The 62,214-nt window shown below is 38.3% G+C and overlaps 2 protein-coding genes across 2 annotated transcripts in view; both read left to right on the top strand.

Moving 5' to 3' along the window:
- LOC122011057 (acyl-CoA-binding domain-containing protein 4-like) overlaps positions 1-1,814 on the top strand; it is a 30,321-nt gene extending 28,507 nt beyond the window's left edge. Inside the window, exons 14-16 of the mRNA XM_042567498.1 lie at positions 801-1,121; positions 1,198-1,596; positions 1,803-1,814. Coding sequence (XP_042423432.1) covers positions 801-1,121; positions 1,198-1,596; positions 1,803-1,814 — 732 coding nt within the window. The remainder of the gene's footprint in view (positions 1-800; positions 1,122-1,197; positions 1,597-1,802) is intronic.
- Positions 1,815-15,389: 13,575 nt separating this feature from the next.
- Positions 15,390-47,013, top strand: LOC122009851 (acyl-CoA-binding domain-containing protein 6-like). The gene is made up of 16 exons (XM_042566160.1): positions 15,390-15,673; positions 16,106-16,184; positions 16,264-16,422; positions 16,525-16,602; positions 16,784-16,888; positions 17,781-17,847; positions 17,953-18,014; positions 18,365-18,504; positions 18,792-18,918; positions 19,069-19,183; positions 20,004-20,092; positions 36,500-36,583; positions 36,675-37,043; positions 45,979-46,491; positions 46,564-46,623; positions 46,712-47,013. Exons 1-16 carry the CDS (start codon positions 15,627-15,629, stop codon positions 46,790-46,792), a joined length of 2,175 nt encoding a protein of 724 aa, XP_042422094.1. The 5' UTR covers positions 15,390-15,626; the 3' UTR covers positions 46,793-47,013.
- Positions 47,014-62,214: the final 15,201 nt, after the last annotated feature.

Below are 62,214 nucleotides of genomic sequence, written 5' to 3'. Positions count from 1 at the left end.
CTCATGGAAAGCTGCTGCCGACCAAATTTTGGAGGGCCCGCAACTGGAATTGGCCGACAAGTTCTCACAATAGCTAGTATCGGTGAGTTTTCTTTGTCCTTTCTATTGGGGTTGCAAGGTTGCAAACATAGTCCCATATTGAAAACACATGGGAAAGATCATGGGTTTATAAGAGAAAAGATATCTCTATTGGCATGAGACCTTTTGGGTAGAGCCCAAGAGCAAAGTCATGAGGGCCTAGGCCCAAAGTAGACAATATCATACCATTGTGGAGATATCTAAATTCTTTTCGATCCTACAATTGGTATATGAGCCTGGACTACCAGAAGGTTTAACCGCTGACTGTGCACAAGAGCTATGGTCTGATTGAGCCATATAGGTACAATATTGACCTCGAACAAAGAAAGTGGGGGCTCCTATGTTCGGATAAAGAGGATCAGACACCAGGTAAGAAGTTCTAGTTGCGGCTAGATAAGGAAGTCCTAATTGGTCGGATGAACCGAGTGGGTCGAGGATCGGACGTGGGAAGCCCGTGGTCCTTTGTTTGAGGGGGGGATTGTTGGGGTTGCAAGGTTACAAACATAGTCCCACATTGAAAACATCTAGGAAAGATCATGAGTTTATAAGAGAAAATATATCTCCATTAGCATGAGGCCTTTTGGGTAGAGCCCAAGAGCAAAGTCATTAGGGCCTAGGCCCAAAGTGGATAATATCATACCATTGTGGAGATATCTAAATTCTTTTTGATCCTACACTTTCCATATCTTGAGATAATGTTAATCCTCTTCTACTCTTGATAGACTTGTGCCCTGGGTCTTAGCATATCGCAATACGTGGATGGTCTGCAGCAAGAGAACGAGTCTTTGAGGGCTCGCCTCCAGGAGCTGAAATCTCCCACGACCGCCAGCTGTGCTTTGGATCTGACCACCCTTGATAACCCAATGCAGTCCTATCTTCAGACTGCCGAGGAGAAGGCCCAAGTCACCAGGGGCATGGCTCAGGTGGAGTTAGAGAAAGTACAAACCTTTCAGATTGCCCTGAAGACGAGTGAATCCAAGCTTAAGTCTAAGGGTCTGAGGCGTGCCCAGGTCTTGGCCGATCTAGAAGAGAATGAAGCTGAGGTGACCACCCTTTCTTCGTGGCTGTGGGAGCTTAACAAGGCCCACACTGCTTTAGAGAGATCTGGCGGCCTAAAAGGCAGATCTATCTGCAAGCACTGATCGGGAGGCTGCCTTTCAGAAGCAGTGGGAGGTAGCCAAGGCTACCCTCAAGTCTCTTCAGGTGGACCTCTCAAAGGCCCGAGACGAGGCCACCATTGCACATCAAGAGCTAGCTGCGGTCCGAGTTGATGCAGACAAGGTCAAGGGCGAGCTGAAAGACTATCAAGTCGGCGAGGCTGCTCGCCTACAAGCTTACAAGGCCACCTTCCTTGCTTCCCAAGAATTTGGAGCTAAGATAGGCAGTCTCATTGATCGGATGATTTGTTATGGTGGTGTGGGGGCCCTATTGCAGCTCTGTGAGAAAGGTTACCTCCAGTCATCCCCTCCTGATGACTTCTTGGACCGCGCTCGCCTTCTCCGAGAGCTTCCTGATGAAGTATTCCCTCTTTTGATGACTAACTTGTGCTTATCTTGTACCCTTCTCTTCCAAGGATGTAGGACTTCTCCTCCTTCTGTAATATTGATTTGAAAATTATGAAAGGCATGTGTCTAGGTGGACTACCCTTGTGCAATGTATTGTTCACTTACTACTTTCCATTTGATATGTTCAAGTAGCTTGTTAAGTGACTTTTCCTCTTGCAGGTGTTTAGTTAACTTAACATCTATGTAGGCATCAAGAAATGCCATCGGGCAAGTCCCTTTACCTGACCGGGCGTTTATCCTGACCGGCCAATCAAATATCCCGACCGGGTTTATTGATGTGGCTACCCGATCAATCGCTTTGCCTGACCAACCTACTCTAGGGTTCCAGATCGAGTTTTGTGTGATCTTGCTACTCGCCTAGTCATGAGCCACGATATTCAAGGGTCTCCTTATAGGACTGAGGGGAAGTTATTGTAACATCGCCTACTCCCGAAGCCACAATAAACCTTTATCCCCCTCGTGTCCCTCACCTCCGCTTTTCCCGACATGCCCCCTTGGTGTCGTTTTCTAGAATGATCCTATGACCATCGTTGCTTTTAAATCTATGGATGACGCCAGCTACCTTAGGCACGGACTGTTTGATGGGCGCTGATGACGAGACCCTCTGTGCCCCCCTTGATAGCTATAAATATCATTCCCCTTCCGTTTCACTAAACTTTTCATCTCCAAAGTAAGCCTTCCTCTTGTTTCTGGTACCTGCTGTGCTCTAACCCTTGTGCTTCGTGTTTGCACCCTCTTATGGATTCCCCTATGCCTACCTACTCTCTCGGAGTTTCAACCTTCATCGGCATGGATCTGGACGATCTTCGCTTCTCATATGAAATTCTCATGGCCATGCATATCATCATACCTTCTGAGGTTCACAGGGTCTTTTCCCCTCCGGCAGGATATATGACCTTTTTCAAAGAGTAGTTTGTCACCGACCTCCGTCTTCCCATCCACCTTTTCTTCTCTGAAAGTGAGTCGGTACTTCTGAATTCCTCTTTGTCAATTCACTCCCAATTCTATGAGGATCTTATGTGGGTTCTCCTACTCTGTGAAGTGTGTGACATACCCTGGACTCCGCCTATTCCACTGCTTCTTTACCCCTCATCGTCATAGTGAGGGCTTTTTCCGTCTCCAGACCCATACTTGAACTACCTTCTTTGTTCCCCTTCCATCCTCAGACTTGGAATGGAAAGAGAAATATTTTTTCCTGTGTTTCCCGGTGGCATGGGAGATTCAGGGTTTCCGCAACGTGAAAAAGCAGTTTTTTCGGCCCGAAAATTCCAACAGTAGGTGTACAGTGTTGTTGCCTTCTTGGTGGGCCATTATAGAAGAAAATCTTGCACATAAAAAGAAAAGGAACCAAATATCCTAAGACTTGGTCTTGGATTAGTAGCACAGGAGAAAAATAGAAATAACAATTAATTTTTTAAAAAAAATAATAAAATATTAAAAAAATGTTATCACAAATCTTTGAAAGTGCGATATTTCGCTAATATCGACCAATAGTGAAACGATAAAAATGAATTTTTAAAAATAGTTTTGGAGGGAAAAATGAAAGGCGTAAGTTTTTATTTTTAGAAAAACGGACGAAAAAAGCAAAAAAAAATTGCTCGAACGGTAGTTGTACCGATTTAGAGCAACCTCGCTCTGATACCAATTGTTAGATTGAAAGCGCTAGAGGGGGGGTGAATAGCGCTCGTGGCTTTCATATTTACTTGGTTCGAAGCCTTGGGTGACTCCTACTCCAAGGCCCGTGATCGTTGATCGCTTTCGGTGGACAATCACTATCGATTTGTAAATCTTTACAACTTTGAAGTACAATTAAATGTAGTAAAATATACCAACGACAAAAGAGAATAGTGAACTTGAAGTTTCTGGTCGACAGAGTCGAGTTGCGACTTTGTCGGAACGTTCTTTAAGCAGCACACAGAAGAAGGATCACATTTATGATGATGTCTCAAGCTTGCTCGAAACCTCTTTATAAAGCTCGTTGAGGGCGCCTCTAACACCATGGAGGGCACCCTTAACCCCGCCAAATCTGTAGCATGGATGAGCTCCAACCCGGTAACAGTCTATCCGCCTGAGGGCGTCCTCAACCTCCATGAGGGCGCCCTCGCGCCAGTGTCTAGGGCGCCCTCAAGCTCCATGAGGGCGCCCTCTGCTTAGCATCAATGGCGCCCTTAAGCTCCATGAGGGCACCCTCGCGCCTTGCTGCGAGAGGGTCTCTTCTTGCAAAATAAGTTAGTCCAACAAACCAACATATCCTGTAAAAATAAAGTTAACATATAGATATGTAATATTAAAGTATTTGACAGTCACCGCCTGTCCGATTCTGACTTCGAATTTCCTACTGGAAACCCTAGGTCGAATTGACGTCTACTGTTCCCACACCGGGGAACACGTTCTCGCCTACTCCACTAAGGAGAGTTTACCTGTTACAGTTGATCCTCCAGACCAACTGGACTTTTGCTCAGCGCCTGAGGCTCCAGGACTTTCCCTGGGCGTCCGCTCCACGACCCGCCCAGTCTTTCACATGGTTCACGACACCAGGACTTTTCACCCGAAGCCCTCGACCCGCCAAGACTTCTCGCCTAGGGTTACCACCCCTAGGACCTAGGGTTAATTACCACCCCTTAGGGTTTTCCACCTACCTAACTACAGCTAGGACTTTTGCCTAAGTACACTTAGGGCTTTCCTACAAGATCATTCAAACATGTTAGATAACAAAACAACTTAACTTTGAACTTTTTGACATAATCAAAACATAGGTTCAACTGTCAGATGCTTCTCGCACCAATAGACTGGTGGCGGGAAACATGTTAGCTAGAGCCCTAGAGCCAATCATTTGATGATTGTATTTTTGGACTTGTTGTATCATATTCTATATAAATAAAGGCATTTGGTTTTGGTTATTATACTTACTTGTATTGGTGCCAAATAAACTAAGTATAATAACGTCCTTGAGTAGAAGGTTCTTACCTATGTCAATCGATTGGTTGAATCGATAGTGAGATGATATAGGGAACACTACTCTTAATCATTCCTAGTCGAGTATTAACATTCAGGGACAATGTTAATGCAATAAGACTAGCATGTAGGTCAACTCGATGACTCGATCTCACAAGTCATGGATATGGAGATATCAAGTTGACACATGGGTATGCATTGGAGAATGTATACTAAATGACCCGCCATGAGAAAGTATCATGGATCGTTATATGAGTGTCATATACTTTCTCATGTGGCTATTAGTATGACTACTAGTCCTTAGACCTGAAGTCACTATGGTTCCCTACATAAGGAGTTATGTACTTTGATTTCGTCAAACGTCACCCGTAACTAGGTGGACTATAAAGGTGATTACTGGGTATGTAACAAATTATGCGGAGGGATGTGAGTGATGTAGATGAGATCTATCCCTCCTATATGACGGGAGAGACATTGATATTCTTTATAGAGTAAGACCACGAAGTGCATGGTCATGCCCAAATGAGTCAATATGAGATATTGAGCTCATTTGATTTAGTGAGTCTACTTGGAGTTCAGGATTTAGATTGATCAGAGGATGACACGGTCTTTGCCTCACATTGATCAATCTTGATGTCTAGGATAGAAGGACACTTGTCATATTTTGTGAGGAGTCACAATTAGTAGTCACAAGGTGTTGTTGGATCTCAACATTCTTTTAACTTGGGTAGTAATGATGTGTTGCTAGATACCGCTCATTACTTATACTCCTAAATGGGTTTAGGGCATTGCCAACGTTACAAGAACCTATAGGGTCACACACTAAGGACAATAAGATGGAGATTAGGTTCATATGATGAACCAAGAGGATTTGATTCATTTGATAAATCAAATTAGATTAAGAGCAATCCTAATTGGGCTAACTTGAGTTGGACTCAAGTTGATTCATGTGTTCAATGAGTCTAATTTAGATTATGACTCATTGAATCAATTTAATTAAATGAATTAGATTCATTATATTAAATTGGCTTGAATTAAATGGTTGGATTAGATCAACCATGAGAGAGATTAAGTCAAGTTTGACTTGACTTGAGAGGAAGAGGAAAAGTCAAGTTTGACTTGACTTTATGCCACCTCATTGGTGAGTTGACATTAAGTGGCCAATGATGAGGTGCCACATCATCATGTTTAGCACATGTGTGTGCCACCTCATGGAGGTTACAAATCTCTTAATGACCACACTTAATGCAAAAATGGGGGTTACACTTTGGGAAAGTGGCCGGCCACTTTTGTTGGAATTGAGAATTCATTTTCTCATTCAAGACAATTCAATCCATCTTCTTCCTCTCAAGCTCTCCCTCTCCCTCTTCTCCTCTCTTGCCGTGACCTATCAAGGTGCTAGCACACCTTCATTTAGGTCTTTCTCCACCTCATTAGTTCGTGTGGATACTTCTAGAGGAGTATCTATTTTGATACTCTTGAGATCCGGCACCGTTTGGACGAGCGGAAACGCGAAAGGCTTCGCTTCAAAGGTATAACTCTTTTTCCATGTAGATCTAGGAGTAGATCTCGGTAGAAACTCGTATTCGTAGTTTTCGAAATTTTTCTTTGCACGGATCCGTTGGCTTTGGGGCTTTCGGGGTTTCCGCGACGCGAAAACGCGATTTTCGCGGCCCAAAAAACCCAACAAAACACAGCTAGGTGTTTCCTCCTGAGCTCCATTAAAGAGAGCTCGTGATGCTTAGCCATAGTTGACGAAATTAGTGATGGTTAACCCTAATTAGAGTCTCCAAGTGCCTAAGTGATCTAGCGTGCTTTATGAGATTGTGGCGAGGTTGTTTCTCCACCCACAAGGAGCTACGTGAGCTAAGAAGTTCTCCGGGGAATCATCCATCGATGGATCGGGATCGTCCATCTTAGAACTTTATCTCCGAACCACGTTAAATCAACATGTTAGGTTTGCTTTCTATTGTTAGTATTTATTTTTTTATTTCGCTGTGCGTACTAACCATTGTAGGAAGCGACGTTTTGGGTGAAACGCTATTCACCCCCTCATCGGACGTCAAGGTCCCAACAATTGGTATCAGAGCGGGTCACTCTTCTACGGACTAATCGCCGAGGGAGCAAAGCGCTAGAGGAAGATGGAGTCCGAAGGACTTCTAGGATGGGATATTCGAATCCTACCTCCATATGATCGAGATGATTTCGAGTATTGGAGGAAGCGATTAGAGACTTGGTTCCAAATGGATTGGAACCAATGAATTGTATTGGAGGAACCATTTGAAGCTCCAACAAAAAAAAAGGGAAAGCGCCTCCGGCTTCGGTATTGGACCGAGGAGCAAAGGGAGCAATTGGAGGCGGACAAGGAGGTAACTAGGATTTTGATTAATTTATTACCTCTTAATTTGGTATTGAATGTAGGTGAATACAAGAACGCAAGTGACCTTTGGAAAAAGGTAATTGCGCTTCATGAGGTTCCTACAAAACTCCATGTAATGGAAGATCCCAAGGAGAAGGGCTCATTGGTTCAAAAGGAGAAGGACCAATCGGTTGTTGACATGTGCTCAACATCCGAGGAGGAGAAGGAAGATGAAGAGGTATCATCTACATCTTCAAGGGAGGAAGAAGTGGAATCATCCACATCATCAAGTGAAGAGGAAGAAGAGCAATCTAAGAAAGAGGAGATCTTGGAAGCTCAACTCTCCACCTCAACTACCAAGAAGAGCACAAAGGACCACATCAAATGCTTTGAGAGATGGGGCACTAGAAGAGTAGGTGTCCTTCACTCAAGAAGGTAAAGGAGGTAAACCCTAAACTCACTAAAGTTAATTTAGAAACTAATGTGAGTTGTAGGAAGAAGAAGAAGGAAAAGAAGCACATTAGGTGCTTTACATATGGTGAGTGGGGTCACTGCCACACAAAGTGTCTAAGGAGAGGAGAGCTCAAGAAATTGGCGTACTTGAAGAAATGGGAAAAGAAGATGAGCTCAAGTCAAGGAGGAGCTTTAAAGGTAAAAAGGGAGGTAATCCCTATTTTAAAGTTTAATCCAAGCTCTAATTCTTATATGCTTGTTAGAAATAATGTAGATTATTTACCCAAGCATAATCATGGATTTATGTACAATGATAGAAAAGGGTTAATGTAAGTGATAACCCTAGGAGACCTATTCATGCTAAATCTAGTAAGGGTAGACCTAATAAGACCCAAACCACTTTGCTTAAGGGAAGGAAAGTGGGTGAAAACCTAAGCATAAATCCTAAGAAGGGGAGACATATACCTAGGAAGGTGGGTAGGTTTAGGGATATCCAAGATGAATATATTGATTCTAGGGTTATAAACCTAGAATTAGAAAATTAAGCCTTGAAGTCAAGGCTTGAGAAAATGGAGAAAGTTCTAGGTAGATTCATTGTTGGATCTCAAGGACTTGATAATGTTATGGGTTGCCTAAGACCCAAAAGTGATAGATTGGGTTTAAAATACTAATCTAGTCTCTCCAAGGCCAAGAAGAAATCATATGCTAAGGTGACAAATGATAATGGCAAGGGAGAGTCATCTAAGGCCAATAAAAAGGAATATGCTAGGGTAGCATATAATTATGGCAAGGATAAGATGTTAAGATTAAGGACAAGAAGAAATTAACCAAATACAAGGTGTCTAAGGTTAAAAAAATTCAAGTTTATAGGTCAAGTGTCACCTATGGTGCACCATGTGGCTATAGCCATAGTGGATGAGTCACCGAGGTAACTAAGGTTAAGATTCTTAAGGTTAGGAAGAGCCTTTGGGACCGATGGTAGATGGGTTATCAAATATGTAAAGTAGTTAAGAGACAGACTTGAGTCTCTAATCTAGTGAGTTGGCACAATTAGGATGGTACCATGCATGAAAATATGACATTAGGGTCATATTACATGAAAATTAGTTTTTGATGTATATATGCCATATAAACCCATGCTAGGGAAGTATTGTGGTTTAATATGGGTAGATACATCAAGAGGAAGTTAAAACTAGGACTTTAGGTCAAGGTTCAATTGAACTATTTAGATAGTTTTAAATTTTGTGTCATTTTTGTGATCTGTGATAAATGTTGCATGCTTGTGTAGATATATATATATATATATATATATATATATATATTTATATATATATATATATATATATATATATATATATACATATATATATATATATATATATATATGGGACACGTTTATGTGTGTGAGAGATAGGTATCATCTTGTAACGATTATGGCGTTGCTTGTTCAGATGTGCGAGGAAAATCTGAAGAAACACACTGGCGCTAACACGTTTGGTTTACTTGGTATCCCTCACAGGGTGACTAATCAGGATCCACGTGCACCCTCAGCTGTGAAACACTCCTTTTGGTAACTACCGAGCGGAGAAACCCTACAAGACTCAATGAAGATCTGAAATACAAGCTTAGAAGCACAGTGAACCTAACCTAGCTTCTCTTGGATCGCCTCTTGAGGAGGCGGCTTCCAGGCTTTGTGGCTGTGGAGGAGTTGGCGAGCTGCAGGTGGTCGGTGAGAAGCTTGCCGACCATGAGCGCTGCGGTTATAAGCAGCGGTCGGATCCGTCGATTGAATGTTCCCAATCGATCGGGAGGCTTTGGATCGATCCGCGGATCGATCGGGCTCTACGTGCTCGGAAGCGGCGCTGGATCGATCCGCGGTTGATCGGTGCTTATCAGCGAAGCGGCCGCGTCTGTCGATCAGCGATCGATTGGGACCTCTGAATCGATCACGGATCGATCCGGAAGCTCTCTGTTCGCTGGGACAGGTCTGGTCCAGAAGATTTGAATCGATCCGCGGATCGATCCGGTGATTTTGTCCAAAACCAAGTCCCAAACATCCCGAACCAACATCCGGTCAACCTTGCCCTGTTTGTCATGACTAGCATCTAGTCACTCCCTTGACTGTTGGGACTCCCTGCCCAAGTGTCGGTCAATTCGACTTGGACTTTTCTCCTTGTGCTAAGTATTTGATTAATCAATTGACCTACTTGGACTTTTCTTCATGCCAAGTATCCGGTCACCTTCACTCACCAGGATTTTTTCACTTCCCAGCTTCACTCACGGGACTTTCACTAGCTTCACTCACTAGGGTTTTCCATATCCCTATTCACTCACTAGGACTTTCACTGGCTTCACTCACCAGGATCTCCCCCTACAACTTCACTCACTAGGACTTTCACGTAGCTTCACTCCCAGTCAATCCTTTCACTCACTAGGACTTTCACGGCCCTCACGGGATTTCCATCGCTTCAACTTCCTCACTAGGACTTCATGCACGGCTTCACTCACGGGACTTTTCTTACTGGCTTCACTCACCGGGACTTTCATTTTCACCTAGCTTGACTTTCCTAATCAAGTATCAGTCAACCTTGACCTACTTGACTCTTCTTGATATTTCTTATTGTCGAACATCTAAACCCAAACCAAGACTCAGCTTGGTTACCCAGGTCAACCTTGACCTGAGGGATATTGCACCAACAATATATATATATATATCCTAAGTGGACATGGATAATGTTGGGTTTTTCGGACCGCAAAAATCGCTTTTTGCGTTGCGGAAACCCCGAAATCCCCATGCCACCGGATCCGTGCGAAGTTTAAAATTTCATATACCTAGATCTACACTAGATCTACAAAAGAAAAGAGGTTACCCTTGATGCGAAGCCCTTCGCAATCCCGCTCGTCCAAGGTTCGCCGGATCTCGAGAGTATCAAAGTAGATACTCCTCTATGTGTATCCACACGAACAACTCGATGGAGAGAACCTCTAAGGATGTGCTAGAAACCTTAGAAGATCAGTAATGGTGGAGGAGAGGGAGAGAAGATGAGAGCTTGAGGAAGAAGATGGAGTTATAAAACAAAATTGAAACTCCACAAGCACTAAAAGTGGTCGGCCACTTTTCATGAGGGGTTATATACTCCATGGAATTTCAAGAGTCAAAAACTCTTGATCTCCCTCATGAGGTGGCACACCATGAAGTGGTCTTGATGATGTGGCACATCATCATAAGCCCACTTAATGCCAACTCACCAATGAGGTGGCAAATGGTCAAGTCAAACTTGACCCTTCATCTTCCTCTCAAGTCAAGTCAAACTTGACCACTTCTCTCCCATGGTTGATCTAATCTAACCATTGGTTCAAGTCAATTTTAATTTAATGAATCTCTATTCATTGAATTAAATTGACTCAATGAGTCTAAGTCCAAATTAGACTCATCTAACACATGAACCAAATTGAGTCCAACTCAATTAGCCTAATTTGGATTACTCTTAATCCAATTTGGTTCATCACATGAACCTAATCCTTTAGGTTCATCAAATGAACCTAATCTCCATCTAATTGCCCTTTGTGTGTGACCCTATAGGTTCTTATAACATTGGCAATGCTCCTAAACTCATTTAGAAGTATAAGTAATGAGCGGTATCTAGCAACACATCATTACTACCCAAGTTATAAGAATGTTGAGATCCAGCATCACCTTGTGACTACTAATTATGACTCTTCACAATATATGACAAGTGCCCTTCTATCCTTGACATCTAGATTGATCAATGTGAGGCATAGACCGTGTCATCCTCTAATCAATCTAAATCTTGAATCCCAAGTAGACTCACTCAATCAATGAGCTCAATATCTCATATTGACTCATTTGGGCATGGCCATGCACTTAGTGGTCCCACTCTATCAAGAATATAAGGTTCTCCCTTCGGAGAGCATCCATATCTGGTGTGCTACCACCTTAGGATTCTCCGGCAGTGAACGAGTCAATGCCCAGATCTTGTAATTATTTCGGATTGAAAACTCGTCTTATTTAAATTTACAGGACTAGTAATCATCTATGCAATCTTTAAATTGAAATTAAATAAGTTAGTACAAAACCAACTAACCAGTACAAAACTGGCTTAATTTAATTTATATAGGCATAGAACTTTGATATCTCTATATCCAAGTCATCGAGTTGACCTACATGCTAGTCTCGTCGTATTAACATTGTCCCTGAATGTTAATACTTGACTAAGAATGATTAAGAGTAGTGTTCCCTATATCATCTCACTATCGATTCAACCAATCGATTGATATAGGTAAGAACCTTCTACTCAAGGACGCTATTATACTTAGTTATTTGAAACTAATACAAGTAAGTATAATAACTAAAAACAAATGCCTTTATTTATATACAAGAATATGATACAACGATTCCATACAACAATCATCAAATGATTGACTCTAGGGCTCTAACTAACAGATAAAATAGACCTCTCCACAAAATTTAGAATTTTTTGGAGGTCTGTGGAATTTTTGGTGCATTTCTGAAGTTCGGTCAGAAAGGTTAATTTTTGTAGAAATAGAGTACCAGTCGACTGGTAATAGTAATTTTGAGCACAGAATATCTCTGTAAGCTCATTTTGATGATGACAACCGACTGAGACTTACGACAGTCGACTGATACGACTTGAAAATATTTTTCAATATTAGAAAATGACCAAAAGAGTAGTGAATATGTATGTAATCTTATGGGGGATTAATACATGATGTTTATGGTCATTAAAAGTCAAAGAGTCCAATAATTGGGATATTGTTGGAGCTTTTTTTGATGTATGACAAAGGGGGAGAAGTTTAGGTTTAAGTGAAAAATCTACACACCTTTGCAAGAAATCCTAACTCAAGGAGGAGCTTAGATGAAGGGGGAGCGATTACTCATTTATTAGCAAAGGGGGAGAAGTTTACTTTTAATTTGCAAGAAATCCTACCTTAAGGGGAAGCTTAGGTAAAGGGGCTCCCCTAGGGATTTAGGTTCCATTATTTATGCATGAGTTGATTTGTATATGTATTGCTATATTATTTTCGTAACTTAAACGGGTTGTCAAACATCAAAAAGGGGAAGATTGTTGGAGCAATCTGAGTACCCTAGGTTTTGATGTTTGCGTAAAGGTTTAAATTAGATTTATTGTTATATTTGATATGCATTATGAGCGTGCATGATACATGTATAATGAGGAAAGTCCAAGGGTGATCTTGACAAAGGAGGAAACTCCAAGGGTGAGTCTTGGCGGTGTAAGTCCAAGTATGTAGTCTTGGTAATGTAAGTCCAAGTGTGACTTGGCAAAGGATGAAGTCCTGGAGCGTGGCTCTTGGCAGTGAAGACCCGACAATGATGACAAAGCTAATGGAAGCTCCAGAAGACAAGACGTGAAGGATGGGGAGGCATCCGAGGGATGTAAGGCTGATGGAGGAGGCTAGAAGGCTAGGTCTAGGTTGTGCGGGCAAGGACGAGTGCACGAGAGATTTCAATGTGCACTGTAGCAGTGCTATAGTGTACTGTAGCAGTACTGTATCAGTCGACTGGTGGTGGGAAACACAACTAGGTATTTCATCCTGAGTTTCTATTAAAGAGAGCTCGGGGTGCTTAGTCATAGTTGACGAAATTAGTGGTGGTTAATCTTAATTAGAGTCTCCAAGTGATTTAGTGTACTTGTACGAGGTTGTGGTGAGGTTTCTCCACCCACAAGGAGCTACGCGAGCTAGCCGGAAGTTCTCTGGAGAATCATCCACTGACGGATCGAGATCGTCTACCTTACGGGCAGCCGTGGAGTAGGAGCTTTATCTCCGAACCACATTAAATCAACATGTTAGGTTTGTTTTCTATTGTTAGCATTTATTTTTGTATTCCGCTGTGCGTACTAACCATTCTAGGAAGTGACATTTTGGGGGAGACGCTATTCACCCCGTCCTCCTCTAGTAGGCGTCAAGGTCCCAACAATGAATACCATAATCGATAATTACTTTTCTAAATTACATAAATTTTAAGTAAAACAAGTGAAATTTATTACTTTATATATTAAATTATTAATATTTTATTACCGAAGAATTAGTGACATGAACTAAATTTAGTATGCATACTATTAAGTAAGTTTATATATATAGTCTTATTTTTCCTTAAAAATCTAATTTCCATCAATCCTTCTTCATCTTCGCTCGACAAGTTTCTTTCATCATTGTTCATCTTGACATTTTATCAAACAACTATCAATTAAAAAATAGAACCATCATAAAATACATAAAGTTTAGATCTTTAATCTGAAATCGAAAACTTATTTTGCCATCGGGGATGCACCGACACTCCTGCGAACGAAGTCACCCTTTGATGAAGAATCAACGAAGTCAGTCTCATCCTTCAAAATACTCATTTTCCTCCTCTCGTGATAACTTTTCCGATTCATTGGATTTTATCTCTAATAATAATAAGAAACTACAAAAGAGACTAAATGCTGAAAAATAAAAAAAATGCAATGCAACAGTATGAGATCATGAAAAGATAGTGAATAAAATTGAGATGAAATGATGAGGAAAGATCACCCATAGCGCTCCTTTTAAAATTGACGAAGTTGGCCACCATGAATTGATTCAAAGTTTAGTCTTGATTTTAAATTGTCGTCGAGTTACTATGTCTTTTTGCTCTACCGAGCAGAGGTGAAGGAATGGCGACGGATAGTTATTGTCGATAATATGATGATGGAGAAAAATAGAGATGAAAGAGAAAGATTAGGAGATTAATTTTTCATTAAAAAAATAAAATGAAAATGAAAAGAAGTATTATGGGGAAATAAAAGGAAAAGAGATACAGAGTTTCATCAATTTTAAAATAGATAATTTTTTGGATAATATCTAAAATCAACTATTTTACATTATTTGATAAATCGTGATAGATGTTTTTTTCTTTAAATTATTTTTATCGTATGAAGAAATAGAGTCTAGAGAAAGTCACTACCTGAAAACTTCTTGGAAGCTAACTCCGCGTCCCATCTCCACACTTGAATATAAAGCCAAGAGAGCAGCAGTGCCCCTCAAGTCCTGGGCCCTACCATCTCAATTGTCTATTGCTCAACAAACGCTCCCGATTCAATCTCGTCGCTGCTTAGTCTGGCGCTATCAGTGTCAATCCTTTTTCCTTTTGCTTATTTAATGGCATGGTGTGTTGTGGGCTTATGGCCGAATCAACACTGCTCATGGGCTTGTGGCCAAATCAACACTGCTCAGTGACTCACATGAGGGAGAGGGAGAGGGAGAGGGAGAGGGTAGGGCACTGACAATGACATGGAGCTGTCACGTTTACAAATTAATGTGGTGTCGGATGGGATATGCATGGAGCAAGACCGATGAGCAATCTCCTTCATTTACAGTCCAGTTTTCACACACTGCTGGTAATGAAATTTCACTCCCCGCTTAGGATTCTAAAATTATGCGATTGAATTTGCGTGTCAGTATTTGCAAATGAGGCATCTTCAATGTATAATTTATGAGAGATTTATAAAATTAAATAAAAAATTTTGAATCATTATATGGATGAGGTTTAAGATTTGTAATTTAAGAATAGTAGTAAAAACATAAATTTATTTTTTTATATTAAAGTTGATGTAATATGCATGAAGTTATATAATTTATAATATGGATCATTAAAAAAAACTTATTTAAAATTTTAATTATTGAAATTATTTCAATAAATTTTGTTGCCAGAAATGAAATTTCACTCCGAACGAAGCGTTCGGTTTAGGATTCTAAAACCATGCAACTCGATCTGCGTATTTGAGGTTAGGTTCGAGGTTGGGTTCGGACAAGAAAGAAGAAAGACGACAAAACAAACAGTCTGGCAAGGAATAGCAAAATCAATTATTTTTTCCATGTAAAATTGGATTACTTTTTCTCTGGGTCGTATCTCCGCTGACGTCAGCGCTCCTCCATTTTGAGTCACTTGGCGGAGACGGAATCCAAAGAGGGAACTAAGCTCACCTCACACGGTGTGACAAGAGCGGTAACGGCGATTTCGAGTTCCCAAGGCGGCGATTTCTGCTTGGTAACTCCACTCCATTGCTGCTGCTCCTCCTTCGACTGTTCTGTTTTAGGGTTTGTCGACCCTGCATTGCCCTTTATCGAGGTGGTTTGCTGGTTGTAGCTCGACGCCTTGGGCGGATACCGTTGTGTACTGCTCCTTTGCACCAATGCCGAAGATTTTCGGGTTTTCCCGTCGCCGAACGAAACTGGGAAGGTAGTCTTCAGATATTTGCGTTTACTGAGCTACGCTACTTGTGTGCCTCATTATGCTCTTTTGATGAGAAGTTCTCACCTTGGGAACCTTGGATTATAGAATATGGTTTTTTTTTTTCAATGAATGTCCTCTAGGATGCGATAGTTCGACTGATTATGTATTCATAAGTTTAGCATGACATAACTTAGGGTCTCTGATTCCGCTTGCATTCTTTATTGATGCAAGCTATTATCATTATCCCTGTACCACAAAGAGTTATTCATCGCCATTTTCTTGATGAACACTCTCTTTGCACAGTCAAAAATCATGTGTGATCTTTTGCTGAAGAGGCTGTTTTGCCTGGTAGTTCTCTTCATGCTATTTCTAACTGACAAAATACCCAATGTTGAAGAAGTTCAACTGCTGTCAAATTTACTGGGTACCATTGTGCAGGTTGAAAGTCCAACTTGGAGACCCTTTGCAGGGCACTAGAAGTCCCATTCGATCATCTAAACAGCTAAGCCGTTCCAATGCAAGAATTTTGCTAATAATTGTTTAGCTATATTCTATTTTCTCCACTGAAGTAATTAGATTGAGGTGTAATTTCCTAGGAAGAGAATGTGGTAGTTGCATCATCAAGTGGCCGCTCTGATGGCCTTGATTGCCGTTACTCATCCCGTACATTTGATACACATAATTTTAGCGTTGGGAGTACAGAAGAATGGAGCTCATTGCCAACCTATGGCAACAAACCAACTCCTCGATCCCATGTAATTGGTACTCCAAACTTGGGAACTTCGTTATTTTCATATAACTTACTCAGTAAATATCACATGTTGTAAACCTTTATCTGTTTTCTTTTCCTTCAATAGCATGCAGCAGTTGTTATTGGGAGCAAAATGGTGGTGGTTGGCGGTGACTCTGGCCATGGTTTGTTAGATGACACTCTGGTAACTAACTCTTATCTGGGTTGAAACTCATATAAAAAAATTGTTCAGTCTTCATTCATTGAACATACCAGACAGAATTTCTAGCAGACTTGTGATTTGAAAGTCTCTTTTAGTAAGACATTCAGATGAATTTCTACTAACATTTAGGCGATTTAACCCTCACTTTCTTTATTCATTTTAGGTGTTAAACTTGGAGACACTTACGTGGATGACTACTGTTTCAAGTGTCTACTCATCATCTGGTGGGGTTGCTTTAAAGTTCCCTGCATGCAAAGGTCACTCTTTGGTACGATTCTAATGTCTTGACCTACAAATATTCATATTGTTTGGTCAAGCAGCCAATTATATCCAAATTCACTTTATATTTTCTAATTTAATTGAAATTCTTATTTGTGATATTAGCATAGTGTAGGTTTGGTCCCGTAACCTGACATAAAGTAATCTAGATCTGATACTTTTTTTATCTGCATTTTCTGTGTATCTGTTGGATTTATTGCCATCAATGTTGAGTTTGCTGCATTCTGAATTGTATTTGTAATATGCTTTTACATGATATTATATGTGCATGAATGATTCATAATTGCCACAACTTATATATTATGTTCTAACTAAGATGGGAAATAATTAGTTTAATTTGTCTTGTTGTTTTTGGGAGTCTTGACACAGTGGTAAAGTTGCTGCTGTGTGACCCGGTGGTCACGGCTTTGAGTCATGGAAACAAACTATTGCAATATCTCTTGCAATGCGGGTAAGACGGTGTACAATAGACTCTTCCCTGGACTCCGCATTGACAGGCGTGCACTGGGTTATCTTTTTTTATGTTGCTTTTGGGAATATATTTGGCTTGTTTTAATGTTGCTTTCACATCATGCATGTTCAATTGGTAACATAGTAGGCATCAAGTCTCTAATATTCTGTGAGTGAACTGGTGAATCAAATTACGCTCACTTGGCGATATGGTTTCTCAGCTGTTGCTTCCCCTTTTTGCTTGTTTATCTGGCAACACATTTAGTGACAAGAAAAGTCTCTAATAGTCTGAGAGTAAATGGCCATTGAGCAAGTTAATGCTTACTGCTAGAGTAACTGATACTAATCACTGGGTAATTTCTATACTTTCCAAGGACTTCTGCTGTTTCTCTGGAAGGATAAGTTAAGGCTTATGCACTTTTGTTATGTAGGTTTCATGTGGAAAATCTGCTCTCCTTGTTGGAGGAAGGACTGATCCTCCAAGTGACAAATTGTCAGGTTGTTTTTTAGTTTTCATTTCCTGATCATATTGACTAATTGCGGATTAGTACACTCAAGACAATTATTGTTGTTGAGGCTATTTTGCATTAATTTTTTTTTCAGTATGGTCCTTCAATGTAGAAGTGGAAAGCTGGTCACTTGTTGAAGCTAAGGGAAATATTCCGGTAATTGATATATGATACTTCCATTTATATTTTTAATTAGATTACTTTCATATTTTAGAATGTTTTCTTCGTTTAATCTTTATTTGTTTAGCTTTCAATAACACACTCTTTACATCTACAGCAGCAATGTATCTTTGTAGAGTAAATGCCCTCCTTTTATTTGAAAATATTATGTCTCCTAAGACGAATACTCTGTAGTGGGACTAAAAGCTCAAAATCTTATGCTCTTATCTAATTCTTTTACTTGTTTGGTTGCTGGTTCTATTAACTCTTCACAGCCATGATTTAAATGCTTAAATCCCTTTCATATTGGTTGAAATGCATTAATGTAAATTCTTGTAGAATTTCAGGTTGCTCGCAGTGGCCATACTGTACACAGAGCAGGCAATGTGCTTATCCTTTTTGGAGGTGAGGATATGAAAGGAAGAAAACTGAATGATCTCTACATGTTTGATTTGAAGTCACTCTCTTGGCTTCCTTTGCATTATAAGTAAGTGAGATTTCTCTCAATTTGTATTTTCTGTGTGGAAATTAAATCTGGGTTAGAATCATTACAGTAAATCATGAAAAGAAAAAAGCTTGAAAGAAATATATCATTAGAATGATGGTAGTAGAAATTTGGGGCCTTGTTTTAAATGACTTATTTGCTTGAAGTTAATGCTTGCCAACTTGAAATGCATAGTTGTTTCTCTCTTTGAAATTGCATGATTTTGGATAAAATATTTATTAGCCATTAACCTATTGATGCATCTATATTCTAACAATCTTTATTTACAGGGGCGCAGGACCTTCAGCGAGATCAAATCATGTAGCTGCTCTTTATGAAGATAAATTGCTCTTTGTATATGGAGGGCAATCAAAATCTAAGATTCTCCGTGATTTTTACTCTCTAGATTTTGAAACAGTATGTCAACCAGTTCATGTTTAGTTTATTTTGGACAAATAATTTAATTAACAAATTTTTCAGGAGAAAAAAATATACATCCCATGACTCTTCTGCAATTGATGACAATTTGGTTTGACATCCTAACTGATTTGCTATTTTACTATTCAGATGATATGGTCAAGAGTCAAGGTTCATGGTCATCACCCTTCACCTAGAGCAGGATGCTGTGGTGCTCTTTGTGGAACTAAATGGTACATTATCGGTGGTGGAAGCAAGAGAAGAAGTATGAATCTACTATAACATAGAATAGTATCGCATATTTAGAGTTGATCTCTAACAAATGGACCATATCTTGTCTTGATTCTTCTAATTGCAATTACCATTGTTCAAATAAAACTTAATTAACTCTGTTTCAAAGACTTGGCTATGATTAGTGACTTAGAAAAGCACATAATGTGAGTTTTATATCTGGATAAAATTCAATAGCTAACTTCAAATACAGAGGCTCTTGGTTGGTTGTTATCATATCCATTTCAACAATAATGCTGACTTGAGAATTAAATGAGTATTCTTAATCTAAGCAGAAGAAGTCATGTATATTTTAGTCTATTAGGATCTGGATTGTTATGAATCATCTTCAGAAACAAATTTTGGTTATCTAGCAAAATTACTTGATCCTACAAGCTCGAACATTTATTACCTATGGTTTAGCATTTATTGACCTAATGACGACTATCATTCAATGATTTGTTGGCCTTATTAGCTCTAAAATCTCTATTGGCATGCCAAGCCAGGAATTGAATTGATTGGAACAAGTGAACCTACTATTCATTATAAATCCTTTGAACTTTAGTTTGATTGAAAAATTCAAAGAACCTATCCTCTTCTTTTTTTCCATTTTCTTTTCCCATTCAATGACTCTGGCTCCTTGGTACAAAATATTTTCCTGTAAGCAAGTCAGTTTAGTCTTTATTGGTTTATGGTCAGTTGGTTGAAATATTATACAATGTGTGGATTGCACTATATTGACATGGTTTTAACAGTTGATATATAATGATTAGTCTACATTTTCATATCTTGAAATTCGAAGAGATTATTTGCAGGACATGCTGAAATCCTCATCTTCGATATTTTAAAATTTGAGTGGTCTACATCAGTTATGTCACCAAGTGTTTCAGTGATCACTAATAGAGTAAGTTGCTATGGTCTTTGTTTTGTTTCCTTTGGCGTGGACGAGGAGTACCTATCATCACATGCTATTAACTTCTTCCACATAAATGTTGAGATTAAATCTACTTAAAATTTTCTTATCCAGGATTTGTACGCATAAAAGGCCTTAGCTTTGCAAGTTTCATAGTTTCACTTGCAATCCTTGTATAGGATTTTTTTTTTAAACTGCACATGACCTACACCTTGTCATAGTTCCAACGTCTTGGCCCTTTAGGAGCATGTCCCAGCTCGATCATTAGTTTCATTCTTGAATAGTTAATAAGAATATTAAAATATTTGAAACCAAGTTTGAAGCAAATTAGTACTCTATTAGGACTCCAAAAATCTAAAGGGCAGGCCAGTGCACGATGTTCTCGCCATGCAGGATCCCGGGGAAGGATCCATTGTATGCAGTCTTCCCTTGCTTTTTGCAAGCGTGACCTTTTAGTCACATGGCAACAACTTTACCGTTGCGCCAAAGCTCCTCTTCACCCCAAAAATCTAAAGAAGTTAAATAAATGGTGTAGAAACACATTTATAGATACGATTAAGAAAACATAGATCTAACACAATCATCTTTTTCTGTCCATGAATTGTAATGGAAACAAAGAAAGAAAGAAACTAATAATAAATTTAAATGGAAATCAGGAATGTAATAAAGAAAAAATATATAGATGAAGGAATACAAGCTTGTCTTTGTCAATGCTAAAGAACCATTGGTAAGCTTGAAAACAATGTATGAATTGAGTGAGGTAAGAGTAGTGAATAAGTGAGGGTTACTAGAGATACATTGAAAGAACTTTGAGTTAACCATCCATGTAAAATGTATAGTGGAATTTATCAAAAAGGCAATAAAAATATCTTCATAAGAGAAAACAACATATACCTGAGAAAATGCATCTATTGTAATGTAACCTAGATTAGAAGAAGACGGGTATGCTACTCTGTAGGTACTGTGATAATAGAGCTAGAGTCTAGAGGATAGGATCATATAGATCATATTCAGTAGTTAGTTGACTGTCTCATACAAATGATGTGTAGAGGATAACCTTGTGGATAACCATGAAAAGATTATCAAACATCCTTAATATTCCTAAGTTGTTGGTGCAAGGAGCACCAGATGATCGAACTTGAGTTTTGATAATGGCAAAGGGTTCTAAGTTAAGTGTTATTGTTGATCTAATAAATTAAACTAAGTGTGCTAGAAAGTCCTAAGTGATCTTACGTAAAAGGAAAGTCCTAGCTGCGGTTAGACAGTGAAGTCTTGGTTCGGGGGGTTGGGCAAAGTCTTGGCAGATTGACGATGTTAGGTAAAATCCTAGAGTTTAGGACACTAGGTGAAAATCCTAGGTGTCGCGGACATCAAGTGGAAAATTGGACGGGTCGGGGATCGAACATCCAGTATGAAGTCTTGACGTCTAAAGTCTAGATGGTCTGAAGGACCGGTTTGGTAAAAAGTAATTTCTCCTGAGAGGAGTAGGTGATGATGCGTTCCCCGAAGAGGGAACAATAGACGTCGGTTTGACCTAGAGTTTCAATGAAACTCAAAGTCAGGACCGGACAGTTTGAAGGCTGTCAAATTCATATTTTATATTGTTTATTTGCCTGGACTAACATTTTTTTTTTGCAGAAAGTGAAGTGCTGAAAAAAGGTAGTTCAGGTGTCCAGAGGGGATCTGGGCGCTCGGAGTCCAGCCTCCCGGAGCTGCACCGCGCGCCCAGGCAAGTTTTGATGAAGGATCATCTCGGGCAGGTGCCTTGCCAGACACCCTGGTGGTCTGGGTGCTCGGAGCACCTTCGTGCGCTCGGACGGTTGAAATTTGATCGACTTGCTGAGCTGGAGTGCGATGCCTAGCCCACCCACGTTAGTGGTCCAGGCGCCTGGACGCAGATTAACTTTAGGGATGAAGTTTCGAAGAGAGCTTGCCATGTCAACACGGTCCAGGAAGGAGGGGATCTAGGTGCTCGAACGGCGCTATAAAAGGAGGGTTCGACCAACAACTTCTACACATCATTTAAAAGATCTTCCGCTTTTGTGCGCTGCTCAGAAAGTATTTCCACGATGCCTGAAAGCTAATCCGACGATGACTACGTTCAAGATTCATTTCTAAGACATCAATATTGCTTAATTTTAAAAGTTACTTGTTCTAAATTGTAATTCGCTTTTGTAATTTTTTGATTAACTAGTGATTGCCCAAAGAAAACACTTTTACGAGTGGGTTTTGGAGTAGGAGTTGTCGCAGACTTCAAACAAAGTAAAATTTGGATTTGTTAGCATTGTTTCTTTTCATCCCTTTCTTTATTCCGCTGCGCGTTTTACTCTAATTGATTTTAAACGAACGTGAAAGCCACGAGCGCTATTCACCCCTTTAGCGCAACGATCTTATAATTGATATTAAAGCGGGGCTGCTTCGAATCGGTGAAACCATAATTCAAGCAACTTTTTCATGGTATTGTTTTTAAGTTTTTCGGAATCGGTACGATTACCCCTTCCAATCAATTTTTTTTGCAATCAAGTTTTTTCGTTTCTTGAAATTGGTGCAACACAACTCGAGTTCTTTTAATTTTTTATAAAGTAATTTATTCTGCACGACTAATCCAAGACCAAGTTTTCGAACAAGTCTCCTTGTTTTATTATGTACAAGGTTTGCATTTCGAATGGCATATCAAGAAGGCTACAGTACCGCACACCCACCACTCTTCTCTGGATGAAGATTTCGGCTACTGGAAGAGCTAAATGAAGTACCACCTCAAAACACAAATCGAAATGTGGATCTTCATCCAAATCGGCTTCGCATTTCCACTCGACGGCACTGGAAAACTGGAACCAAAGTGTAATGAAGAAGATTGAAGTCGATGCAAAAGCAACCTAGAACCCTTCAATGTGGCTTAACTAAAAAAGAGTTGAATTGGGTCGGTCCCTTCAACAACGCCAAGGAATTATGGGAAAAACTAATTGAGTTGCATGAGGACATCTCCGACACTAAGGTAAGCAAATGAGACTTACTTTTAAATAAGTTATACAATATTAAAATGCAAGATGGTGAGTCGGTAAGTCAACTCGATGCTCGGATCTAAGACTTGCTTAATGGACTACATGCGATCGGCCAGAAGATAGAGAATCGTGATATAATAAGGTACGTGTTAAATGTTTTTTTGAGGAATACCTTGTGAACATCGATGGTAGATGCTTACAAACTATCTAAGAACCTCTCTTTAATTAGATTAGACGAGTTATTTTCAGAATTTGAACTTCATGAACAGACTAATAATGTACTTCTGATTAAGAAAGGTATTTCGTTGGTTGCAGGTACAAGCAAGACAAAGGAGTCTAGGAACAAGCGCGGGACCAAACCTGAGTTCGAAGACGAATCGGACTTAGAAGATGATGACGAAATCAACGCCGAACTTGTCAACCTAGTACGAAAACTATACAAGAAAAAGAAGGGATTCACCAAATGAGAATTCAAGAAGGTGATTCAGTTAAAGACGACGCAACCAAGTCCAAAATCAAACACAAAGGTCAAGTCCGATGTCACCTGCTACGGCTACAATAAAATGGAACACATTAAGACGAATTGTCCAAACTTGAAGGAAGTGAAGAAGCAACGAAAGAAGAAAACACTACAAGCAACATGGGATGAGTCTTCATCAGAAGATTTCAATGAAGATCTCGAACAGATGAGCTTCCTCGTACTTTTAGCCCGAGAACAAGTCATCGAATTTGAGTCCAAGATAAAATCGGAAGCTGAGTTCGAGCGAAGCTATGGATCTGTATCCAGTTCATAAGGTTCAATATTTCTTTAATTAGATCGTATAATTTAATCTTCTACTTGTCTAGAAAATTTGATTAAATTCAACCTCCGGGTCAAGTCACTCCAAGAGGAGGTTAAAACCCTCAAGGAAAAGAGTAACCCAAGTTCATTAACTGAGGAGACACAAATTGAAACTCCAAGTCAAGTCCAACTTGAGGAAGAAAATTCCAATCTAAGAACTTAAGTTAAAGAATTTAAGAAAACATTGGAACGATTCACTTTGGGTTCCAAGAACATAACTTGATTCTTGGGAAACAAAGGATCATATATAACTGATCTGGACTTGGTTATAAGGTCAAACATAAATTTAAATTTTACCTGTTTCTTGTTAATCGAACAAATAAAAAGGTAATCCAAGTTTGGGTCCCAAAGTCTAACTTGGTTAATTAAGTTGAGCTTGATCAATATTGAATTCCTAAGGATCAAATCCATTACCTTGATAGACCTTATCAAAGCTATGATCCAAAGGAAACCAATAAAAAGAGTATCTTCATTATCAAATAAACTTGTTTAATGTTTATTTTACCGCTTTCCTTATGCATGTTTAGAATAGGATAAAAAAGGACTTAGGCTTGATCGACACTTATTTAGTTAGATCAAAGATTCTCAGAAAAAAAATAAATATTTAATTTCTTTAAAAGATTTTGTCTAGAAGTGGTTGTTGCCAATATCCAAAAAGGCTTAATGCCTCGTCACACTCTGGAAGTCAATTATTGAAATGAATATTTAATTAACTAACTGTTAAACCTTAATCCAACTCATATGTACATCAATACTTAGATTTTAATCTAAATTGAAGATAAAATTAATCATTTAACAAAACTTATAAAGTTTTTTAATTGACAATCTATAAATGGGTGAGATGAATTTAGGTTTAAAATAAGTCAATTTAAACCAAATCTTATTAAACTTGAATTAACTTAAACCAAATCTAATTAAACTTAAATCAAATTAAACTTAACTGAAACCAAATTAAACTTAAATCAAACTTAAATTAACTTGAACTTAACTCAAATTAAATCAAATCAAATTAAAACTTAAATCTAATCAAATTAATTTAGATCAACTTAAAATATAAATCTAATTAATCTAACTAAAACTTAAGTTAAAATCAATCAATCATCTCACAATTACCCATAAGTATAACATGATTGACAACTTAAAATAGGTGAGATGGAAAATGAGGGGTTGAATTCAATCTATCTTATAATCCGTCAAAATTGGATCAAAATCAAATACTTGATGTGTATGAACATAATGATTTGGACCAATGGATGTTGGATAGCGGATGCTCTAGACACATGACTGGAGATTGATTGAAGTCCATAAGTTAAAATTCAAGAACTTAGGGTTAGTTGCGTTTGACAACGATGAAAAACTTAAGGTAATCGATAATATCAAATTGAGTTTCGATTTTATTATCCGAAAAGTCTTATTAGTTGATAAATTTAATTTTAACTTACTTAGTATAAGTCAATTGTGTGACTCTGGATACTTAGTGATTTTTTCTAATTTTGAATATTTAATTGAAAATGTTGAAATTCTTGAAATTACATTTAAGAGAATTAGGAAAAATAACATTTACACAATTGACCCACGTACCTCTTCACTAAAGTGTCTTTTGACACAACAAGAGGAAATCAAATTGTGGCACGGAAGATTGTGTGACACTCATATCAGATTCATTTTAAAAATGAGTCAAAATGGCTTAGTTAAAGGTTTACTTAAATTAAAAAATTTTGTAAATACAATTTGTAATACTTGTCAACAAGGTAAATAAACTAAGTCAACCTACAATCAACAAACCTAAATCGAACTAACTCAATACTTGAGCTCCTACACTTAGACCTATTTGATTCACACGGAGCTAAGTTACTAAGTAAAACCAAAGCTACTTAGTTATAATTGATGATTATTCAAGATTTATTTAGGCAAAATTTCTAAAAACTAAAGATGAAACGTTTGAATCTTTAATAATTTTTGTAAATTAATAGAAAATGAAAAAGATGCTAAGATTAAGAGAATTAGACGTGAAGGGGGATTCGAAAATCATAAGTTTATCGAATTTTGTCAAACTAATGGATATAATCATGAATTTTTATGTTCTAGAGCTTCCAACAAAATGGTCTAGTTAAACAAAAAAATATAACATTACAAGATGCTGCTAGAACGATATTAAATGAATATAACCTAAGTAACCAATTTTGAGCAGAAGCAATAAATACAACATGTTATATTCAAAATAGAAATATTAATTAATAAATTTTATAATAAAATCTCTTATGGAATATATTATAATAAAATATCTAATTTAAATTATCTAAAAGTTTTTGAATGAAAAGTACATATATTAAACACTAAGGATTATTTAGGTAAATTTAAGTCTAAATCAATATCTGACATATTTTTTGGGCACTCCATAATCAGTAGGACTTGTAGAGTCTATAACAAAGATACCTTAAAAGTTGTAGAAATAATCAATGTAATATTTGATGAAGAAACTAATTTACCTAATTTAATTAATGAAAATAATAATCAAAATACAAGAAAGATAGAAGATGAAGAAGATAATAAAAATAGATATAAAATAAGTGAATAATAAGAACAAATTGTTGACTCTAATATAAAACAATCAAGGATAAGATCTAGTCACCTAATTGATCAAATTTTTAGTGATTTAACCCTAGGAGTTCGAATTCGATAATCTTATAGAAATCTAAGTGAAATAATTCTTATTTCCAAAATTAAATCCAAAACTATAGAAGAAGTTCTACCTGACCCAGATTGAATAATTATGATGCAAGAGAAATTAACTTTATTTGAAAGAAACCACGTAAATTTATAATTGATATTAAGTGAGTCTTTTGAAATAAACTAGACGATATAGGTGAAATAGTAAGAAATAAAATTAAACTAGTGGCTAAGGGGTTTAATCAAGTAGAAGTGTTAGATTATGATGAAACTTATGCACCTGTAGTTAGACTTGAATCCATCAGGATGCTGCTAGCCTATATGGCACATAAAAGATTCAAGTTATACCAAATGAACGTAAAGTCCGCATTCCTCAATAGGTTCATTAAAGAAGAAGTTTATGTAAATCAACCCCATGATTTGAAGATTTAGACCACCCAAATCATGTCCTTAGGTTAAAGAAAGCTTTGTATGGATTAAAACAAGCACCTAGGGTTTGGTATGAACGACTATCAACATACTTAATGTCTAAAGGATTTAACCAAGGCTAAATAGACCAAACTTTATTTGTTAAAACCTTAGAAAAAGATATTTTAATAGTCCAGATCTATGTAGATGATATAAATTTTGGCTCAACTAATACAAAAGTTTTAAAAGAATTCATTAAATTAATGAAAAATGAATTTAAAATGAGTATGGTAGGAGAATTTAATTTTTTCTTAGGATTACAAATAAAAAAAACAAAAGAGGGAATTTATGTTTATCAAACAAAGCATGCTAAAGAATTAATTAAGAAATTTAAAATGAAAATTTCTAAAAATATTAATACTCTAATGACAGCTAATGTTAAAATTGACTTTGGCATAGAAGGAAAATCAGTAGATTTAAAATATTATAGAAGTGTAATAGGAAGTTTACACCTAACTGCAAGTCGACTTGATATTTTATTTGCAGCTATGCGTGCTAGGTACTAATCTTGTGCAAAAGATCATACTTAACTAATGTAAAAAGGATACTTAGATACATTAAGAGGACATAAGTGTAGGACTTTGGTACCCTAGGACTAACACATTTGACTTAGTTGGGTACTCAGACTATGCTAGATGCAAACTAGATAAAAAAAGTAAATGGAAACTGTCAACTGAACCTTAGTAAGCTGGTCTAGTAGAAAACAACATTGTGTTGTCCTATCCACTACTAAAGCGGAGTACATAGATATGGGTGAATGTGCATCTCAATTATTTTGGACGATGCACACTTTAGAAGATTATTAATTAGAATATAAAAATATAAAAATTTTAATTGATAATATAAGCTTAATCAATTTAATCAAAAATCCAATGCACCACTCAAGGACTAAACATAGAGAGGTTAAGCATCATTTTATAAGGGATCATGTAGCTAGGGGTGATATTATACTTAAGTATGTTGAGTCCAAGTTAAATTTAACAGACATTTTCACAAAACCCTTATCTGAACATGAGTTCAGTACACTTAGAAGACAATTAGATATGTACTTAGTAGAATAGATTCTAAAGATTTTAAAATCATTATTTTTATTGTTTTGACTTTTAAAAAATTTATAAAAAGCCAGTCCGATGCACGATGCTCCCACTATGCGGGGTCTCGGGAAGGATCCGTTGTATGTATCCTTACCTTGTTTATTTACAAGAGACTATTTTTAAGATTCGAACATGTGACTTTTTGGTCACAAAGCAATAACTTTACCGTTGCACCAAGACTCCCATTCTACTTTTCAAAAATTATGATTTTTTTTTTAAAATTTATATTATCTCTTCAAAAATCTTATCAGCTTTGTGTTAGGTTACCAGCTAGCATCAAATTATGACAAATATTCAATGTATGAATCCATTAAATTATTGTGCTAATGCTAGGTTGTTCTCCGGAAGGAATGCGTTGCAGGGACCAACTGTAATGTTTCGGCAAGGACCGCTACATCTCCAGAACTCGGGTGTAGTGTTAAATATGCAAGATTTCACGTTACAGGGGCCGACTGTAACGTCTCAGCAAGGATCGCTACATCTCCATGAGAACTTGGGTGTAGTGTTAAATAGACAAGAGTTCTCACTCCATAGGTTGGATAAGAACAAATATGATAGGAAAATTAATAATCTAAGATTTGGAACATAAAACATAGGAACTCTCACTGGTAAATCAATAGAGGTAGTAGATATGATAATTAGGAGAAGAATTAGTATTTTGTGTGTACAAGAGACAAAATGGACAGGAGAGAAGGCAAAGATGATAGAGAACTCAGATTTTAAGTTATGTACACTGGAAAGAGTAAAGCAAGAAATGGAGTGGGTATTATTGTAAATAGTTTGTTAAAGGATGAAGTTGTAGGAGTAGTTAGAAAAGAGGATAGAATTATAGCACTTAAGATAATAGTGGCGAAAAAACTATGAACATAATTAGCGTATATACACCACAAGTAGGATTAGATGAAGCTACCAAATTAAGGTTTTGGGAGGACTTAGATGAAATATTATAAAATATTCCATCAAATGAAATAATTTTAATAGGAGGTGATCTAAATGGGTATGTCGGAGTGAAAAATGAGGAATATGAGAGAGCACATGAGAATTATGGATTTAGAACGAGGAATGAGGAAGGGAAAACTATATTAGATTTTGTGATAGCATATGACCTTATATTATCTAATCGTTTTTAAGAAAAGAGAACACTTAGTCACGTTCAAAAGTGGAAATAATAAATTACAAATTGACTTTCTTATGGTTAGGAAGAAGGATAAAGATTTGTAAAGATTGAAAAGTCATCCCTGGAGAAAACTTAACTATCTTAGGTAGAATGTTGGATATACGCCTCAAATATAGTATCAATAGAAAGAAAATATATACAATTCTTAGAATTAAGTGGTGGAAGTTAAATGATATGAAACAAAATATATTTAAGGAGAAGGTAGAAGTACAAACATTAGGTGAAATATACGATGACTCTAATACAACATGGGATAAAATGGTATTAAAGTTGAAATAGTAGCTAAGAGTGTACTCTGTGAGTTAAAGGAGCATGCACCACTAAGTAAAAAATCTTGATGGTAGAATGAGAAAGTACAAGAGAAAGTGAATGAAAAACGAATAACTTATAAAGAATTATATATTTGTAAGAATGAGGAAATTTAAAAAAATATACAATAGGCAAGAAAGAAGCTAAGAAAGTAGTGAGTGAAACAAAAAATGAAATTTTTGAACGGTTATATCAAAAATTGGATATAAAAGAAGGGGAAAGAGATATTTATAGAATAGCTAAAGTGAGAGAAAGGAAAATAAGAGATCTTAGCCAAATAAAATGTATTAAAGATGAATGTAATAGGGTATTAGTAAACGATGGAGAAATAAAAGAGCGGTGGAAGAGGTATTTTCATCAACTTTTTATGAAGGTTTAGGTGACCAACTTAACTTGGGTAATTTAAGTAGGTCAAATGAGCATAGAAATTTTAATTTTTATCGTAGAATTCAAACTTCAGAAGTAAAGCAAATTTTAAATGAGATGCATAGTGGAAAAGCCGTTGGACCAGATGATATTCCTATAGAGGTATGGAAGTGCTTAGGAAAATAAGGTATTGAATGACTTACAAAATTATTTAACATGATATTGAAAACGAAAAAAATGCCTGATCAATGGAGGATAAGTACTCTAGTTCCCCTATATAAGAATAAGGGAAATGTACAAAATTGTTCAAACAATAGGGATATTAAACTAATGAGTCATACTATGAAACTTTGGGAGAAAGTAATAGAAAAAAGATTAAGGAAGGAGACTACAGTGATAGAAAATCAATTTGGGTTCATGCCTGGAAGGTCGACAATAGAAGCTATACATCTTCTTAGATAATTAATTGAAAAATATCGAGAGCAAAAATAAAATCTACACATGATATTCATTGACTTAGAAAAAACTTATGATAGAGTCAGAGAAAATTATATGGAGAATTTTAGAAAAGAGAGGTGTTAGCGTAACATATATTGAATTAATTAAAGATATGTATGAGGATGTAATGACCAGAGTAAAAACTTCAGGCTCACAGTGATGGTAATCTCACACTTTTTCATTTGGGCAATCAGTATCACTTATCTTTTTACACTAATTATGGACGAACTCACTGCGTACATTCAAGACACAGTACCGTGGTGCATGTTATTTGTAGATGATATTATTTTGGTAGATGAGACACGTGAAAGAGTAAATGCTAAGCTAGAATCTTGGGGGAAACACTAGAAAGGAAAAGTTTTAAGCTTAGTAGATTAAAGACAGAATATATGGAATTTAAGTTTAGAAATATTAAAAGTAATGAAACAATTGTTAAGATAGGAGAGGACGAGTTGCCCGGAATCGAGAGATTTAAATATTTAGGATTATTTTTGCAAAATGATGGAGGAATTGAAAGATATGTCTTACATAGAATATAAGCATGATGGGTGAAATGGAGGGGAGCGCCGAGCGTTTTATGTGACCATAAAATACCTCTTAAACTTAAAGGTAAGTTCTATAAAACTGTAGTTAGACCTGCTATGTTATATGAAGCTGAATGTTGGGTTATGACTCGAGCACATGAGCAGAGATGAGGATGTTAAGGTGGATGTGTGGACATACGAGTATGGACAAAATAAGAAATGAAAGAATTAGAGAGAAAGTCGGAGTTACATCTATTGAGGAAAAACTACGAGAGACACGTTTAAGATGGTACGGACGTATACTTAGACGACCAATAAATGCTCCAGTTAAGCGATATGAAACTATGATAAACATACATATCAAACGAGGAAGAGGAAGATCAAAAAAGACTTAGTTAGCAACAATAAAACAAGATAAAATTTATTTAAATATAGATGATGATATAATAGGAGATAGAGTTCAATGGCATAAAAGAATTCATACAACCGACTTTACCTAGTGGGAAAAAGCTTGGTTGTTGTTGTTGTTTTAAAAATTGGACTTAGCCTAGGTTTTTATCCTATAAAGCATATACCCATAGGTTTCAGCCAGAGCATCTCATAAGTACACTAGGAATACTTTGTTTGTGTATGACAAAAAAAAAACACTTAGCATGGTGTGAAATACATATGGTATTGCCTGGACTTCAGAATACTTATGTCTATGCATCAACATAAGTCTGGACTATAAATACCAATTCAAATTGATCAAGTTAAGTCATTCTCTTTAGTAAACCTAACTGGATCACGAACTTAACTCGACTAAGTAACCGCTAATACCTTATGGTAAATAGCTAGTGATTAATAATTAGACATTTCTTCTAAGGAAAATAGATGACTATTTTTAAATTTTTTCTTTACTTTGAGTTTTACATGCTTGGATTAAAATCATTGACTTTCCCCTCAAACTTAAAACACTTACTTAAATAGTTTTTCTTAAGACATTAATCAATGCAGAGATTAAATTTTTTTTTACTTATTAATAGCTTTTTTTTTCTACTTAGTTTTTTTTTGATATATGCCAAAGGGAGAGTAAAAGGAGTTTAGTTAAATATTTTTTTCCCAAAAAGTTAAAGTATTTTTCTAAATTTTAAAGTTAAATATTATTTCAAAATTTAAATATTTTTAAATTTTCAAACGTACTTCAAAGTTTTCTTTAAGTTAAAATATTTTTCAATTTTTAAAGTACTTTTTCAATTTAAGTTTAAAAAAAAGGTGAAAGTATTTTTCAAAAAATAATTTAAAAGCAAGAAAAAATAAGTGTTTTTGAAAAAGTATTTTTAGCTAAGTATGTATAGCTAAGTATTTACTAAGAAAGTGCTATATTCAAGGGGGGTCTTTGAACTCTGAATTCTTAGTTGTATTTCAAAACATAGAAACTTAGTTTTAAAAAATTTTGACTTGTAAAAATGGTAAATTATTCTTAGTTGTTATCTGTTGTATTTAACTTAATTATGAGCTGTGTTGTCATAATCAAAAAGGAGAGATTATCGGTGCAATGAGCACTAGACAATGAAACCTGAGTTTTGATAATGGCAAAGCGTTCTAAGATAAGTGTTATTGTTGATCTAACAAGTTAAACTAAGTGTGCAGGAAAGTTGTAAGTGATCTTACACAAAAGGAAAGTTATAGTTGTGGTTAGGCAGTGAAATCCTAGTCCGGGGAACTGAGCAAAGTCTTGGCGGGTCGCGGACGTGGGACAAAATGTTGGGGTTGCAAGGTTGCAAACATAGTCCCAAATTGAAAACACATGGGAAAGATCATGGGTTTATAAAGAGAAAGATATCTTCATTGGCAAAAGACCTTTTTGGGAGAGCCCAAGAGCAAAGCCATGAGGGTCTAGGCCCAAAGTGGACAATATCATGTCATTGTGGAGATATCTAAATTCTTTTCGATCCTACAATTGGTATCAGAGCCCGGACTGCCAGAAGGTTTAACCGCCGACTGCGCACAAGAGCTATGGTCTGATTGAGCCATGTGGGTACAATATTGACTTCGAACAAAAAAAAGTGTGGGCTTCTATGTTCTGATCAAGAGGACCAGACACCAGGCAGGAAGTTCTAGTTGCGGCTAGGCACAAAAGTCCTAGTAGGTCGGGTGGACCGAGGGGCAGGAAGACCTGGTCAAAGATCGGACGTGGGAAGCCTGTGGTCCTTTGTTTGAGGGGGGGATTGTTGGGGTTGAAAGGTTGCAAACATAGTCCCACATTGAAAATACATGGGAAAGATCATGGGTTTATAAAAAGAAAGATATCTCCATTGGCAAGAGGTCTTTTGGGGAGAGCCCAAGAGCAAAGCTATGAGGGTCTAGGCCCAAAGTGGACAATATCATGTCATTGTGGAGATATCTAAATTCTTTTCGATCCTACACAAAATCCTAGAGTTGAGGATGCTAAGTGAAAATCCTGGAGGCCATGGGTGGAAGATTGGACGAGTCGGGGATTAGACGTTCAGTATGAAGCCCTGATGTCTCAAACGCTGAGCAAAAGCCCAGACGATCTGGAGAACCTGTATGATAAAAGGTAATTTTTCTTGAGAGTAGTAGGTGAGGACGTATTCCCAGAAGAGTGAACAATAGGCGTTGGTCCGACCTAGAGTTTCAGCAAAACTCAAAGTCTGGATTGGATAGTCCGAATGCTGTCAAATTCATATTTTATATTGTTTATTTGTTTGGGTTAACTCTTTTGTTTTTTTTTTTTTTTTTTTTTTTGGCAGAAAGTGAAGTATTGGAAAAGGGCAGTCCGAGCACCCAAAGGGGATCCGGGCGCTCGTCCGAGGGCCTGGAGCTGCTCCAGGTGCCCGGGCAAGTTTCGACGAAGGATCAGCCTGAGCGGGTGCCTTGCCTGGCACCCTGGTGATCCGGGCGCCGAAGGTATTCCAGGTACCAGACGGCTGAAATTTGATCGATTTGCCGAGTTGGAGTGCGACGACTGGCTGTTCCACGTCGGTGATCCAGATGCTCGGAGGGGGTTTGGGCGCACAGACGTGGATAAACTTCAGGGATGAAGTTTCGACAAGAGCTCACCACGTCAGCACTGTCTAGGTACCCGGGAGGGGATCTAGGCGCTAGGACGGGGCTATAAAAGGAGAGTTCGACCAACAGCTTCTACACATCATGAAAAGAAGCATGGGAAGATGCTTCTTGATAATTGTCAATGATAGAAGAACAAGCAATAATCATAATTGTCAGAATCATGCGATTCTTGATTTCTATGATACAATTTATAAATAAAATGATACAATTCTTGCAATATGAATTGGAAGCTAAAATAACCGAACCAGCCAGGCTAGTACGATTTGAATTTTATTTATATGATTTTAAAAATAAGAAAGGAAATCATTAATGTTAAATTTAATCAATTAAAAAGGTGATCTTACTCGATAAGAAATTAAATTAAATCCAATATCTTATTATGAAATAAATGATGATTTTTGCATTATAGGTTAGAAGAATAATGGTCATACAATGAAATTTCTGAGTTAAAAGTAATATAGAAGATATTATTTGTCAAGTGAAGAATGTAGCAATGTAAACTAGACACCTAACAATGATTGAAAATAATAAAACTTGTCATATTGACAAAATGATAATAAAGGTAAAATATATGGTGACTCCGAAATCATGTCTTAAATATGGTGTGGATGTTGATGGGTGTTCAATTTTACTTAAATGCTTGTTATTGAGTTGGATATGGTGTTGATGCTATTGGATGTTCAATTTTGTAGTGTCATGTCTAGTTTTTGTTATTGTACACAATAGCATTCTATTAGGGTTAAAGAACACAATGAGGTTGTTGATGGGGGTTCAGTTTTTAGAATTTTGTCTAGATTTGTAGCATCTGTTTGTTCACTTCTTCAATTGTTATGTTATTGGTTTATTCCTATTTTTACAACTTGTTAAAATGCACAAAGATGGCTTTCTTGGGCTAAGTGTGGACTTAGGTGTTCATTCATTTATGTGTTTCTTGCATCATTCATTGTTGAGAGGTGATTCCCATGTGTTTTGGAGTTTTCAGCAACTTTTCTCTATGCCCAGGCTTAGCATTTCTCAATTGTTGAATCAAGTTTGATGATCCATTAATATTGCAATCGGAAGAGCTTATATGTTGATTTGATTAGAGCTGTAGCTGACGAAGCATTGTTCTTGTTAAACTTCTCTGTGATAATAGTCATATAACTTGAAAAGTTCAAGAAAGCAATAGACTGAACATGCAGTGATATGGCTGAGGAACTTGACATTTTGGGATTGAACCATTGAAGAAAAATAGGTTGTTAGAATACAAATGGCAAGAGGAATGAGGATAGGTTCTATATAGATATCTATGTTTAATTTCTATTTAAGCTAGCTCACAAGGAAGTATAGGGCTAAAATGTAATCCTCGTCAGTGCCTGGTCAAATTTGACATCCACTAGGGAGGATGCCTCACGTAGAGCTCACCAGGTAGGAGACTAACCTGAACTTGAGATGCTCTAGCTGAGCTCAAAATCTGATTAAAGTTTGAGCATTTGTTGGTAGGGTGCTCGGTGTTGCTAATGCTTGTTGTGGTCGAGGAGGATGTGATTATACATGTGTAGGTGAATGCAGGCAAGGGTACCACAACAATGGTAGGGGCCCATAGAATCACTTGAAAGATGAAGAGAGTAATAGGGCTCTAGTTCCATGTAATTGAGAAATATTAGAGCTTATTATTTTCCCTAGATCGCCCTTCTACCTAAATGTATTATTCATATTTGTAATAATGGGCACTAAATTCACAATAAGGTTCCTAGTATTTACATTTAGGTTCTTAACAATCACAATCATAATTGCAGATAATTCTCTAGCATCAGTGTTTGGCATGTAAACTTTACACCATACTTGTAGCTTAAAGTAAAAATTGCTTGCTATTTTTTTTTCCTATAGTGTAGTTATCAGGGAATAGAAGAAAGGAAAAATTCATATTGCATCAACTTGTTAGCCAAAATATTACCTTTCAAGTAATCTGTAAAGAGATTTCATTATGTTTTTGTCCATGAATCAGGTTAGACTCTTCAATGGTGAGCATCTCTCCATGTCAATAGAGTTAATGTTGTTTGATTATGAGTAGGTTCACTTACAACATTTGATGGAGTAAATTGGCCTACATTTGGGGCCTTATAGCAGTCTGATTTCTTTGTAGATGAGATTGGTATAAACTTTGTTCTGTTCTTGATCTAAACATAAATAGAAGACTATAATGGAGCAAGTGGTGCTTCCTGTGGGTCGTCATAATACACATCAGCCTTGCAAGTATCTTTTTTATAAGATAGTAGTCATTCATTTTTTCATTGGCAAATTGCAATTATGTTCTAGAAGTAGCTAATTAACCATGAAGTTTTTATAACATTTATAGTGGCACTGACTTGTATTATTATCACTTATCATTATGCAGGGTTTTAGCTTGCTTCCAGTTAATCACAAAGACAAAGTTTTCCTTCTTGCCTTTGGAGGACACAAGAAAGAACCATCCAGTCAGGTCTAAAGTTTAAAAAAAATCATAGATACTACATATGACTTAATCTGTTCTCTGTTTGCCCCAAAAATATCTGTATCTTCCTTGAACACAGGTTGAAATACTTTTCTTGGCTACAAATGAACATTCAATGAGTTCACGGTCTGCTCCAGATACAGAATTATTACCATATGAAGAACAACACGCTGTGACTATTAAGGATGTTGGTGCTCACCTCAAGACTGGTTCTTCCCCAACTTCTGTTAATCATGCCACAAGACATAGTCTTGCATCTGCACTTGAGCAGCAAATATCTGGCAGGAAATCCATTTCAGATGATCCTTCTCCATCTGCTGGCATGCCAATTAGCAAGCAATTTCATCAAGATCAAGATTACTGTTTGGCTAATAAGATGCCGAAACCATCCCTTGAAGATGAAAACTATGAAACTGATGACCAGGTGCAGAACAACCGTTTCTCACAGGTGAGGGCAATGAACACTTAATGTATCATTCTGTCTCTTTTTTGTGGATGAAAATGGATCAAACTTTTGCCCCTCTTTGAAAAAGAAAATGTTCTCACATATTTGTACCAGCTAGTATCTACCCTTCAGATGGGATCTAAACTCTATTCTAGGTTTGATTGAGAACCACCTAGGGTGACTGACCAGTTGGCTTATCTACTTCCAGGAAAAAGATGTTAAATTTATGTTTTAACATGGAGTTGCCCAGGTGCAAGGGGTTAGTACAAGAAGGTTATACTAATTGAGATTAGCCTTCTCCCAATTATTCACTTTATAGTTTCCAGAGTAATAATTTATCTAATTATCATACTTATGAAGTCAATTTGGTCGATTATTACACTGACAAACTAGAGCCCAACTATAGTATGTCATCAGTCTTGGATTATCTAAATTGATTTTATTGCTTAAGTCTATATCACTAGCAATATTCAAATATTAAAATCAATTTTTTACATTATTTAAACTTTTTTCTTCTGACATTAATTAAAGTTTTCTGTGGACTCCTTCTACACCATAGACTTTCCACTCTATTTGATTTAACTATTCTAATTGCAGTAGATACAGTTTAAACATGTTCACGCTATATCAACCTATTTTTTCTCATTTTATAATTATTGGAGCTATGTTTAATTGATGTCATTGATATCTTTAATTTATCCTTCCTAGTAATGCCTCAAATCCAGTTTACCATTCTCATTTTTGTTACCTATGATTTTAAATATATTGCTTCTTAACAATCCAACATACCAATCCATAGAGTATAGCAAATTATACCCTACTCGATAGGTTTTTCATTTAGCCTAAGAGGCACGATACTACATAACATTCCTTAGGTAGCTATTACTACGATCCATATTTTGTTTGATACTTGTGATTACCCAACCTAGTTAATCGGGTAATGAGATTGGGTGAAATGGTAGATGTTTGTCATGGGTATGAGATGAGTTTGGGTTTGAATACTCGAGTACCTCAACATGTTCATATTTAGTATACATATTTGCAAAGTATATTATGGATGCTTATACTAAATTTGATGGATATTATGATTTTATTAGGTGTACAATCAGTAATTCTTGGCTTGTATGTTTAGAGATATTTTATATGAATGGCTGGATTAATTATTTTAGAGATCTAATTTGTTATTACTTTTGAATATTGGAGGTGTCATGATGTGTTGAAGAGTGAGTTAAGGGTTGGTCATGTACCCACAGATAGTGATTGGATATTGGTAGAATAGCAAGTACTTGTGACAGGTATGAGTTTTAGATGTAACAAGTTGGTATGGATGAGAGCTGTGTAAAATTTATGGGTAGCTAACTTGTTGCCAACCCTATCCATAAGCTCCTCCATTCAATTGTTCATTCATTCCATTAATTGTTTTTTTTATTAATGTCTAGTTGAATAATAGATTTGAGATATTAGAAACTGTTAATGGTTTCATTTCTATCTACTAACATAGTAAAGATAGGGACTTAATGTTGACACTTGATGTTTAAGTAAAATCGTGTCACTCCCAATATGCACTAGTGACTATATTATCATACATGTCTTTTATGATATCTAATTTCTAAATATTCTTTTTTATTTCCTTAAAAGACTCATTGTAACAGGTGTCTAAGTACTATCATGAATTTTTATCTAGTTGACAGAAAGAAATCATATGCAGATCTTTCTTCTTTGTACCTTTCTTTGATGTGTACCCAACGAGAAAGATATCTCAAGAATCCACAACGAATTGAAGACAAAAAGAAGGAAGGTTTAAGACGATAAGATGGATGAAAAGAAACCTCGATCCAAAGTTTAGAAAAGTACGAACCTTGGTATAGAAGATGGGAGACGCCACAACCTTGGGATTGAGGTTGATAAGTCTTTGAACGCCACAAGGAGATGCCTTGATAAGTTCTAAGTCAATGAAGAATCATCAAACGGGAGCCTCATCGTGCTTTAGATTGAAAAATATGTCAAAGATATATGTGTGGTTGTTGCCTCCTTTATTTATAGCTATAGGGTGATAAAAAAATCCTAAAAGACCAAAAGAAAGCCCATTTATTAAAGACCTATATAGACTACTTAGCCATTTTAAATTTATGACATTATTACAACCCAAATGAAGATAGAAATTGAGTCCAAATTGAGCCTACATTTCCATACTATATAGATATGAGATTTAAATGCTAATTCAACTCATCTAAGGTTTGAATTAGGTTGACTAAGCCGGATGACTTGCTCTTGGTCAAACCTTCTTCAATGGTAGCTTTGACCTTCACATCTTCAATTAGCACATTAAGTTCTTCCTTCATCTTTTTAGCTTTAGCCCTTGTAATTGGACCTCTATTGATGCATAATGGATCATCATTAATATCTAGAGTGGGTTGAGCATGATCCATATCATAAGCTTGTTGCGCAACTTGTTGTTCTCTTTCTTTTACTTCATTCCTCCTCACAAAAGGATTCGTCCTCGAATCTTGATTACCTCAGTTTGTCTATCTGTTTGTGGATGACAAGTTGTGGAAAACAAAAGCTTTGTTCCTAACTTTCCTCATAATGTCTTCCAAAAGTAACTTAGAAATTTTGCATCACGATATGAAACTATGCTCCTCGGTACTCTATGAAGCCGCACGATCTCCCTAAAAAATAGATCAGCAATATGGCTAGCATCATCTGTTTTCCTACAAGGAATAAAATGAGCCATTTTAGAAAATCTGTCCACAACCACAAAAATAGAATTCATACCTCGTTTGGATCTTGGTAGTCCTAAGATAAAGTCTATGGAAATATCAACCCAAGGTTCATTAGGAATTGGTAAAGATGTATACAGTCTATGAGGTAAAGATCTAGATTTTGCTTGCCAATATGTAATACACTTCTCACAAAATTTGACTACATCTCGTTTCATGTGTGGCCAAAAGAAATGTTCTACCAATACTTTTAGAGTTTTTTTAACTCCAAAATGTCCCATTAGTCCCCCATCATGAGATTCTTAGATTAATAATTCCCTCAATGAACAATTAGGCACACACAACCTATTCACTCTAAAAAGAAACCCCTCGTGCCTATAAAACTTTCCAAATGCAGTATGTTCACAAACTTCAAACACATTTCCAAAGTCAGGATCATTAGAATATAGATTTTTAATGTATTCAAATCCTAACACTTTAGGTTCAAAGAGAGATTAAGGTATACCTTCGAGACAAAGCATCGGCAACAATGTTTTCCATACCTTGTTTATACTTGATCATATAAGGGAATGATTCAATGAATTCTACTCAATTTGCATGATGTCTATTCAACTTACTTTGGCTCTTCAAATGCTTAAATGATTCATGATCAGTGTGAATAACAAACTCTTTGGGCCACAAGTAATGCTGCCAAGTCTCTAAAACTCTCACCAATGCATACATCTCCTTGTCATAAGTTGGATAGTTCAAAGCTGCTCCGCTGAGTTTCTCACTAAAATAAGCAAGGGGTCGACCTTCTTGTATTAACACAACTCCAATACCTATTCCTGATGCATCACACTCAATTTTAAAAGTTTTAGCAAAGTAGGTAATGCAAGTAATGGTGCTGAACTTAGCTTCTCCTTAAGTAAGTTGAAAGCTGAAACTTGTTCACTATCCCAACGAAACCTAACATTCTTTTTAACAATTTCAGTCAAGAGTGCATCTATAGAACTAAAATTTTTAACAAACTTTCTGTAGAAACTTGCCAACTCATGAAAGCTACGTACCTCAGTTATCGTTTTTGGTGTTGGCCATTCACGTATTGCCTTAAACCTTTTCTTCATCAATTGCTATTCCCTTGGCACTAACAATATAACCAAGAAACTCTATATGATTAGTGCAAAAAGAATATTTTTGAAGGTTAGTATACAATTTTTCATTTCTCAAAATAAGTAGAACTTGTTGTAAATGATTGAGATGCTCATTTAAATTTTTTACTATAAATCAAGATGTCATCAAAATATACTATAACAAAATTCCAATATAAGCAGGCAAAATATGGTTCATTAATCTCATGAAAGGACTAGGTGCATTATTTAGTCCAAATGATATGACTAACCATTCATACAAACCATACCTAGTCTTAAAATCAATTTTTCATTCATCTCCCTCACGTATACAAATTTGATGATTGCCAGACTTCAAATCAATTTTAGAGAAAATGCAAGAACTATGTAGTTTATCTAGCATATCATCTAATCTAGGAATAGGATGACGATACTTTACCGTAATCTTGTTGATAACCCTACAATCAACACACATTCTTTAAGTTTCATCCTTCTTAGGCACAAACAAAACAGGAACTGCACAAGGACTCAAACTTTCTCGAACATATCCTTTTCTCATCAACTCTTCAACTTGCTTTTGAAGCTCCTTTATCTCTATAGGATTGCTCCTATTGGCTGGTCGATTAGGAATGGTTGCTCTTGGGATGAAGTCAATGTGGTGCTCTATTTCCCCAAGTGATGGCAATCCATCAGGAACTTCTTTAGGAAAGACATCATCAAATTCATGCAAAAGAGATTTAACAACAGTAGGTAAAGAAGGATTAAGATTGTTAGTGTTAAAATATGTCTCCTTGTACAAAAATACAATCATCAACTCTTGAGAATAAAAAGCTCTCTTAACCTTTCTTTTGCATAAAAGCTCACTTTTTTACTCTCTTGCTCTTGATTTTTTTTTCTTTTTCATTCTTTTTTCACTCCTCATCCTCACTTTTTCTTTTCTCACACTCCTTATCTTTTCCATTTTTTTCTCTCACAATCTTTTCTTTTTTCACTCTCATTTTTTTATCCTCAATTGATCTTCATATACTTGCTTAGGAGTTAATGGTACAAGAGTTACAAGTTTACCATGCATCTTAAAAGAATATTTATTTGTGAACCTATCGTGCATATCCCTCCTATTAAATTGCCATGGTCTACCTAAAAGCAAATGATTTGCATGCATTGGTACTACATCACAAAGAACATCATCATGATACCTACCAATGGATAATGAAACCAACACTTGCTTAGTGACCTTAACATCGTCGTAATCATTCAACCATTGTAGTTTATAAGGTCTAAGAATGTTTAGTGGTAGGTAAGCATGATTTCTCAATCAAGATAGTACTAGCCACATTAGTGCAACTTCCCCCATCTATAATCATAGTATATACCTTGTCTTTGATGTGACAACGAGTATAAAATATGTTGTCTCGTTGTTCTTCATCTTCTTCCTTCGCTTGCACATTTAGAGCACACCTAGTGACAAGGGCTTCACCTTCAACGACATACTCTTCTACATCACTTTCCATCAATGGTGGTAAGGCATTATCATCTTCGGACTCACTCTCAGTTTCAATATCGCAATTTTTTTTCAAAAGCATACTTCTTTTGTTTGGACATTGTGAAGCAATATGTCCTCTTCCCAAACACCTAAGGCATTTAATATTTCTATTTCTTGAAGATTGGATAGGTTCTTTACCTTAAACCAATGGAGAATTAGCATCTTTATTCTTCAAAAACTCGGTCTTACTCTTTGATGCAACTTTATTATCTCTTTTGTTCCGACTAGATTTTCAAGTGGATAAATTAGAACTTTGACCATGCTTAATTAAACCCTTTCTTTTGAGTTGCCTTTCAACTTTCATGGACATATACACCATATCTTCCAGCTCCACATAATGTTACAACTCTACTATATTTGTAATTTTTGAATTCAAACCTTGTAAAAAATCTTCCAACTGTCAATAATTAATCCAGACCTTACAATTAAGGCTCAAGATTTAAAATATACAAATTGGAAAACTGAAGAATGTAAAATGCACATTAATCAACTCTTAACTTTAGGAGTCATTCAAAGGTCTACATCTAGGCACCGAAGTCCATCTTTCATAGTTAATAAAGGATTAGAACAAAAACGTAGCCAATCTAGAATGGTATTTAACTACGAAAGATTTAATGATAATTGTCAAGAAGATGGTTATAAAATCCTGACAAAGACCAACTCTTAAATAAAATCCAAAACTCAAAATGGTACTCTAAATTTGACATGAAATCAGGATTTTGGTAAATCAAAATGCATCCTGAGTCCATTGAATGGACAACTTTTTCCTGTCCAGAGGGACATTTTGAGTGACTTGTTATGCCTTTTGGCCTTAAGGTAGCCTCTTAAATATTCCAAAGGAAAATGTTGCTTCTCGGTCCTCCAAGCTCGAATCATGGCAATCTTCTTCTCTTTGTGGTATTCCTCTCCATCTCTTTGTGGTATTCCTCCACGGTTTTGGATCCTTGGGTTAGATTTTATAGCCGTTGGTACAAATCTCGATAGTAATGTGATGGAATGAACCTCTTTCTCATAATTGATTTCATCTCTTCCCAAGTGCCAACGGGTCTCTCGTTATTTCTTCTCGCTTAGAATAACTTGATCCCACCAAATAAGCATAATCAATAAATTCGACAGCAGTAAGTTTTATCTTCTTTTCTTCAGAGTAGTTGTGACAATCAAATACTAATTCCATTTTCTTGTCCCAGTCTGAATCACTTTTTGGCACCGAAATTAAAAAAAAAATTAAAAAAAGAAACAAAAAAAAAGGTGAGTGTAGAGAATTGTTATTTCTATACTTGCACTTTCCAATTCTGCATTTCCTTTAAAGTTTTGCTTAGATTTAATTCTGACACCTGCCTAGATTAAGTTCTGGCAAATTCCTTTTTAGTTCTTATTTCAAGTATCTTTATCTTTTAGTCCCGCATTCTCATAAGTTTTGCCTAGATTCAATTTTGACAAATTTCCTTTCTGAACTTAATTTAAGTTTTCAATTCTGCAATTTGCATTCTTTTATCAATTCCTTTCTTTTATCCTAATACCTTTGGGATTTTCAATCAGTTAATGATCGTTTACAAGGAATTGCCACAATTCTAAATTTTTTAAAGAGTTAACATTAGCGAGTTGGGTGATTGAGTGACAACAGATTGTATTAATGGCGACAAGTGGAGAAGAAGCAAGTCCTAGAGAAACACTTGAACAACGTGCCTTGAGACAACATTTGGAACGCATGGAAATCAGATTCAATCAAATCCTCGACAGATTGGAGAGACAAGATGTTGTAATTACTAAATTGCAAAATAGCTAAGCTGGTAAAGTTCTTACACGAAGTTCAAGGCAATATAACTGTGAAGACAACAATGATGATGATGATGGTATTTTTGAGGACATTGATGAAAGAGCTTCTAGTGGCAGATCTGGTGGTATTAGAATCGGTAGTAGAAGGGGAAGGATGAGTGATTATGTTGATAGAAACTTGGGAAATATCAAAATGAAGATTCCTTCTTTTCAAGGCAAAAGTGTTCCAGACGCATATTTGGAGTGGGAAAAGAAAGTGGAATTAGTATTTGATTGTTACAACTAATGTGAAGAGAAGGTAAAACTTGCTGCTGTGGAATTTATTGATTATGCTATTATTTGGTGGGATCAAGTTATTCTAAGTAGGAGAAGAAACAACGAGAGACTTGTTGGCCCTTGGGAAGAAATGAAATCAATTATGAGAAAGAGGTTCATTCCATCACATTACTATCGAGATTTGTACCAACGGTTACAAAGTCTAACCCAAGGTTGTGGCGTCTCCCATCTTCTATACCAAGGTTCGTGCTTTCCTAAGCATTGGGTCGAAGTTTCTTTTCATCCATCTTATCGTCTTAGACCTTCCTTCTTTCTGTCTTCAATTCGTTGTGGGTTCTTGAGATATCTTTCTCGCTGGGTTCACATCATTCTTTATCAGTTGTATTGTTAAATAAATAACATTAATAGTTTGAGGTTTTTTGAATGTGAAATAATCAAATTGATTTTGAGAAGTGTTTGAAACATCTCTTATTCTAATCTCAATTAGTCCCCACGTTTATGGTATTTCTCATTAACTTGGTTCATTTGTAATTAGGCATCTTCTTGATTTTTAACCATAGAGCAGGCACTTTAAAATATCAACCAATATTCTTAATGCAACTTCAGATGTTCAACAAATGCTTAAGAAATTGGAATTTCAATGTCAGGCATTATGAGTTAGATTTCCACCAACAATATAATAGGTATTGCTAAGAATATTCCTAAAATCAATAACTATTTGAATAACAAATCATCTCTTTTTTTGACATCCAACGATTATATGTACTGGGTAAGAAAATTGTGACTACCTTTAGATGAAGTATCAATCATCCGAAAGCAACAATGCCTGAGTTTTATATCTTTCGTAGGGTACAATTTGCATATACAACTGGCTAAATTAAAACCCATTTAACAAGGGTCTAATGGGAATTCAAGCTTAGGGGTATGGAAAAATATCAAAATTTCAGTATACCACACATATTTTATTGAAATATATCGAATCATACTTATTTAACGGTATACTGAAAATTTCGGTACAGTATAATACTGTATTGAAATTTTTGGTATCGATATAAGATTTATATCGAAATTTTGGTATATTGTATTGATGTTGAAATTTAACTATATACGTTATGGAATTTGTATCGTATTGAAAATTTGGTATGATATATCCAAAATTCAGTACGGTATCGGTATGTATTTTTGTTATACCAATTTTTTGGGTACGATATACGATTTAAATTTCGATATACCTTACCGAACCATCCCTATTCAAGCTACAATATAACCCCACAGTTTTTTTGTTGCCATGTTTAACTCAGCACCCTTTTTGTCAGTTTTTATGTTGTTTCTTCAAAATATTCTTATTTATGCTTATTATATAACACTAAAAAAAACTATATTTTGGATTACTCTCACTGTTAATGACTTGTATCTTTCTGTAATTTATTTAGGATTTCTTATTTTGTTAAATGAAAACCTGATATGTCCTCAATTTGTTCTAACAGAATACATCATCTTTTTGCAATTTGTAGAGCAGCAAAAGGCAAGAATCTGAAATAAAGATGGATATTGCTGGAATTTTAGCTAGTACAGAAGAGATGCTTCTTGTTGAATCTGAAGGTTCAAATTTTCACCTTAAGCAAGGAACTAATAGTCTCAGCTTGGCTAATGACCATGTTTTGTCTCTAGAGACTGATGGAAGATCAGTTTTAACCAATCCATCAAATATATATCATCAACTTTACGAAAGTAAAATTGCTAGTTTGACAAGTAAGAATGCTGTGGTTGAAGAACAGCTGAAAGCTGCTTTGACAGGCCAAGAATCTGCTGAGAAGAGCTTAGCCTCTGCTGCTAGGAGCACACAAGAGATGGAGATCAAACTAGCTGATGCTCAGAAGGAAATTGAGTCGTTGAAGGAGAAGCTAGCAGCTGTAGAGCTAGCTCAAGAGGAGGCCAACAGCCTGTCAAATATTGTCCACTCTGACAATGTGAGGCTTGAACATGATGTAGCATTTCTAAAAGCAATCTTGGATGATACACAAAAGGCAAGGCAATTCCATTTTCTAGCTTTTGCATCTTAGGGCTTTCATCACTAAGGGTTCCTTTATTCCTTGTAGGAATTGCACTCTACTCGTGGTGTTTTAGCTGGCGAAAGGGCAAGAGCTTTTCAGCTTCAGGTGAAACTATAGGTTTTGCCACAATTTTATTGTTTTGGTGCGTTCTATGTGCGTTCTAGAAGTAATTGACTTCTAGTATGTTTGGCAGGTTGAAGTTTTTCATCTCAAGCAAAGGCTACAATCCTTGGATAGTAGGGCACCCACTCCAAAGAAACCATTTCCGATGTAGATCATTTTCAAACTACGAAAATGTTGTAGCCTTCTGGATATGCAGTAGTTTGGTATTCTGTCAACTTAAATTCCCTGTATGTACAAGATGACTGGGGAGTATGTACGATGTGATTTCTAGGTCTGTTAGTATTTTAAACGAAATTTGACCTCGGCGTCGTCACTCAAAATTTAAGGGTCTTATCAGGCTGGATCTACACAGGATCTACGCCTTGCTTCTAATCGCCTGAAATTTATTATTCACATGAACTTATTCGATTCCACCATTGAATAACTGTATTACAACAACTGTTTTTTTTTTCCAAAATAGATGCAGTCGGAATTACTAATTCTAACAATTTTTTTTTAATATTTTAACAACTAAGAAAAACATAATAAATAAAAAAGATGCTAAAATAGCTTATAGCTAAGACAAGCCAAAGTATTGCCTTAATGCTTTGTTTACCGTCGGAAAGATTTTCAATCCACTCAAAAACATGGTTCCTAAGACTGTAAATACATTCCTCCTATATAGTTGGCTCGTTCTGAATCATCCTCTACGCCTATCTCTATTCTGCTTGTGGTTGGGATCTAGCAGACAATTGGTTTTTATTATATCATAAAAGCAAGCAGGGCACTGTCATCCGCCACATGCTGTGATTCTGACAGCATCCGATCCTACTCTCAGAGTCCACACCATTCACTAAGGTTGAACAGATTATGATTGAAATTACTTTTATAAACTAGGCTGTCGTAGCAGTGATCACCTTCTATCTGTTTAATCATTCTTTCATAATTTATTCATCTATATTTCACTGCCTACGATATTCGAGATCAGACGCTGTGAATCCATCCATTATCGCGTTGGTGTGTGGTTTTAGTTATTTGTCACTATGATTCCATGGACCTCCCTGTCCTTTTGATTGCAATCACAAGTTTCAAGATATGTTTTTGAACGTAATGTCAGCTTTTGAAGTATATTCTTGATGCCGGTCAGCACTTTCTCCACCATTTGACCGCACCCTTCACACGGATCCAAATCTTAATAGAGCTCCTATTTTCCTGTGCTTAGATGGCTCTTGGGCCTGCATGCCAATACTCGTCAGTGGACGCCAGCATAGTCGGCGTGACCCTCAACCATCAAGCCGGTGCTGAACTGAACAAGAAGAAAGTGGAAGAACACACAAAGAGCTTGTGTCTCGAGGAGAAAAATTTACCTACAACCAACACCATTCATCCTATTCTACTGTCGATGGATATCCACGTGGGTTGCCACGTCCGCTTGCATACAGTTAGAAGCGTGGGCTGATGTGGAACCATTTGCTTGCTTTCAGTCAGAAGCATGGGTCCATATGGGACCGCATGGTTTGGTAGAGGCATGATGTTGATGTCGTACACTTGATGTGGTGTGAAAATCACTGCAAGTGACATTTGTTGCGTTTGGTCTTCTCTGTGACAATTGTTGGTAGACTGATGTTGAAGTTGCAATTGTCAGGAATAGTCGGATCTGTAAGTCGAAGGGATCCGGTTTGGCAAGGATATGCCCAGGTGCCCATATTCTCATGGCTCAAATCCACCATGGCGGTCAGGGATGTTCTTATAGTTGTAACCTATCATGGGGATGTTCTCAATATGAGCATGCTAACTCTAGTCCTGCGTGATTCTTCCGAGGATGTTCTCGAGCAAGGATGTTCTCAAAGTGAATGCACAGTTGAAGTCCTGTGTGATCTTTTCAAGGATGTTCCTGAATAGGGATTGATCCTATCTGAAGACGTAAGCTGAAAAGCCGGGGATGTGTCAGTTCCGCTGATTGGATGAAGACCTCGCTCCTATCTGCAAAACAAACTAAATCAGGGAAGGTGGCGTTGCTGGCGACATGTTTTTGAACGTTCCGTGTGAAGGTCGGATGAGCTGTTGTTGGCGTTGACGGAGAGGCTACTAGGACACCCTTCTCGTATGCGCCTACAAGAACGGACTCTCACTTGGTACTGACTGACGACGATGACTGAACCGACAGTACTTGAGCTCTGCGCACACTCAGACAAGCACATGGAACGTTAGAGGCCAGAAACCAGGGAAAAATCCCCGGAGGAAGCCCTCCGATGCTCAAGTCAGGTAATTTTTCCCCATAAGAACAATGTACGAAGGAGAAAGAAAAGTAGAAGACAAGTGTGAATGTGCGAGAGAGCGTACCTTAGACAAGCACACGAAACGTTAGAAGCCAGAAACCAGGAAAAAAGTTCCCGGAGCAAGTCCTCTGATGCTCAAGTTAGGTATTTTTTCCCTAGAAGATCAGTGTACGAAGGAGAAAGAAAAGTAGAAGACAAGTGTGAATGCACGAGAGAGTGTACCTCAGACAAGCACACGGAACGTTAGAAGCCAGAAACCAGGAAAAAAGTCCCCGGAGTAGGCCCTCCGATGCTCAAGTCAGGTATTTTTTCCCTAGAAGAACAGTGTGTTAGGATCTTAGATGGCTAGAGGGGGGTGAATAGCCTCTTTAAAAACTTAAGCAGAGAGTTCTACACAGAAACTAGTTAGCGCAGCGGAATAAGCAAACTAAAACAAAACGAAAACCAGCACACAAACACTGAAACACAGATTTACGAGGTTCGGGGATAACTTGCCCCTACTCCTCGGCGTGTCCGTAAGGTGGACGACTCCTTGATCTTCGGTAGATCGCACCCCGGAAGAATTCCGGCTAAAGATCCTCCTTCTAGGTGGAGTAACCTTCCCACAAAGTCTCAAGAAATATCTAAGTTAATGCACAAGACTTACAGAAGCTCGGTGGCAGAGAAGAATGAAAAATGCTTACAACCACGCGAGGATCAGTGAAGGAAAACAGAGATCGCAGTTCACCCGAGAGCTCAAGAAGTTTTTCACACCCAACAGACTTTTCTTTCAGCTTTCTTGTTGTTGTGTTCTTCTTTCCTCTCGCTGTTTTTACTGCTTCTGAAGCCCTGTTCCCGATCATGGTCAGACTGCACGAATCAGTGCTGCAGCCAATCCCTCTTTCTCCTTACCTGGTTCTCTGAACTCACTAAGTAGAGGTCAAACTGAGCGTAGCCCAATCGTAATCAGATTCGCCAGTGAACGTTGATGCCTCAAATGCATCTGTTGCAGCAAATCACAGTGAAAAGAGCACTTGTCTTCTTCTCTTAATGAAGCTTAATTTGAATTTTACCATGAGAGTGTGACCTGCGACCTGCAAGCTAAAAAGACTCACAACAGATGGTTAAAAACAGACGGGTGAAAACAAATACGGCAAGAAGAAAAAGTGCATGCAGAACAATCAATATCGTGGGTCGGTCAGCAGACCGATCCACGCTTTCTGGATCATCGCTGATCGGTCTGGCGACCGATCAGAAACTAATCTGATCGGTCTCCAGACCGATCAGATGTCGCTGCGCACAGCTTCTGATCGGTCTGCGGACCGATCAGGCACTAATCTGATCGGTCTTGAGACCGATCAGATGTGGCTCTTCCCAGCGCTGTAAGCCCTCCTGATCGGTCTCCAGACCGATCAGTAAAATCACAGTAGGCTACTGATCGATTTCTGATCGGTCTGCAGACCGATCAGTAATCGATCAGTAGCCACTGATCGATTCCTGATCGGTCGTCAGACCGATCAGGTGTCCAAGGTTTCACTAGATCGGTCTGCCGACCGATCCAGCTTCTTGACTCAGTCCGGGTCGAGCCCTCTCTGACTTCGCATGCCAAGTTTCCTTCTTGGACTTTTCAACACCAGATGTCCGATCACCCTTGATCCATCTGGATTTTCCCTTGCCTGGCTTCACTCACCAGGACTTGCACCTAGCTTCACTCACTAGGGTTTTCACCTGGCTTCATTTACCAGGATTTCCAATCTGCCTGGCTTCACTCACCAGGACTTTCCAACTGCCTAACATCCCAGTTAGGACTTTCTCAATCAGGTCAACCTAGTTAACCTAGATTAGTAATTAATCTGAGTTAAATATCTGATACAAACTTAAATCAGTGTCAACAGCAAAACAACATCCAGGTCAGACTGTATCAATAATCTCCCCCTTTTTGTTGTTTGACAACACGATTTAAGTTTAGATCAGAAATGCTCATATACCCATAATTTTAGGGAAATCAGGATCCTCCCCCTAAGACGGATATACCTTAGTTATCTTCTCCCCCTTTTTCATATCGACTCGATGAAGTCAATTCATCACTTAACTTAGTCGAATAGGTGCGAATTAGGTAAGAGGATTCAAAAAGACTCAAAGAAAGTCATCCTCTCCCCTTAAATCAACCTTTCATTCATTACTAAACTTAGTTATCTTCTCCCCCTTTGTCAAACACCGAAAAGGAGTGAACAAGGTGAGATAACTTAAAGAGCTCCCCCTTAATCCATACTGTCCTCTGCTTAATTCCCCTAGAGTTCCTTCTAAGTGTATTTTAGGACAGTAAATGAATAAAGAAATAAAAGACATATGAAGAGTATAGTAACAACCAAGAAAAAAAAAAAAAGCAAATATATAAAGAAGAATGAGTAGCATAACAGGAAGTAGCATACAACTAGGTCAGACATAAGTATTTAGCAACCATCATCCAAAACATACAATCAATACGATATCATAGAACAGTGTGTCTCAGTCAGCCTCCTCATCATGAGGAGCATCAGCAATATCAGCGGGAGGAAAGGATCCCTGAGGTGGCAAGCCGCTGCTCGAAGATGGATAGCCCGGGAAATCCTGCGGAGGTGGATATCTGGCCATCCAGTTCATAATCGTCTGATGGGTCGCCAGCTGCTGACTGCGCAAATCATCGTAGCGCTGGTCAATCCGGACGCGTAGCCCATCGAACTCAACAGCCATCATCTCCTCGTGGCGATCAAATCGGCTCTCCAACTCAGCGATCTGCCAGCGCAGATCTGGATCCGCCTCGCCATATGCAGCAGCAGCAGCAACCTGTCGTCGAGGTAACTCACCTAGTGCCCTCCCATCCTTCCACCTAACCGCCCCAGCCTGTCCTAAGATTCCAGACTTGGAAAACGCACGTTTCCCAAGTCGACAATCCTGCCTAACCATCTTTACTATCCTCCCCCTAGAGACCTCAATACCCAGGGTCTCAAGCCAATCAGTAATTACATGCCCATAAGGCATATAGATGGTGTAACCGCTTGGCTCGCTATGGGATATGATAGAAGTATAGACACTCGACATGACATCAAAGTCAAGAGGCCTACGCAACCCGTAAAGCATCAGACAATGATACGGTCGAATCTCTGCCAATGGTTTAGAAGTAATAGGTAGAAGACAGTTTGTGACAATTTTGAAAAGAATGTAATCAGGAGCAGAAAGGCCAAGGGCTGCAAATGTAGGAAAGTCGACATCTAACTCATCTAATCCATCCGGTCTCGGATGTCCAAAGAAGTACTCATAAATCGAGTCAGATGAGACATCAAGAGGATGAGGCACGGGTTCAGGCAAAGAAGGATAGAATGAGAACACCGTCCCCGAACACAAACGACAGCCTAAATAATCAAAGAAAGCAATTAAGCTGAAATCAACGATTTGCTTAGCCACTCTTGATCTATAACTACCATCAATAGTCTGATGAAGGTTGTTATAAAATTCGGAAACTAGGTCAAGGTTGATATCCCTCTCTAAATATACCAAGGAATCAAGTTTATAGTAGGCTATGGTCTCCATAATAGCTGGACAAAACTCATTCATGTATTTTTTATCGACTGATCTACATGGGAGCAACTTGAAGGTTCTCTCCTTAAAGGATTGTTCAAACTGTTGGTTGGGAAATCTTCCCGAACTGGATGGTTGAGGTCGGGAAGGAGCAGCAGGAGCTTTGGATTTGGATTTCTTGGTTGGTTCCTTAGAGGTTCCCTCACCACCAGTGGGTTTCTTCCTAACAATTAGGACAATGGGAACAAGGAAAGAGCACCGGTCATGGGCAAATCATCGAGCACAAACCACAGTGACAGTAAGAACATGATAACATGACCTGCCAAAGACAATAAACAGTAGAGATCGAGAGATTACCTCGGTGCCATTGTGACCTTCGGCTTTTAGAAGACGATGGGTCGAGAAGACGGGAGGAAGAGAGGGGCGTCGGCTAGGTTATGAGTCGGTCGGCTAGGGTTTTGAGAAGGAAGAAGATCAGGAAGAGAGGAGGTCGGGAGGATTTAATGAGGGGATAGTGCACAGTGTGATCTGATCGGACGGCTGTTTGATCCGGAGAAATCCTGATCGATCAGATCCACCCGAGTGAATCGGCGAAACCTGATCGGTCAGTGGACCGATCAGGGGGCTTCCTTCGTGCGCTGATCGGTCACTGGACCGATCAGATACCAAACAGAGAGTTTGGCTTCGTTCTGGATCGGTCGACAGATTTCCTGATCGGTCTGTGAACCGATCAGTGTCTGATAACCCGATTTCAGTAATTTCAGTAACTGAAATACTGAGCCATGAAGTCTGAAGAATCAAGAATTCATAACTTCCCTAAGACATACCCTAGAACTTAGGAATCACCAAACACTAATATATTCGAAATATGATTTCTTATGGCCTGAACTTGTTCATAATCCAAAAGTTTCAGACTCTTATGAAACAAAACCTCACACTGGCTCCAACCATATGGAGTTCTGTCTTCTTGGTCCTTAGAAGTTCAAAACATATTTTTGCTAAACTCATCTCTATGATCAGGTTCAAATTTGTCAAAATATAAACAACTTGTCCTAATTTTTCAATCAAGGCATGAAAGCTGAAATTTTTTATCCTTGTTATGTTTAGTTTCAAGTTTGTCAAAATATATCTAAGTTGCTATTATTTCCTTTAACAACCTATCGTTTTATCAATCAAAGTCATGAAATGAACCAAACAACAATACCAATCAACACATCAACCATCAACCATAATTAGATAATTTCTAGGCAAAAGTCCAACCAAGATTCCTTGGTTGGAATATATGAGTAAGATCTAGGAGCCAAATACATATGAATTATGTAATGGCCTTCCCCATACTCAATTAATGTCTCTTCAACCTAATTATTCAAGGGATGCATGATACATTTTGAATAATTTGGTTGATCCTAGCATCTCACCCCATATTTAGCAAACAAAAACAATTTGTTAAACCTTATAGTTTGTGTGAGATGTTCCCAAGTTGCCCAAATTATTGTCCCAATTACTCTTGTCATTTTAATAGTCCTTATTGATCATGGTGAAGTTCTTAATGACCTAAGGAGCCAAACACATTCCCAACTCCCTCCTTAAATGACTAAATTCATTCTCCGGAAGGGGTTTGGTGAAAATATCAGCTAGGTTTGACTTTGACTCAACATATGTGAGTGCAATGTCTCCCCTAGCTACGTGATCTCTTATGAAGTGATGACGCACTTCAATGTGTTTGGTCCTCGAATGATGGACTGGATTTTTAGTTAGGTTGATCGTGCTAATGTTGTCACATAGCACTTGTACACCCTTATAAGAAAGTCCATAATCCTCTAGGGTGTGTATCATCCACAACAACTGTGATACACTCTCTCCCATGGCAATATATTCGGCCTCGGTCGTGGAGAGAGCAACACAATGTTGCTTCCGACTTGACCAACTAACTAAAGATGAACCTAAAAATTGGCAGCCCCCACTAGTACTTTTCCGATCCAATTTGCACCCAGCATAATCGGAGTCGGTATAACCTATCAAGTCAAAAGACTCAGTACGTGGGTACCAAAGACCTACTCTAATTGTGCCTTTAAGGTATCTCAGAATTCTCTTAACTACAATTAAGTGAGATTCCTTGGCACAGACTTGATACCTAGCGCACATGCCCACAGCAAAGAGTATTCCGGTCGACTAGCTGTGAGATATAGAAGACTACCAATCATGCTTCTATATTGCGTTAGATCAATTGATTTTCCACTCTCATCATTGTCAAGGCGAGTGTTTGTCGCCATTGGAGTGGACACTTCCTTAGAGTCACTCATATTGAATTTTCTAAGCATCTCTTGAGTGTATTTCGTCTGATGGACATAAATTCCATCTCGAGTTTGTTTGATTTCAAGTCCGAGGAAGAATGTCAACTCTCCTACTAGACTCATCTCAAACTCACTTTCCATGTGAGAAATGAATTCATTCAAATAGCCCTTGTTATTTGAGCCACAAATTATGTCATCGACATATACTTGGGCTACAAAAATGTTTTCACCATCTCTACGTAGAAATAGTGTTGGGTCTATTTGACCTCTTACAAATCCCTTCTCTAGTAAATAAGTTGACAACCTTTCGTACCAAGCTCGAGGTGCTTGTTTAAGCCCATAAAGAGCTTTCTTGAGCTTGTATACGTGGTTTGGAGCTTCGGTACTCACAAACCCCGGTGGTTGCTCAACATAGACCTCTTCTTTGATGAATCCATTTAAGAAGGCTGATTTAACGTCCATTTGATAGAGCTTGAAACCTCTATGTGCAGCAAAAGCTAGCATCAAACGAATGAACTCTAATCGGGCCACGGGAGCATAAGTCTCATCATAATCGAGACCTTCGACTTGACTATAGCCCTTGGCTACAAGTCTTGCCTTGTTTCTTACAACTTCTCCCTTTTGATTTAACTTATTTTTGAAGACCCATTTAGTTCCAATAATTGTGGTCTTCTTAGGTCTAGGAACTAAGTCCCACACTTGGCTCCTTTCAAATTGACCTAACTCATCTTGCATAGCTAAGATCCAATCAGGATCGTGCAATGCCTCATCAACTCTTTTTGGTTCAATCTCTGAAATCAATGCGACTTCATTAGACTCATTTCTAAAGAATGACCTAGTCCTAACCCCTTGTTGGATGTCTCCCACAATTTGGTCTTGGGGATGACTAGTGGCTAACCTAGACTGCCTTGGTGTTGGCGGTGCCTCATGAGTAGTCTCACTCGGCATAGGCAAGGACTCAATATCAGGCAAAGGATCAGATTGAGTTCTTTGTTGCCTTTGCTCATCAACATCAGAGTCAACTTCGACTCGTTCTTCATTTTGATCATTCAAACTTAGATTTCTAAGTTCAAATTGAATTTCTCCTACATCCCTTGGTTGATCATTTAAGTTAGGGATTTCTTCAAAAGCTACATCAGAGGACTCTTCAATCAATTTAGTCCTATTGTTGTAGACTCGATAGGCTTTGCTGGTAAGAGAGTACCCGACCAGTATCCCTTGATCAGCCTTAGCCGTGAACTTCCCAAGATGATCCTTGGTGTTCAAGATAAACACCTTACAACCAAACACCCTAAGATGTTTAATTGTAGGCGGTTTCCCAAACCAAAGTTCATGGGGAGTCTTTCCTAAAAACCTATGTATTAAAACTCGATTTTGCACATAGCAAGCTGTATTCACAGCTTCAGCCCATAAGTAGCTCGGTAGTGAGTACTCATTGAGCATGCTTCGTGCAGCCTCTTGTAGGACTCGGTTCTTTCTCTCCACAAACCCATTTTGTTGTGGGGTCCTTGGAGTAGAGAACTCATGTCTATATCCCTTTTCTTGACAAAACTCTAAAAACCTATGATTTTGAAATTCCCCACCATGATCACTTCTAATGGTTTTAATTGTTGTCGATTTTTCATTTTCAGTTCTTCTACAAAAGGAAATAAAAATATCTATAGTTTGGTCCTTATGTTTCAAAAAGAAAGTCCATGTGTATCTAGTAAAATCATCAACGATTACGAAGCAATATCTACTTCCATTCAATGATATTACACTACTGCAATCAAATAGGTCCATGTGCAATAAATCTAAAGCAGTAGATGTACTTACAGTGCTTTTACCTTTATGAACAACTTTTGTTTGCTTACCCTTTTGACATGCATCACATAGTTTGGTCTTGTGGTACTTGATGCTGGGTAAGTCTCGCACTAATCCTTGGTTGGCCAACTTCCGGATGTTCTTCATGTTTACATGTGCCAACCTTCTATGCCATAGCCAAGACTCTTCTTCTTTCGACATGAAACACTTAATCAAAGCATTAGTAGCACTTTTAAACGATACTTGATAAATATTATCAACCCTTGTGCCTACTAGTACTGTGTCAAGTGTGTCAATGTGTTTAACCAAACATTGACTTGAATGAAATTCAATTGTGTAACCCGTATCACACAATTGACTGACACTTAGGAGATTAAAAGTCATCCCCTTGACTAGAAGGACATTCTTGATACGGAGACATTCGGATATATGAATGTCTCCAACTCCTACAACCTTAAGGCTACCATTATTACCAAAAGACACATTACCTTTACTTTTGTTTTGAATGGTTGTAAACAGTGATCTGTCCCCGGTCATGTGCTTGGAGCATCCACTATCAACAAACCAAGTTGATAGATGCTCCCCCTCGACCAATGCCTACAAGACACGGAAGATAGAGGTTTTAGGTACCCAAATCTTGGGACCTAATGCTTCTACAACAAAAGACCTAGGAACCCATGCCTTGGGCATACCTTTCCTAGTTCCATGAGCCCTATAAACATGTGATCTACTATTTTGAGTTCTAGACATTAGAGAAATGAAACTCGACTCCTTGGGTTAATACCCTAGCCCAGCCTTGTTGTAGACTGCCCTTTGGGCATTTAGAATCATGTCTAGAGTCTTGGAGCTAGTTGAGAATTTCTCAAGCATTTTCTTGAGTTTCTCAACCTCACCCTTTAACGCCTTGTTCTCATCCTCAAGGACTTCTAGATGTAGGTCATCGACCTCATCTTCCCTAAGGGTCCTTAAGGTTTTTACTTCTTCTTTTAACACTTTATTTTTTGTTTTTGACTTTTTAAGCAATGTAGATAAGTGAGTGATAGTCTTATAACACTTTTCTATATGAGAAGAGGTTACCTCTTCATCATCCGACGATGATGAAGCCGCGGTTGAAGCGTCGCTCGAATCTCCCTCACTTCCGGAGTCCGAAACCTCCCTTGCCATGAGTGCTAATTGTCGTGTGCTCTTTTCCATCTTCTCTTCTTCCTCCGATGAGCTTGATGAGGACTCATCCCAAGTGGCCTTGAGAGCCTTCTTCTTCTTGGCTCTTTCCTCCTTCTTTTTGGCTCGTTCCTCCTTCCTCTTTAATTTCGGACACTCGCTCCGAATGTGTCCTTTCTTGCTACACTCATAACATATAACATTAGATTTATCAAAATTTTGATCATTAGTTTTACTTTTTCCTTTGTATCTTCGGCTTCTTCTCATAATCCTTCTTACGAAGTTCGCCATCTCACTTGATGATGATCCACTTTCATCATCGGATTCGGAGGAAGAGGTGGATGAGGAAATCTCCTTTTCCTTCTTCTTTTCCTTCTTCCTTCTTCCATCCTTGCTCTTTGGTCCTGCAAATAAAGCAATACCCTTCTCTTTTTGACCTTTGTTAGCAAGCTCATGAAGTTCCATCTCACAGAAAAATTCATCTAGTTTAACAATGGAAAGATCCTTGGATACCTTGTAGGCATCTACCATAGATGACCACAAGGCATTCCTAGGAAAAGATTTAAGAGCGTATCTTACTAGATCGCGATTCTCCACTCGTTCGTCCACAGAGTGTAGACCGTTGATGATCTCCTTGAATCTCCCATGAAGTTCACTTACCGTTTCATTGTCCTTCATGGTTAGATTTTGGAGTTGATTCAAGAATAGGTCCCTCTTGGCAATCCGAGAATCTCGAGTTCCCTCTTGGAGCTCGATGAGTTTGTTCCATAGGTCTCTTGCACTCGAGAACGGGCCTACCTTGACGAGTTGGTCCTTGGCGATTCCACATTGCAAGGTGACCATAGCCTTGGCATCGGCTTGTGCTTTGCGGAGTTGTTCGGTAGACCACCTTGACGAATCGAGTTCCTTACCTTCTTCATCCTTTGGTGGTGTGAAACCTTCCTTGACTGAGAACCACATGACAATGTCGGTCTTGAGGTAATACTCCATGCGGCCCTTCCAATATTGAAAATCTGCTCCTTCAAAGTAGGGTGGTCAATTTGTGCTAAAGCCTTCCTTCATAGTCATCCTTGTTTGCTCTTTTGGGTGTTAATCCGAATCAAAGAGCCCCTTGCTCTGATACCACTTGTTAGGATCTTAGATGGCTAAGGGGGGGGTGAATAGCCTCTTTAAAAACTTAAGCAGAGAGTTCTACACAGAAACTAGTTAGCGCAGCGGAATAAGCAAACTAAAACAAAACGAAAACCCGCACACAAACACTGAAACACAGATTTACGAGGTTTGGGGATAACTTGCCCCTACTCCTCGGCGTGTCCGTAAGGTGGACGACTCCTTGATCTTCGGTAGATCGCACCCCGGAAGAATTCCGGCTAAAGATCCTCCTTCTAGGTGGAGTAACCTTCCCACAAAGTCTCAAGAAATATCTAAGTTAATGCACAAGACTTACAGAAGCTCGGTGGCAGAGAAGAATGAAAAATGCTTACAACCACGCGAGGATCAGTGAAGGAAAACAGAGATCGCAGTTCACCCGAGAGCTCAAGAAGTTTTTCACACCCAACAGACTTTTCTTTCAGCTTTCTTGTTGTTGTGTTCTTCTTTCCTCTCGCTGTTTTTACTGCTTCTGAAGCCCTGTTCCCGATCATGGTCAGACTGCACGAATCAGTGCTGCAGCCAATCCCTCTTTCTCCTTACCTGGTTCTCTGAACTCACACCAATGAAATCACAGTCATCACTGGCGTCTCTGGATACGAACCAATAAGTAGAGGTCAAACTGAGCGCAGCCCAATCGCAATCAGATTCGCCAGTGAACGTTGATGCCTCAAATGCATCTGTTGCAGCAAATCACAGTGAAAAGAGCACTTGTCTTCTTCTCTTAATGAAGCTTAATTTGAATTCAATCATGAGAATGTGACCTGCGACCTGCAAGCTAAAAAGACTCACAGCAGATGGTTAAAAACAGACGGGTGAAAACAAATACGGCAAGAAGAAAAAGTGCATGCAGAACAATCAATACCGTGGGTCGGTCAGCAGACCGATCCACGCTTTCTGGATCATCGCTGATCGGTCTGGCGACCGATCAGGAACTAATCTGATCGGTCTCCAGACCGATCAGATGTCGCTGCGCACAGCTTCTGATAATCTGATCGGTCCCGAGACCGATCAGATGTCGCTCTTCCCAGCGCTGTAAGCCCTCCTGATCGGTCTCCAGACCGATCAGTAAAATCACAGTAGGCTACTGATCGATTTCTGATCGGTCTGCAGACCGATCAGTAATCGATCAGTAGCCACTGATCGATTCCTGATCGGTCGTCAGACCGATCAGGTGTCCAAGGTTTCACTGGATCGGTCTGCCGACCGATCCAGCTTCTTGACTCAGTCCGGGTCGAGCCCTCTCTGACTTCACATGCCAAGTTTCCTTCTTGGACTTTTCAACACCAGATGTCCGATCACCCTTGATCTATCTGGATTTTCCCTTGCCTGGCTTCACTCACCAGGACTTGCACCTAGCTTCACTCACTAGGGTTTTCACCTGGCTTCATTTACCAGGATTTCCAATCTGCCTGGCTTCACTCACCAGGACTTTCCAACTGCCTAACATCCCAGTCAGGACTTTCTCAATCAGGTCAACCTAGTTAACCTAGATTAGTAATTAATCTGAGTTAAATATATGATACAAACTTAAATCAGTGTCAACAGCAAAACAACATCCAGGTCAGACTATATCAACACAGTGTACGAAGGAGAAAGAAAAGTAGAAGACAAGTGCGAATGTACGCGAGAGCGTACCTGCGCAAGGGAGAGGACCTCCCTTTTTATATGACAGTGCGTACCTCTGGAGCCTAACTGATGTCATGGAATATCAGGTGTCAGGGCCTGTCTAGTGATGGAGGATGCGTGACACCCTTTTGTGGGTTGGAAGAAGGTTCTATTCGTAGATGACCGCAGGCCATTGAAATATTCCCTAACATACAGTAGTTATTCTCTGACAAGCGGTTATGATTCCCCGGCCTCCGATCGGGTATGAATAGGGGAAGCTTGAGATGGTCGGTAGTTGACCTAATGGGAGGATCAGGCTTGGATATGGCCGAGCTGTGGAAACCCGACTAGTCGGAGCAGGTCAGGCATCACCCCGACTACCCACCATGTCTCAGACCAGGGTGTCTCAGATCTAGGGTCCTGGTCTGTGAGAACTCGACCGAGAACCATGTTGCTGGGGATCGGATCCTCTGGTCCCTTTGTCCTGGTCCACTCCTGGACTGGGACAAGGGGATTGGCGGGAGGCAATGGCCCCCACCTATTAACAGGTGGGGGCCCAGTGCTCCCCACTAATGCAAAGGCTGGACCATGAATTGGTCCAACCTTTACGGACTAGAGGATCCGCCCTCATGTTGCTGATGTCGTCACACGGTCCTACCTCTTCTTTCCCTAACCGTTGATTGCCACGTCGCCTTGACCTCTGACTGTCACGCTCCCTTGACTTCTGACTGTCACGTTCCCTTGACTTCTGATTGACATGTTCCCTTGACTTCTGACTGCCCGGCTTTATCGGACCCCACCATTATGCACCGTATCACAAGCCTTCCCCCAAGTCTAGTCGAAGGAGATTCAGGTCCGACTGACTAGACTCAGACCCCGATTTCATTTATTTTGCCATTATGTCCCTAAATGTTGCTCCTTTTCCTAGATCCTCGATCACGTAACCTGTTTAATTACTCAATCAACCTAGGGAGAAGGGTCATTTTAACTTCATAGGTTGCTTTCCCCTTCCTCTCCTATTTAAAAGGAGGCTAGTCTATCACCCTCCATATAATCGTACTTTCTTTCTACTGACGCTCTTTACCCATGAATGTGAATTCTGAGTCAGATGAACTGCAGCATCTCCGTCAAAAATTATAATAGAGGACTCAACTACTTACCCCAAGGGGTATGACCTTAGTCGAGATGACGCAGGATAGAGATCTTCAATCTTCTCTCCAACGAGACATTGAGAAATTTGGTTAGCCGCTAAATCTCGGGCTTGGGCTGAAGTAGCGTTGAGACAGAAATCTTATGTAGACTTGGAGAGCGTCAGTAATCTGATGTAGAAATCTGATGGCTGACGTGTGCTATGGCGTTTCAATTGCCTAGCTTGCATCCCGATGTTTCCTAAGGGTTTTAATTTTAAAAACCATAAAGACTGTCCATTGTTGTTCCTTAACACTTTGTCTTTCCTTGATCTTTCTTTCTCTTCTTGCTTTCGCTCGCTCGCCTTCCTCTTCATGCATCTCTTCTGTAAGTACTCTTCCTTCTTCATCTTCCACTCCTTTTTTCGATCCTACAATGGTCGGCAAGATGGAAGTGCCCTGGTATGCATACTTCCATTCCGTCTTAGATAGGAGTGATCTTAGGACGATTCAATCTAGTTTGTAACTTTTCGAAAACTAAAAGCTCCATCCTCCGAGGCCTGATGACCATCCTTCTTCTCCACCTACCGGTTTTGTGACCTTTTTCAAGGATCAGCTCCTCGACGGTCTTCGCTT

Source organism: Zingiber officinale, chromosome 8A, assembly GCF_018446385.1.
Source record: "Zingiber officinale cultivar Zhangliang chromosome 8A, Zo_v1.1, whole genome shotgun sequence".
Lineage (NCBI taxonomy): Eukaryota > Viridiplantae > Streptophyta > Magnoliopsida > Zingiberales > Zingiberaceae > Zingiber > Zingiber officinale.
The sequence above is the reverse complement of the archived record's forward strand: the minus strand, read 5'-3'. Positions and strand labels throughout refer to the sequence as shown.

Bases quoted from the DNA above. Each gene is read 5' to 3' on its own strand.
- LOC122009851 (XM_042566160.1), top strand. From the start codon at position 15,627: ATGCCGAAGATTTTCGGGTTTTCCCGTCGCCGAACGAAACTGGGAAG. The intron at 16,423-16,524 runs GTAATTGGTACT...TTCCTTCAATAG, and splicing joins AACCAACTCCTCGATCCCAT to CATGCAGCAGTTGTTATTGG. The intron at 37,044-45,978 runs GTGAGGGCAATG...TGCAATTTGTAG, and splicing joins AGAACAACCGTTTCTCACAG to AGCAGCAAAAGGCAAGAATC.